General features: G+C 47.1%; 3 protein-coding genes across 4 annotated transcripts in view; 2 read left to right on the top strand and 1 right to left on the bottom strand.

The window, feature by feature from the left end:
* Positions 1-30,308, top strand: part of ehbp1 (EH domain binding protein 1) — an 81,372-nt gene extending 51,064 nt beyond the window's left edge. The window contains exons 14-19 of the mRNA XM_047029374.1: positions 18-118; positions 2,731-2,854; positions 21,685-21,784; positions 22,868-22,941; positions 28,478-28,592; positions 29,123-30,308. Coding sequence (XP_046885330.1) covers positions 18-118; positions 2,731-2,854; positions 21,685-21,784; positions 22,868-22,941; positions 28,478-28,592; positions 29,123-29,213 — 605 coding nt within the window. The 3' untranslated portion in view covers positions 29,214-30,308. The remainder of the gene's footprint in view (positions 1-17; positions 119-2,730; positions 2,855-21,684; positions 21,785-22,867; positions 22,942-28,477; positions 28,593-29,122) is intronic.
* Positions 30,309-36,224: 5,916 nt separating this feature from the next.
* On the bottom strand, positions 36,225-66,213 carry LOC124474215 (WD repeat containing planar cell polarity effector). The gene is made up of 13 exons (XM_047030171.1): positions 65,953-66,213; positions 64,669-64,875; positions 60,173-60,788; positions 56,633-56,821; positions 56,210-56,333; positions 55,133-55,196; positions 50,755-50,854; positions 47,898-48,012; positions 45,953-46,050; positions 45,244-45,272; positions 44,939-44,968; positions 42,593-42,686; positions 36,225-36,378 (listed from the first exon to the last, which is right to left on the bottom strand). The coding sequence occupies exons 1-13, from the start codon at positions 66,100-66,102 to the stop codon at positions 36,308-36,310; spliced, it is 1,887 nt and encodes a 628-aa protein (XP_046886127.1). The 5' UTR covers positions 66,103-66,213; the 3' UTR covers positions 36,225-36,307.
* On the top strand, positions 36,227-39,400 carry otx1 (orthodenticle homeobox 1). Of its 2 annotated transcripts, none has more exons than XM_047030172.1 (3): positions 36,227-36,323; positions 36,735-36,886; positions 37,695-39,400. In XM_047030172.1, exons 1-3 carry the CDS (start codon positions 36,227-36,229, stop codon positions 38,433-38,435), a joined length of 990 nt encoding a protein of 329 aa, XP_046886128.1. In that variant the 3' UTR covers positions 38,436-39,400. The 2 variants fall into 2 exon arrangements, with proteins under 2 accessions (XP_046886128.1, XP_046886129.1); XM_047030173.1 differs by having other exon boundaries at positions 36,227-36,353.
* Positions 66,214-67,787: the final 1,574 nt, after the last annotated feature.

The following is a 67,787-nucleotide window of genomic DNA, read 5'->3' as shown; positions in this document are numbered from 1 at the left end:
CACCTCCTGTCTTCCAGAGGTGAAGAGGCAGAGGTCGGTGCCCGAGGATCTGAGGAGAGCAGCAGAGGACAGGGGCGTGCTGATGGACGTGGACGTGCGCCGCCCAACGGAAGATGAAGTACTCTCATGCATTCTTAATGGGACTCGACTTCTGTCCCTCCCTCCGTCCCTCCCTCCCCTTAGATATGTCTATCAGGGACCACTTCCTCCTTCCCCTCCACAAAGAGATTTCCTGTATTGATCTAACAGGGGGGGGGGGGGGGGCATGAGGCTGTGAGATGTTAATTATTACACTAGCAGATAATGGCAGGCCCCTCGCTTTTGAAGAGCGTGTGCGTAGATGTGTTTTAAAAGTCAGTTTGTTTGAAATGGAGTGTGTAGAGTCAGCGTGCCGGCACGCGCATGTGTGTGTGTCACGGGAGAGTATGAGCAAATCTCTTTCTGCCCCCCCCACCTTCACCCACCCCCCAGTGCCTGGGCCCCAGGGTTAATGGGTGTTGAACCTTTCCATTATCCCGATCAGCCAAGAATTACCTGCTGAATGATGTTTGCATTAATATAATATATATGGTAATTTCCCAGCTCTTAATTACGGCCGGGCCGAGCGCAGCAAGAGGAGTGGGCTGATCATGTGTAAAATTGATTTGCCAGGGAAAAAAATATGGTGATAGAGGCGCGGGCGCACAAGAAGGGGTTAGTGTGTGTGTGTGTGTTGGGGGGGAGGGGGGGGGGGTTCTGGGAATCAGCCCCCTGACAGATACACACACACACACTCATTTGAAGAGAGTGCAGGAGGGAAAAGTGCTGTCCTGTGTGGATTCGCAAAAATGTAAAGTTTCTCTCTTTCCGCTCGCTAGTTTCATTCCTATTAAGAAAATCGAGTGCATCAGCAGGAAAAACAACATTTACAGTAGATATTTCCTGGGCATCCTTTAGTGGCACATATGAATAAACATCCACCCCCTACACACACCCTTTTGGAGGAGGCGTCCCCTTCAGGAGTATATACCAAACAGGACGAGAGGGGTGAAGAGGAGGTCAAACAGGGTCTGAACCCATCAACGTGTGTGTGTACGGCCCAACGAGTGTGTTTCAACGTCCCAGTGGGTGGAACTTAACGTCCCAGTGGGTGGAGCTTAAGGCCTGCCTGTGGTAAGAGGGGGGGAGTGGGGATGATGAGACGGAGAGACTTGGCGCTGATGGGAAGGTTGTGGTTTTCCTAGAGAGAGGAGGGTTGAGACGAGGTCGAGGACACTCGGCCCTAATTGGGCGGGGCAGGATGGGAATAGTGACCCCATACGCCTGAGGAACGCTCCGAGCGGTCCATCTTTTGCACGCACACACACACACACACAGTATAACCTCTCATCATCCAATTAGGTTTGTGTGCGTGACATAAAGAATGTTGGAAGAGAGAGAGAACAGAATGCAGTAGGACTACCTCCCTTTACAGTCCCTGTGTTTACATATCATGACCTAGGCTATGGCAGCCCAAACCTCGTCGACTTGGTTGTGCCATAGTTTCATGAGGAAGCCAAAACATGTTGCACTTCTCAGAACAACATCAAAGATGTTATTGTAAAGAAAGGTATTCAGTTTTGAGCGCATGTTACTACGCATGTAACATTGCAAGCAGCCAGCTAACGTTGGCTAGTTAGCTAACAGCATTGCCAGCGGCTCTGACAACACAGCCGTGTTCATCACGTTGGCTCATGATGGAACATGTTTGTCTTCCTGAGACGTCAAGTTCCACACAGGGAACGGATTTTAGCTTCATTTCTTTGATGGATCTCCTCAACATCGAGTCGATTTAGCTTCATGATCATTATGAACTGCGTTCAACTCTATGGCGCTATGCTTTGTGGGTGTTACCTTTTGTTATATATGCTTATCTATATAGCCAATGTGTTTGATTCCATTGTTTACTAAAGCACAACATTGCCTGCAAGAGCACTAAGTTCTCCATAGATCGAGCCTCTTAAGTTAGCTCTCAGAGTGCGCCACATCGATGCATTGGAGCATCACAATGTCAAAGGTTGTCTTCCGAGGGGGCCATGCCCCCAGACCTTCCTTCAGGGTCCAAGGTTCACCCAGCACATACTCAGACCAGCACCCCAATCAGAGACGCAGGTCACATGGTTTGGGCCAAGACGGCTTGGCCTCGACGACAACTTCCATCCAAGTTTTTGCTACCACTAACCGGTGTTGTTTGTAGGCCTTTGTACAATGATTCTAGACAAAGCTGAATCATCTAGACAGCAGCAACATCAAGGGCTGCTATCAGGCCAGGTTTACGTGTCACCTCCCTCTATAAACAGCGCTTTGTTCCCTCTGTAGCTGTTGGGAGAAGAAACACATTTTCTGTAACACCAACCCACCAATGAATTCTCACCATCTCATCCTCCTTCCTTCCCTTCTCTCTCCTACTTCCTTTCCGTCCCTCCATTCTCACCCTCAACCCGTCCCGCCCCCTCTTGTCTCCTTTCCTTTATTCTTGTCTTTCTCACTGCTCTCCCTCACCCTCTCTTTTCTGCTGTTTCCTTCTCATCTCTTTTCCTCCCTCCCTTCCTTTTACCCTGTCTCCTTTCCTTTATTCTTGCCTTTCTCACTGCTCTCTCCCACCCTCTCTCTTTTCTGCTGTTCCCTCTCTCCCTCTCTTCCCTCCCTCTCTTCCCTCCCTCTCTCCCTCTCTTCCCTCCCTCTCTTCCCTCTCCTCCCTTGCTCTCACAGAAGGCGTTCAAAGACACCAGTCAGTATGTGGTCGGGGAGCTGGCCGCGCTGGAGAGCGAGCAGAGGCACATAGACGCGCGTGCGGCTCGCGTGGAGAAGAGGCTGCGCTATCTCATGGACACAGGTACCCAAGCCCAATTACACTGGAAAACTGTTTTGGCAAATTGAGCGTTCATACACGCGCACACACACACACACCGTGCTCAAACTCTTCTGGAGTTTTTTGGTGGCGGGATGTGTGTGAGCATCTTTGAAGCTCCCCCCCCTCCCCCCTTCAAGCACGCACACACACACACGCACACACACACACTCAGTTGAGTTTTGCCGCATGGTGGATATGAAAAGAGGGGGTGGCGGAGGGGTGTGTGTGTGTGATGGAGGGATGAGGGAGAAGGGGGGGGGGGGGGGCGGGGGGGGGGTGGAGTCTGGGATGGAAGAAGAAGAAGGGAGACCTCTCTGGGCCCGGGTGATAAGGGAGCCTTCATGGGGAAACGATAACCGGGTCTGATAGCAGGGGCCCACAGCCTCAGCCATGCCAGCCTCCACACTATTGAACAGTGCGCTCAACCATGCAAGGATACACCCCCTTCCTCCCCCCCAGCCCTTCGCCCTCCCCTAGTACATATCTGGCCTTCATTGATACGCTGCATAAGAGAGGGGGGGGGGGGAGTGGGGGGTTGTATTGAGTTATGGGGGTGAGCATGGAGGGGGGGGGGGGGAGGGTACAGAATTGTAAAATAACGTGAATGGCTACGTGACACAGCTTATGGTCTACAACACGCTCGCGCACACAACACAAACAAATGTATATTTTGGCAGTGTACGGCACAAGATTGTGTGGTTTCGCTAGATTTGGTGGGTGGGGGTAAGCAAAGCTTTGTACAAAAACATGACGGTGTGCACAGCCAACAGGGGGGGGTGGGGGGTGGGGACGACACTATTGAGTCTGTAACTGAAATTTGAGAGACGCATCTCGTCAATGATACTAAACAATAATTCCCCCCCCATACAAGAGTCCGTTTCTCAAATGGGGAGGGAGAGGTGGGGGAGAGATGGCGAGATGGGAGGGAGGGCGGGAGAGAGAGGGAAACTGGGACGGTGGGATTTACTCGCCTCCTCCCCCCCATCCCATTTGGGCCGATATCAAGACTATCTCTCCATTTGTTGTGTTTGCTTTCCTCCTTTCGCCTCCTTCCCTCCATGCCCTCTACCCCTGTTGAAGCCCATGCCATTGTGTCAATCTGAAGGGCTTTTTTCCACTGATAAAGCCCGCTCTACCCAGCAAGGAGCCAGGTTATTTACTTCCAAACACCTTCAGCCAAAAGAGATATATATATATATATATCTACACACACAAACACCCCCGTCCCCCCCCCGAAAAATGAGATTCTGTAGAAAGAAGAGGCAACAGACAAGCGAGGACAGAATAGCAATGGTGTATCAGGGACAGACATTCCCCCGGACACATCCAAACCACCTTGTACAATCAGTCACAAATGAAATGGTGGAAATGCGGCACGGGAGTGAACACTGCTGCTGCTTTTATGCCGCGCTTCCCCTCCCCTGCTCCCTCTCTCCCCCAAACTCCTCGGCTTACGAGGGACTTCATGTTCCTTCTCCACGCTCTTGACTCCGCGTGATACGGGTCGGTCTGGGTTGCAGGAACCCTTCCGAGTCCCTGCTTTACCTGCTCCGATCCCGGTCCGAAAGGATGCTAACGGCTGCTGAGGCTACTAAAAGCCTTAGAATTGCTAACTGCCAACAGTGCAACCTGTCCGTTCCCCCACTGGGATTGTCAGCTCAGCCCTGCCTCTCAGATGGCATGCTACCATCCAATTAGGATTCACTCTGTCTTCAATACTTAGTGTACATGTTGGGGGTATGCTCTAATACTGCATCTGGTGGCATTTCGCAATATGCAACCAGCACTGCTCTGACCACCTTATTTCATTCAGACTGTCTGCAACAAGTATGCACTAGGTAAGCACAGATGTAGTACTTTGAGTAAAGTAGAAGGAATGCAATTTATGATGTGCCCAAGGGCTTCATTTGGAATGAGGTAACTGCTACATGAAAGCTTTTGTGAAATACAACCAGTCAAACCTGTACTTATGCTACAATTATGTTTAGTGCCAATTGGGTTATCGGAACCTTTAATATTTTCTGCATTCCTGTTTTATTGCAATAGTGACAGGGTAAAGGGACAGGCGATGTAGAAAGAGAGTGGGGGAGGACATGCAGGAGAAGGCCCAATGTGGGGGCTCCTGCTGTAAGGCCTCGGCCTAGGTGCTACGCGCTCTAGCAGGCGCTCTACCCATTGAGTCTCCAGGCGCTCTACCCTGTGAGCCACCAGGCGCTCTACCCTGTGAGTCTCCAGGCGCTCTACCCTGTGAGCCACCAGGCGCTCTACCCTGTGAGTCTCCAGGCGCTCTACCCTGTGAGCCACCAGGCGCTCTACCCTGTGAGTCTCCAGGCGCTCTACCCTGTGAGTCTCCAGGCGCTCTACCCTGTGAGTCACCAGGCGCTCTACCCTGTGAGCCACCAGGCGCTCTACCCTGTGAGCCACCAGGCGCTCTACCCTGTGAGCCACCAGGCGCTCTACCCTGTGAGTCTCCAGGCGCTCTACCCTGTGAGTCTCCAGGCGCTCTACCCTGTGAGCCACCAGGCGCTCTACCCTGTGAGCCACCAGGCGCTCTACCCTGTGAGTCTCCAGGCGCTCTACCCTGTGAGTCTCCAGGCGCTCTACCCTGTGAGTCTCCAGGCGCTCTACCCTGTGAGTCTCCAGGCGCTCTACCCTGTGAGTCACCAGGCGCTCTACCCTGTGAGCCACCAGGCGCTCTACCCTGTGAGCCACCAGGCGCTCTACCCTGTGAGTCTCCAGGCGCTCTACCCTGTGAGTCTCCAGGCGCTCTACCCTGTGAGCCACCAGGCGCTCTACCCTGTGAGCCACCAGGCGCTCTACCCTGTGAGTCTCCAGGCGCTCTACCCTGTGAGTCTCCAGGCGCTCTACCCTGTGAGTCTCCAGGCGCTCTACCCTGTGAGCCACCAGGCGCTCTACCCTGTGAGTCTCCAGGCGCTCTACCCTGTGAGTCTCCAGGCGCTCTACCCTGTGAGTCTCCAGGCGCTCTACCCTGTGAGTCACCAGGCGCTCTACCCTGTGAGTCACCAGGCTGCGCCTTGATTGAAAATAATACGGGCAGCCTGCAGTAGCCGTCTCCCAAAGTCAGTCAGCGCTCCGCAAGACGTGCAGCTTGCAGGCTGCGGTCTGTTCCCCCAGCAGCCGAGTGCACGAGTCTCGGCCCACTGGGAAACAGGACTAGCCTGTCGTTCAGGAACACCAGCTACTCCACTGCTAGTGGCTGAGGAGCAACATGGAGGGCATGGTCTGTGTTTACTGACTGAGGCTAGGATCTAGAAAGAATGGGGTTTCTAGAAGGACATCACTGCCATTGATTAAAGGGACTTTAGAAGATGATTCATTTGTTATTCATGTTAAACATTGATGGTGGCCAAACATAAATACAGTACAGACATGCAGTATATATGTACAAACATGCAATGTAGTGATCACATCCAGGTTAAAGAAATAATACTTGTAATATAAAAGTAATCACAAGATGGGTAAGTTGTGTTTTTCTGATCTTTTTGTTTGTTTTGTTTTTTACTGTATTCCCTTTCACTGAAGTATAGGTGGAAACATTGCCCTGGTGCAAACTAGCAGTACGTCCGGGTCTTGCCATGGTAAAGTTCAGATGTGTGACTCTGCCTGGTGTGGTGTGTTGTGCGTCTCTGCTGTGCATGGCCCGGACAGCTGTTAGGTCTGATGAGGATGTCTGAGGAGACATGACACTGACCCGTGACTGATTTCTGCTCTCTGCTTCAGCAGAATTCTGGTTCAGGTTTGCTGTGCCCCCACCCCCCCTCTCTTCCTCTTCTCTCGTTCCCTCTCTCTTTTTTTCTATCCCTCCCATCGCTCTGTCTTATCATTTCCCTCCCTCTCTTTCTCCCTGCCATGCCATTTCAGTCTTTCATTTCGGTATCTCTCTCTTTCTCCCCTTCCTCTCTCTCCTTCCTTCCCCCCCCCGTTCCCCCCCGTTCCCCAGTTAAGGCACAATGCAGAATTTCTGCAGCGTTTTCTATTACGTCGGGGGCTCCCCAGATGAATTCAAAGTAATTGGGGTGGTTAATTTATTTACTCAGAGGCAGTTCACAGCACGTTAAATAATAGAGATAATTGAACAAGAATTGTCAAGTGTCTTCTGATATCAGACACATTACAGGAGGGAGTGTGCATAAAACTCCATTTCTATGCCCCCATTGTTTATGGTAATTAAGTACACAGATTTATTCCTTGGTTGCCTTCCAAGCTTATGGCAAGCGCCATTGTTGTCTTCTATTAATATGTAATCAGTAAATAGTTTAATTTTCTAATCTGCGGTTGGAGAATTCACTTTCTAACAACTCTTAATTACTGCTGGGCTCTAATGAGGCCCGCAGTGCCGCCCCGGCCAGCCAATCAGCAGCCAGCTGGGGTCGGGGGGGGAATTTGAATTCCTGGGGGCGGCCCTTTGCCTAATGAACTTGTTATTTCTGCGCCGGGGGAAGCAGTGTCCTTCACAGCTGCAACGCCGGGACAGCGTTCACCTAACCTTATGACGGTAACATAGGAAGGAGAGGAAGGGGTGCTGTTAATGGATGTTGACATTAAGTATTTATATGGGTTTTATTGAAATTATATAATTGTTTTGGTTTATATTAGTTATTCTAATTATACCACTTTAATTCATTTATCTTAAATAGGATTGCTGCCACTTACCATGCATTTGTGTGTTTTACATGGTGTTTGCATAGCAGGTCATGTTAGCTCAACAAGGTTCTGTCACTTAATGTCTTTATTAGTTACAGTACCACTAAATAGAACCACTAATATACTTTTGACTGTGTATGTGTCATGTCTTGAATGGCTATTGTGCAGAAAGAAAGCCCTGTAAATATCTGACTCTTTTATTGAAATTCAAGCCTCAGATACTGGAAAGCATTCAAATGTATTCTTTGCCTGTCGGAATCCTCTGGCCCCTTTTTGAATACACCCTGCAACCCCCTACCTGGCCCCAGCGCCTATTTACACACACATACAATTTCGAAATGAATATATAACCCGTAACAATGGACGCAATTATCCAAATAATGGCATTTAGCCGTGCCGGCGAGCCAGCCCCTCACCTACTGAGCATGTGATAAGAGATAAACAACACAGGGAGAAGAGAGAAGAATGAGTTTTAGACCCCGAGATTAACATACGTTTAAAAATTGCTCTTGAGGCCGATAAGATTGACACAGGGTTTTATTGCAACCAGCCCCTAATCCCTTTTTGTGTCTGGGCGTCGGGGAGCGGGAGAATCTTTCCAGAAGGATCCAGCGAGGGCTTAATGCAAGTTTACAGCCAGCCAGCCCCTAGATCCTCTCCTCCAGTCCTGTATGCCAGGAGAGGGGCGCACATGCCTTCACATCTGAATGCTGCCGTTTGAGTGGGCCCTCCCAGCTGCTCCTGTGTTCTGGGTGCTGTGTCGACACCTCGTCCACCTGTCGCCCTGGAGCCGTGCCGGATGGGGGCGCATCTTTCGACTGTACAGTAGCTGTGAAAAAGAGAGGTGTCTTTAGACACAGCGTGTATGGTCGGTTATGTAAATATGGTGCTGTTGTAGGTGTCAATATTCCGGGGTTTGATATTAGGCCGTATCTTTCTCCGGCTCTCGTGGTGACGTTTGTTGTGTGTGTGTGTGCGCAAGTTCATATTTCTTCAGCTTTAAAGAAGAAGTGTGTACCTCTCCTGTGCTCGCGCGCCCGTCGGTATAAGCCAGTGTTGTGGTGGCGTCAGCCACTAGTTTGACTAAAGATTTAAGCTCAGCGACGTGAGTGGCATGGGGGGGATGCATTTCTCTTCTCACGCGCCACACACACACACTTCCCGCCTCGTTGTGGCAACACAAACAGCCGGCACAGCTTTAAGTATATTATCAGGACCCGTTCTTTCAGAGACGTATTGCTAAAGAAGCTTAACATTAATTATTGTAACTTTGGGCCGATTACATCCGCGCCTGCCTTGTAAGCACGGGCAGCCTCGTGTTGACCTCCTGTGTGAGAGCTTAAAGACACAAGAATGGCATTTTACCAACTTTAATGGGATAACCAGTATAATCTTTCAGCACTAAGAGGAGAAAAAGTGATGGGACCATAATACCCTCCCCAGTTCTGAGAGGAGAAAGAGAGGCCTCTGGTGTCGCCGGAAATTAGCGCTCTCACTTCATTATTTGTCGTAGTGTTGTCGCCAGTTCCTTTTTCTCCAATAGTCTCTCTCAAATTGTGTTTACACGGAATGTCTGTTTCCTCTTGTGTTTTGCTCTGGTGAAAGGAAGAAAAAGCAACTTCCTCAACAGTTTGCCTTTAGTGCGTGACGCAGGATTGAAAAGGATTCCCGAGTTGATATCGTCTGCAACCTGCTTACATTTCCTCGTTAAGAGGACAGGCTAATAGACCCCTTAATAGGTAATACTAACGTTGCAGTTTTCTCCACAACAAAACAATTTTAAATAAAAGCTGTGTGTGCCGTTAGCAATGTGAACACATTTCCATTTTTCCTCTTGTTTTTAAGTGGTTCAAACAATGGTTGTTTTGGCTTGTTTTCTGTGTGTGCCAGTGGCCGCCGGGTTTCATTGAGTTAGAACCCAGATTAGACCCGCCCTCCCTCACTTAATCTTCTCGGCCATTTGAATGTTTGAGCAGCAAAACTATTTAATTAGTTAACTTGCAAGGGGACTCTTCTTCACAAACACCCCCCCCCCCCACCCCCCTCCAGTCCACTCCGACTCTTTCACTTTAACCCCCTACCTCCCCATCCTTCCATTCCCAGATGTGCATTTTTTTTCTTTCACATTTTTTTTTCCCCTCTTCTTCCCAGCTCGGTGTCAACTCTTTCAAACATTCTTTAACAGTCAGGATGAAAGGGGGATTTTTAGGAAGATTAGGGAGCGGGGATCCTCTAGGCATTGTCTGAGAATCCTCAGATAAAACGAGCTGGGGTGGATGAAGTCGACGGGAGGGAGGTAGGGGTGGAGAGGAGGGGAAGGCAGCGCTGGGGTTGAGGGGGGGGGGGGGGGGGCGGGGACAGTAACTAACTGCCCACTGCCATCCTAAGACTTGTTATTTAGATTTTGATCATTAAAACCTGCATAAGAAATAATTGGCGTCCAGCCTCCCCTCCTTCCCTCCCTCCTTCCCTCCCTCCTTCCCTTCCTCCTCTTTCCTTTCTCTTTTCCTCTGTATCCTATATCCCCCCTTCGTGTCCTTCTTGTTTGCGGTTTGGCTGCTTTGGGTCTTCGAATCATTTTTGGTGCGAGCTAAAGTTGCTGGGTGTGATGGGGGGCTGCCTCTCGGGCCGCCAGTGATAGGGCCGATTAACATTTGGGGGGGGGGGGGGGGGGGTGGGGGGGGGGGGGGGGGTGCTTATGATAATCTCCTCTTTATTGCACCGTCCCGCCATTGCTTTTATCAGCCGCCACTCCAACTGCGACCCCAGCAGAAGTCCCTCCCCCTCCAAAAAAAAGAGCTGCCAAGCAAATCCACACAAACACACACACACACTCACTCACACACACACACACACAGTGCAAGAGTACATCCATTCACACAGCCCCAAAAACCTTATGGCACAGGGACAGAGAGTGGCTTTTTAGTTTTTGTTTCTAGTTTTTTTTTTTTGTGTTGGAGCTTAGTCCTGTTTATTTTCCAATGCAAAATATTTCCTTTGATTTGAAATTATCTCTGCGTTTTGGTTTTGAATTTAAGCTCTGAGACATTTTAATCCGTTTTTATGTATGCTTCGTGTTTGTGTTCTAATGTAAACTTTATTTTGTTTGCGTATTTAGGGAAATTAATTTGAATTTTTGGGTGGATGCTACTATAGGCCTGTGGTTTATGGTGGAGTGGGGGTGCAGTCTTTTGCATAATTGATCATTATTTGGTTAACAAATTGCTGCCCAATGACATAATTGAATTTCAGCTATGCCAGTCAATTAATAGAGCCTTTCTCATGGTAACTGACGCAGAAGCACTCGACAATGCAGGTTAATGACCGGGGCTGGGTCGGTAATGACACCATTCAGTTGCTAACACGCCTGCCCACTATGCCACTCTTGTCATTCCCCCCTTCCATTCCATTTCCCATTGTAATGACCACTCCGGGCTACAGATTCCAACAGCTGTCTTTCCCAATACATTCCCATTTGAATAGCAGTTTAGGGGGGACAGTTAACATGTGTATATTGACTCTCCATGCCTGAGTATGTGGGGGGAGGGGGGGGGACGGTGCTTAGCGTTTGTGCTGCCCTGTTAGTGCCAGGTTTTAGGGATAATACGCTATTTCTTGAGCGATACAGTAGTATTTAGTATTGAGGCTGATTATAACAAAGGGAGGATATTTTTGGCTGTCCTTAAGCAAACCTTGAATAGAGGAGAGGGGGGGAGGGAGGGAGGGAGTGGAAGGAAACCCCAGAATCCACAATCAAGCTGTAAGGGAGGATGACTAATGGTGTTAGCACACGCACAGCCATTACTTGAGTCGCCGATTAATTCATTAAGCAAATTCAACATTAACCGCTCCGGCCTCCTGCGGAAAGGCGTGCAATATGACACCTCTCAAATTTGTTCTAACATCCCCATGTCCCCGGGGGGGGGGGGGGGGGGGGGGGGGGGGGGGTGAGCATGCCTCCCCTTCGCTAATGGAGGGGGCGGGCCCAATTATGCAAAGCAGGCCCGGGCTGTCTGTCAGCAGACCAGGGGGCAGCTCCTCTGGGGGTTATCACGCTTGTCTGTTTCTCTCTCTCTCTGTCTCTCTCTCTCTCTCTCTCTCTCTCTCTCACTCTTTCTCTATAAGGGTGTATTTCTATAAGCTCCCTCTCCTCCCCTCACCCTTTGTTGTTGTTGTATCATCTCTTAGCGGGCCTGTCTCTCGCCTTGTATGTTCCTTCACCCAAATGCTAGTTCCCGACAGATCACTTGAGCGCTGACACAACTGTTGAGGGGCCAGATGTTGTATGCAAGCTGTCTGGTGAGGTGCTCTCTGCAGGGAGCCTGGCTTTGTCTTTCTGCTCACAATCAAAAGTCACTCCACCCCTCCACCCCTCCCTCCACTCCTCCTCAAGAACCCGGATGTTTAACAACTCTGTGTGTGTGTGTGAACATACACTCAGGGAGAAACCTCCTACCTGGCTTTACTCACCAAAACCACCCCCTCTCTCTCTCACACACACAGACACATTTTTCTGTCCTCTGGAGCTTGTGTTTGAGCACCACATCCCTTAAGGCTGGTGCTCGCCAGACCCCAGCTAGATGGCATTGTAGCCCCCCTCTATACAAATCTATTTACATTGGAATAGGAGCCCAGCGAGGGGCCTAGGTGGGCTCCTGTGACTCAGGCAAACGAAGTAGCAGTGAAGAACCAACTAACCCAAGGCCCTAACAAATACATGAAGGCTTGGCTAAATCCCAGAGATAATGGCTGCTGTGTTAAAGACTAAAGCATGGCGAGAGAAAGGGGGAGGGCGGGGGGGGATGAGTGAGGGAGAGAGAGAGATTGAGAGAGAGAGAGGGGGGAGAGAGGGGATTACTCTGGCGTTTTGCATCAGTTGCTTTCTGCTGGGTGGCCCTCCTTGTCAAAGAGAAGAAGGGAGAGAGGGGCAACTGCAGGAGAGGGAGGAAAAAGAGAGTAGGGGGGAGAGGGGGAGAAAGAGAGGGAGAGGGAGGAGAGTGTTGAACGCCACAGCCGTTCACATGGCACATTGAGAAAAGGAGTGCTCTTAATTCCATCAAAGCAGGGCTAAGAATTGGCCATTCATTTATTCCAACCTCCCCACCCCCCACCCGACGATCACCACACCCCCATCCATTGTTCCTTCAATTGTTGATCGTTTCTGTAACATCTGGTCCGTATCACACAGCCATAACCGACAGTCAACCAGTGCGTGTGAGAGCGTGCATTCGTACGTCGGTGAGCACAATAGGATGGACCGCATTTACATTTTTCAGTATTCAATCGTTGGTTAAAGAAAAGAGGCCTTGCCGCAATTTAGTGGTTGATAAAGGTCTTCCTTTGAAGGTTGATAACCTACAAACCAGGGTCACCAAAATGACTTGAGTAGAATGATAGACGGGAGATGGATGGAGAGGAAGGGGAGGGTTGTATCAGAAGAATGAATTCATTGTGCTGTTAAATGTTCATCACATCTTTAAAGCAGGAAATAAGCAGGCAGCAGGCAGGCTTGTACGCGAGCCATATCGGGGCCCGTGGAACACGACTGACAGTGTGTGTGTGTGCAATCCCAGCCCTGATTGGAGGGTGTCGCGAGGGCCAGCAGATTATAACTGGCCATAGTCGCTCCCTCCAGCTCCAGGGATGAGCTGAGCTGTTGACATTCTGCGGGGTCATCATCCCCAGATAGCAGGGGCCAATCGCCCGGATCACACTGATAAACCCCTCCACACACACACTAACTCACACACACACACACACACACATACACACCACTAGACCTTTACCCACCTCTCCACAGCCTATTTTGCTTCCAGCTTGGGAGAAGGGGGAATTCAATGGAGAAAGAGAGAGAGAGGTGGGGAGAGGATGAGGCTAAAACATAGAGAGGGAGTGAAAGTGACACCATGGGCTAGGCCCAGGTCCTCAAGGTATGTATTTAGTGTAGCATATTCAACAGGAGATCATTGACTACGTTGAGATGATCATAGAGATGAGCATGTCTTGTATTTTACGTTGGCGCGATACTTCGCGACGTCACTCCTCTGCACTGCAGGGTTTTTTTGTCCCACAAGTGAAACCTGAGGCTCATAGAGTAGGAGCCATAGGGGCTTCTATGCTGCCTGTCTCTGTCTGTCTGTGTCTGTCTCTCGTCTGTCTCTGTCTGTCTCTCTTTCTGTCCTGTGTCTCCTCCCTTCTCCCGCTATCTCTTTCTCTCTTCTGTTTCTCTCTTTCTAATTGTCTCTCTCTCTCCTTGATGCATGTGCTTGGTACATGTGCATGATGCTGACACCTCTTATATAACGGCCCCCTCTTCTGTACACACTTAACACACACCGACACTTAACACACTCGCTCCCTGTAAAGGTCCCTCAAGCAACAAGGGGGTCTCGTTCTACAGAGAAAGACCCCCGAATGAAAGGGAGCGGTATGCAGCCTGCACTTAGCATGTGGTCCCTATCTATCTATCTCACTCTGTCTCCTTCTCTTTCTCTCCGTCCTGCCCCTGGACCCTCCACACCCCCCCCCCCCCCCCCCTCCATAATTGCACCCACTCTTCCCTGCTAATAATCAAAAAAGCCCCCCTGTGGCAGAAGTACCTCGCATTAGGGAGTGTGGAGATCACTCCTCCGTTAATAGGATGATGTCTTTTGGCTTTTGTCATGAGATTATTAGGCCCCAGATAGCTTCCTCTCTTCCTCTCAGCTCTTACACACAGTGCCTTGGAGAGTCCCAGTCGAGTGGAGGTAGAGGAATACCAGGCGAGGGCATTGTTCAGGAGGTTGTATAGTCAAAAGAGGGCTTAATGATGTACCTTATAGGGGGGTAACACCAGGTGAGCTACTGTCAGCTACTCAATTGCTACTGGCACACACACACACACACTGTCTCCCCCTATCCCCCCATCTGCCCCTTCTTGCTATATTAATTACCTGAAGTGTTATGGTCTTGTCGAAATGCTCTTGATTCAGACACGCCACGTACAACACAGCCCGAGCTAGCCTAAAGTGCCGGAGAAAAAAGTAAAGCAATAAGAAAGGTTTATTTTCTACCTCCAATAGATAATTTGAGTATTTTTTTGGATATTTTTGTTAGAAATGGTTTCCAGGTTTCTCAGACACTTAAATTAGTGTACTGTATATAAAAATTGTTATGGTTGTAGATTTAGAATGTCGCTGGATTTTGTTCAACTTTATGATGATTACTTGGGAGTAGAAATAAACGTTCAGTACTGCTTTGTTCATCTTTCATATTGTGGTTAGGTTTATACAGATACTGCGCTATGATGTGCGTTCATATATGTGTGTGTGTGCGCATACGGCCCAATGGTGCCGTGGTATCAATGTGTCCCTGTCTATCTGGTTAATTTCTCTATCTGTTTCTAAGTGTGTGCTAGCGAGGCAAGCTTATGTCGCTAACGCGTGTTTGTGTGCGTGTGCGCGTGTGTCTGTGCGCGCGTCTTCTGTACAGCCGTCTGGCCTTCTAACCCGGGCTGAGATGGACAGGACAGTGGGAACCTGAAGAGAGAGAGGAGAGACAGGACAGTGGGAACCTGAAGAGAGAGAGGAGAGACAGGACAGTGGGAACCTGAAGAGAGAGAGGAGAGACAGGACAGTGGGAACCTGAAGAGAGAGAGGAGAGATAGGACAGTGGGAACCTGGAGAGAGAGAGGAGAGACAGGACAGTGGGAACCTGGAGAGAGAGAGGAGAGACAGGACAGTGGGAACCTGGAGAGAGAGAGGAGAGACAGGACAGTGGGAACCTGAAGAGACAGACAGAGGGACTGCTGCCACCAGCCCATAGTCTGCCACTGTCTGATAATGTTTATTGATTGGGAGGAAAAACACAATTTGATGGAGTGGGGGAGCGAGGGAGAGAGGAAGGGGAGTGGAGGAGTGTATTTGTGTGATTGTCACGGCTCGTCTGATGCTGCAAGACAAAATGAATTTACTGGCGGTATGACTTCTGGTGTCGTCTGACCCACTTTTTCTACATGCGAATGGTTTTTCCGAAATAAACCCTATGGAAATGTGGAAAAACAAAAGGAGGGGAGTAGCTGGATTAGAGGCTCTGATGAGAGTCTCTGTTCAGCAAGGTGAACTACCGAAATACACATTTCAGCTTAAGAGGAAATCTATTACTGAGGGTTGTTTGCACAAGACTCTCCCAACCTTACTCCTTACACACACACACACACACACACAGACACAGAACTTTGCGGTGAAGTGAGAGGTGTTTGGAGGTTGTCAGGCTGCTAGCTTCTGGGTTGGCAGTGTTTGTCCAGGGGGGTGTGTACCGAGAGGGAGAAGTGATGGAGAGCGAGGGAGATGAGGGGAAGAAATATTTGGGGGGGCAAACCCATCATCTGTGTCGAGCGTTCTCACTGACACACACACACACACAGGGAACACACATTCAGACAATGACATGAAAGGCGCTGGGGGTGATAACGGTGTATGTACAGACTCAAAGTACCCATCTCATTAAAAGCGACTTTGCCGACCCCTCTCCTCGCCCTCCGAGTTTGTCTCCCTGCCGTTTAACACCACTTATGATTATGAATTCCCTCCCTCCGCCTCCTCTCTCCATCTCCCACCCCCACCCCCCCTCCCCTCTGCTGTCATTGTAAGCCGTAAAGCAAGCATTCGTTGACAATTGACACCAGTGGAAAAGGCGGCCATTGAAACCTGTACGAGGGGAGGCTTATTTTCCGTCTCTCCCTCCCCCCCCCCCCCCCCACAATTTTCTTCTCTTCCTTTACCGAGGGAGGCAAGAATGAATTGGTTAATGTGTTCCATTCACAGACATTATATCCAGGTTCAATAAAGCAGGAATTTGCTCCATTCGCCAGACCATTGTAGCATTGAAGAAAGAGAAAAGGCCTTCCACCCTCCCTAAAACCCTCCACGCTGCTCCGGGAGAGATGTGGAGAGGAGGGGCGGGGGGGGTGGAAAATGGAGATGGAAAGTGTGTGACTGGGATATGAGTTGCAATAGCCTATTGGTGATTTTTGGTTTACATTGTAATTGTCATTTCAATAATTTGATCGAGATTGGAGGGCTTGGTTAATTTGGGTAACTGTGTAGCTGTCCTTTAAAGCCAGCCCTTGGGAATATAAAAGAGAGTGCCCGAAGAGAGGCTGAAATTGAGTTAGCATTTAACCAGTTTGGCTTGAACAAGAGAGAATGTGTTTGACCTGTTATGCCACCAGTGACAGTCCTCTTCTCTGGTACAAAGGCCTGCTTTGCCTTATCCAGAAGATTAGCGCTAGAAGGCTAGACCAAAGCTAAACTAGCTAGCCTGCTAGTGGGTTCTTTCTCTCTTTCTCACACACACAAACACACACACTCTTGCTCCCTCACACACACTCTCTAATTCTCTCACACACACACACACACACACACACACACACTCTCTGTTGTCCGCTAACAAGGCACTAGCTCCTTTAGCTTGGTCGGCCACTCACAGTAATTAAATCAAGCCTTTAGTAGGCTACTTACTTACCCACAATCCCCGCACCCCCTCCGGTCACCACCACTGCAAACCCATCAGATTACTTCAGCCCCAACCCCCACCCCCTTCATGCATATTCAGATCGCCACGGCGACGGCTTCTTAATGAGCTCTTACTTAATCACGGGAAACAATGTTCATCTTGTGCTCCCCCCCCCCCCCCCCCATTCTTCATTGCCTTTGTGTTTGTCTCCGTCCTCGTGGTCCCCGCTGGACACCCACAGCAGCAGCAGAAGGGAGAGCGGAGAGCAGACCACGAGGCTCGTTACACAATCAAACACTGTGGAGCGTTCAGGACTCAGCCCAAGAGCAGAAGTTGCTGTGTGCTGCACCCCCCTCCCCACCCCTCCATGCCCACACACACACACACACACACACACACACACACACACACACACACCGTTCCCTTTTAAAAAGTCTGATTGACAAATTGGATTATTTTTCATTGGATTAAACAGAAAAATGGACGGATAAGAAATGAGAAGAGCGTGCTGTGATCACAGGCTATATGATATTTATTTTCTCTCTTGTTCTCTTTTATTCCCCTTCACTTCCCTTTGTCCAGTGTTCCTTTATTGACAGAAACAATGGTTTTTGCCTGACCCGTCAAGCCAATTATTACTGGTGAGGTTGGATCAAATCATAACATGCAGCCATTTGATTGAAAACAGAGGAACTAAGTTTGGCTTCCAACGATGTAAACCGTTCACTTAACAATTCACTGATTTACAAAAGTGTCTGCACCAGTCCCAAAATATTTTTTTAATTTGCATGGTTCAAGTCAGTGTGTGTGTGTGTGTGTGTGTGTGTGTGTGTGTGTGTCACTGGGTGTAGCTGTCAGGTGATAATCAGTGTGGGCCACCAGGACAAGCTGCAGGTTTAGCACCACAGGGGGTTTTCATTATTCCTATCTGGTCTGAATGGAACACGGGCCAAGATGGCTATCTTAATCTTATTTGGCTATAGAAGCTAGCTTGCTCACCCACACAGACGTTCTCTACTTGGCCATGAGCCTCGTGATGCACCGTGTTCTTTGTTGTGTGTGTGTGAGGACAAACGGAAATCTGATCAAGTGCTAGGATCTATCGCGAGTATCTTGTTTGTTTCTGTGTGAGCGTGTGTCCGGCCTTTGATTGTATCTCGACGTATGTGTGCTTGACCATTTTGGTACGGGAAGCTAGTGGGGTTTCATAAAGCCTTTTCATCCCTTAGACAGTGTAAGAAAAAACCCCGGTCTGGAGGTATAAGAGAGGGGGGTGAGCCTTTAACACATCGTGTCACACACGGTGTATTATGTGGAGGACCGTCCCAATGTGCTTACAGAACAACTAGACAACTCAGGATGTTTTAAGGGACACCTTTGTTTGTGTCGTGTATGTGTGTGTGCGTGGCTGGTAGAGAACAAAGCAGACACCTGAGGTGTCTTGAGGTCAGAGTTGAGCTTGACAAAGAGGTAAACAAGCAGCTGTTCTCTGCCCTAACCCCCCTCCCTCCATTCACCTTCCTCTGCCCCTCTAGACCATTCCAGCTCCTTCCACTTGCTCCTCCCTATCTTACTCCGCACCTGCCTTTCTCCCCTTCACTATGTTCCCCATCCCAAATCACTCCTTTTTTCTCACCCAAACTTCTCTCTCCCAACGGTTTAATCATTTATTTTTCTATCCTCCATTCCACCTCTCCCTCCTCCATCTCCTTCTCTTCCCACATCCCCTCTCACCCGGAGCCCCCCCCCCAGCCCCCCCCCTCCCCTCCATTCAAGGATGAGGGCGGCTGGCGGCGGGGGGATAGCTTCCCTAATCCCCCCCTCGTCTTCCTCCCGCCTCGCCACAATGTCACAGGAGCTTAATATCGGCCATTATTATTTGCTTGTTTTATATGACAGTGTGGCGGTACAATGACCTGTCAGAGTGGGGGTTTATCCCCCCCACCCAAATGTCGTCCATTTCAAAGTTGACTACAGTAATCCAGGTCCCGGCGATTCTATAAATCCTGACATCCCTTTTGACTCGCACACACACACACACACACTCCTAAATGAAATTACATACATCTGGTATAGCTCAGAGCATCCGAAATGTTCGTACAGCAGCCTATTGTCATCCTCGGTGCAGAACAATCCCTCTTTTCCGGCTTGAGTGACACTGCGGTGGGTGTGAGAAAGACACACAGACACACACACACACTGCCCAGATGACTCTCTCGTCTCTCTTCTCGTCTGAGGAACTGAAACGGATAGTCCTACACCAAACTTTGTGATCACAGCATTACTCGTATAAAAATGGGCGCCCCTTTCTTAATCTCTTCCCTAGTCTCTCTTTCTCTCCCTCTGCCTACCCAATTACAAATATGAGTGTTGTGTCCTCATGCAAATTCTATTGTCTAGGCTTGTCAGATCATGTCAGCTATGAGGGAACCTGCTGAGTTGGTAGAGAGACAGAGAGCGTGAAAGACTGCGAGAGGTGAAAACATAAGCCCTAAAGAGATCTCTCATCTCTCCCCTCCTTCCCCTTCAGAAGACATAATGAGTGTCAGTGTAATGCTGCTAATACCCGACACTGAGTACATCCGTACATCTCGACACACACTTCACTGACTCAAACCACAAACACACACACACAGATCTGACAGGGACTTGAGAGTTGTTTTCCCTTTGGCTCAACATACCTTTCAAACATACCATGATATTGCATTCAGAACACATTAACAAGCCAAGAGGCTTATTACCGAGCCTCAACATAAAGCACGATTCAGCCGTGTGAACCAAAGGTTTGACCTCAGGCTTGAGACTGACATTTACAATAGGCGCTCGCTAGCGCGGGCAAACCTCAAAGTTGTGTATAGAGCGTGTTAGCCGGTCGAGGTATCACGTTAGTATGCAGAGGTGCCATGTTAGCAGGTCGAGGTGCTACTTCAGTATGTCGAGGCACTGTGTGTTTGCCGGCCCGCTGAGTGATGAGAGGGATATGCACTGCCTACAGCGCAGGGCTCCAGTCTATAAAAGAGCTTGACTGGTAATCGCAGAGTTAATCCCGCCACCGGTTGAAGTCATATTGACGTTGTGAAGGCATAGGGCGACGCAAGCGTTTACCCAGTTAAGACGCGTGCGTGTACACACACACATCCACACACACACACAGCCAGCCAGCCTGGAGTAATGGCACAAATAGCATCTCCCTGAGTGTTATGTTTATTTACGTTAGTCAATGTGTTTGTGGTGCTCAATATGGGATACCTGAGGGATGTTTGTGATGGTTTTCATTGTCGTTTTCAGATTTGTATTTAAACATTATTTCCAGCTTGGTGGTGGTGAGTGTGTGTGAACCAGCAGTTACAGGGCTGTGTGTGTGTGTGTGAACCAGCAGTTACAGGGCTGTGTGTGTGTGTGTGAACCAGCAGTTACAGGGCTGTGTGTGTGTGTGTGAACCAGCAGTTACAGGGCTGTGTGTGTGTGTGTGAACCAGCAGTTACAGGGCTGTGTGTGTGTGTGTGAACCAGCAGTTACAGGGCTGTGTGTGTGTGTGTGAACCAGCAGTTACAGGGCTGTGTGTGTGTGTGTGAACCAGCAGTTACAGGGCTGTGTGTGTGTGTGTGAACCAGCAGTTACAGGGCTGTGTGTGTGTGTGTGAACCAGCAGTTACAGGGCTGTGTGTGTGTGTGTGAACCAGCAGTTACAGGGCTGTGTGTGTGTGTGTGAACCAGCAGTTACAGGGCTGTGTGTGTGTGTGTGAACCAGCAGTTACAGGGCTGTGTGTGTGTGTGTGAACCAGCAGTTACAGGGCTGTGTGTGTGTGTGTGAACCAGCAGTTACAGGGCTGTGTGTGTGTGTGTGAACCAGCAGTTACAGGGCTGTGTGTGTGTGTGTGAACCAGCAGTTACAGGGCTGTGTGTGTGTGTGTGAACCAGCAGTTACAGGGCTGTGTGTGTGTGTGTGAACCAGCAGTTACAGGGCTGTGTGTGTGTGTGTGAACCAGCAGTTACAGGGCTGTGTGTGTGTGTGTGAACCAGCAGTTACAGGGCTGTGTGTGTGTGTGTGAACCAGCAGTTACAGGGCTGTGTGTGTGTGTGTGAACCAGCAGTTACAGGGCTGTGTGTGTGTGTGTGTGAACCAGCAGTTACAGGGCTGTGTGTGTGTGTGTGAACCAGCAGTTACAGGGCTGTGTGTGTGTGTGTGAACCAGCAGTTACAGGGCTGTGTGTGTGTGTGTGAACCAGCAGTTACAGGGCTGTGTGTGTGTGTGTGAACCAGCAGTTACAGGGCTGTGTGTGTGTGTGTGTGAACCAGCAGTTACAGGGCTGTGTGTGTGTGTGTGAACCAGCAGTTACAGGGCTGTGTGTGTGTGTGTGAACCAGCAGTTACAGGGCTGTGTGTGTGTGTGTGAACCAGCAGTTACAGGGCTGTGTGTGTGTGTGTGTGTGAACCAGCAGTTACAGGGCTGTGTGTGTGTGTGTGTGTGAACCAGCAGTTACAGGGCTGTGTGTGTGTGTGTGAACCAGCAGTTACAGGGCTGTGTGTGTGTGTGTGAACCAGCAGTTACAGGGCTGTGTGTGTGTGTGTGTGAACCAGCAGTTACAGGGCTGTGTGTGTGTGTGTGAACCAGCAGTTACAGGGCTGTGTGTGTGTGTGTGCTCGTTCCAGGGAACAACAAGGAGGAGGAGGAGGCCACGATGCAGGAGTGGTTCATGCTGGTCAACAAGAAGAATGCTCTCATCAGACGACAGAACCAACTGTCTCTGCTGTAAGTCTGCCTGTCTGTCTGCTTGTCTTGCAGTCTGCCTGTCTGTCGGTCTGCCTGCCTTGTCTTGCAGTCTGCCTGTCTGTCGGTCTGCCTGCCTTGTCTTGCAGTCTGCCTGTCTGTCTGCCTGCCTTGTCTTGCAGTCTGCCTGTCTGTCCATCTTGCTGTGCATATGTGTGCCTGCGTACGGTCATTTCTGCTCTTTATTGATGTGCTAGCCTAGCTTGTCTTAATTGTGCTCAGTTGTCCTGATGTTTAAAATGTCTCAGTTCCAACCGCCCAATACACATACAGCGTTTCCCATTCAAACCCACGTGTTCTGACACCCTGACATCACACAGCAGCTTCAACCTTTGATCCTGTTAGACCATCCGCCTCTCCGCGTCCTGTTTATCCATACATCGATGTCCATGTTGACTCTATAAGGAATCAATGAGACCCCGGCAGATCACAATTCCCCCTCGCTCTCGGCCCTTTGTGTGGTCAGTTATGACAGGCGGTGAGACACGCATACCTTTAAAAAAAAAACTGGTTTTAAAACCAGCCGGGCAAATGAGAGATTGAAGTATTCATAATCACATTATATCGTGGGAAAAAGGATGGGGGGGCGGGGGATTTTAAAGTGGCCAATTGACAGAGGGTCTGATTATTAGCTCCTTTCATTCCTCTCTTTGTGGCAGGGAGAGAAAGGCGCCTCTGAAGGACAAATTCTATTACGCAGAGAATTAGCTCGTTTTCTAATATGCCTGAAAGATGTAGGGAATTGAATTTGTGTGCCAACGCCTCTCCCAACACACACACACACACACACTTCCCCTTATTACCTGCCCTATTCTACCACTCCATCTCCATCCGTCTCAGTCCTCCTCTCTAGGTACCTTTTAACCTAAACACCCACACGCTCGCTCGCGGCTTCGCCCAGACGGGGTAGATGTTTTCTGTATCAGTTATTTGCAGTAGATTAATGTGGCGCGGGAGCAGGTTCCGGCGACTGGCGTGATCAATGTTTATTACAGGTTTCTTTAAGTGTTTAATGATTTACTCATTAACATATTGATGAACTTTGTTTTCCCCAACTTGCCACAGGGAGAAAGAGCACGATCTGGAGAGGCGCTTTGAGCTGCTGAACCGCGAGCTGCGGGCCATGCTGGCCATAGAGGGTAAGAGGGGCGGGGGGGGGGGGAGGGGAGGGAGGGAGGGGGGGGCGAGGGGGAGAGACAGGCTGCAGGTGGTTGGATAAGCGAAGAATATCTACATCATTCATAAAACTGAATAAGCACTTATCACCCGTAGTGATCAGTTTCATTGTAATGGAAATATTTATCCGTCTTACCTGTCCTGAAAACAGGACAGCGTGTTAATACTAGACTGGTGTGTTCGTGCACGCGTGTGTGTGTGTTGTGTGCCCCCTGTGCGGATTACGACCACCAATCTCGGGTCGGTGCCACTTGATCAATGCTATCTGTCTCCGTACGCCATGCCTGAATAGCAGATGCCTGATTTGAAATCTAACCACACAGACATGCAGGTAAACTGCAGGTACATATTACTAAGAAAGCTTGTTATTTATACCAGGGCTTCGGAGAGCATCCATTGTGTCATATCAAAGTTGCCGGGGCCCCGAGAAGTTAAATCCTTTCCACTGTGTCCTCTTTGGCAAAATGAACCTTGCGCAATCAATGCAAATTGATTTTGCCATTCGATGTTGACCCCCCCCTTACCCTCTCACGCCGCCATGGTAATTTCTTATAGCAACTGATAAGCTCCCTGATCCATAATAAATCAATTGTAATTAGCTGGGAGGTAGGCTGTGGAAGAGACAGACATGCATAGCCGAACTGGAGCTGTGGAGCGGGAAGCCACACATGCCGATCCTGCTTTCTCAGCTTGATTGCTCTGGTCTGCCTCCACAGTTGCCTTGGCCAGGTTGTTAGTTTATTGAAGACCTTGAGTGGGATATGAAATATGACTGTGTATTCAACTATGCCCAATCACTTCAGTAAATAATTGTATTTCTTTACATCAGTTTTGGGACAGTGTGTGTGTGCATGCCTGTGTCCATGCACAGGTAAATGAATGTGACTGGTTCCGTGTGTGTGTGTCTCAGTCGTAGAGAGAAAGAGATAGTAGAGAAGATGAGGACACACAGCTGTGGTCTTCGCTGGATTCATGTGGACTTGTTGAATTTCCCAGTGACTAACTTATCAGTTGGCCCTATTTTCCCCCCTTAAGGGAAGCACTTAACATTCACATGCTCAACCTTTCTGTGGCGAGGCTGAGATAGTTCTGAGCGGCTGGTGAGGCAAGCGGTGTGTGTGTGTGTAAGTGTGTGTGTGTAAACAACCTGCAAGGAAAACGATTGGTTGCGTGTCAGGAGTGAGGAAATCTGTGTGTGTGTGCGCCTCGTGCACGCGCGTGTGTGTATCCCTCTACTGCTCTTATTTGGTGCTTGGGCAGGTCCATTGAGCGATGACCGGGCGTGCAGGTAATTGCTGATTTGGTTGGCCAGTCGATGACAGAGAGAGAGCAGCACTGGAGGAGGCAGAGCAGTGAGAGACACAGATATACACACACCACTGAGATATACACACCTGGCAGAGATATACACACGCTAACCCTTCTCCAGTACACTCGCCATCTTTTCCATCCACTCTCTGTCTCTCTCCATCACCCTCTCTCCCTCTCTTGCTCTCTCTCGCTCTCTCTCGCTCCATAACCCTCTCACCCTCTCCTAAACCCTAACGCCAATTTTAAGAATCTGAATCCAGCAGTAGTTACAGGTGTTTTCTAAGGATGGGGACATCTTGGTTGTCACATGGACATTTTACCTGCATCATTGTATTAAGACAGGAATAGTACTGTCCAAACTGCTTTGAGAGACTTTGCCCATTTCCAGCATGCAAATGTCTTCCCAGGCCACGCCCTCACTCCAGGGACCCATTGAGTCCATAGGCTGCATGTCCTGTCCTCCATTGATAGCCCTGCTTGTCAGGACATGGCGAGGCAGAGACAGTGAAGGAAAAGAGGAGAGTGAAGGGTGAGGGATAGCAAAAACAGGACAGCATGGGATGGGGCGGGGAAAGAGGTAGAGAGTAGAAACAGAGTTAGAAAAGTACTGTATCTCTCCCACAGGGGTGAGGATAGAGGACATGGGGGGGGGGGAGGAGGGAGGAGAAGACGGGACACACCTAATGTTGTTTATAGGCATGTCCAGCGATTACACCTCCTTGTATCTCCTTGGTCTGATGCCAGGCCCAAAAATGCCATCTGTATGCCACGCTCTCATCTCCCCGCAACCAAATTGATCCACTATGCCCCCTTTATCTGCTTAACCATTCACACACAAACACACCCACACACTTGCACCTGGACGCTCTCTCGCCACCTAAAAGGGATTTATGCAGAGCCAGGTCCCCGAGCTTTCCTTGTTACGGTCTGATATGATAAGGTTTTTTATATGTTCCAAATCAATATGTAATCCTATGCAGGAGCTTACCCACCCCACTTCTCCTCACACAGCGCCCCCCCCCCCCCCCCCCCCCCTCTGCTTTGTTACACGAGGGGGCCGTGCGCTGTAGACCCGGATTGATTAGGTGCAGTGTGGAATACGATCACATGGGGCCCCCTTTGATGACGAGGCAGCCTCTTTCAGGGTTGCTAGTTGACTGGAACTGGAGATAAGGGACCCAGGTTTTTTAATTCCCGTCATCGAGGGTGCGTCCTCCCAAACAAGAAAACAAAGTGTGCACCACCTTTTCGAAAAATACTTTTGTGGACCACTTTTCCTTCTTTTTGTGGGGTGACTTAACCGCTTTCGATTGGCCTCTCAGGGTTCCCGTCACATCCTTCCCTGCTGTAGTGAAGCCCGTTCTGTTAGTCCTCAACAGCACTAACAAAAGTTTTTTGTTGAATTAGCAGCATTCTGACGGAGTAAGATCCCCCCCCCCCCTCCAAACCGCAGACTTGTCTTGTTGCCTCTGCTAGCTGTCTCTTTGTGTCTCCCCATAGTCCACAGTGTGAGTGTCACCTAGCTTCAGGCCGCAGTCACCCACTAGTCCGCCATATTTGTTCTGAAAGAGGTGAACTGAACAGGACGCTGCCAGCACCTCGCCATCATTGTCCTCCTCCTCTTTTAGCCTAGTCTTTGTCTCTTGACTCTGTTTGGCCCTAATCCAAAGCAGTCTTTTGGGGACATTCCAAATGAACGAGAGCGACAGAACAAGGGGAGGGGGGGAGGGAGGGAGGGAAGGAGGGAATCTTGGGCAAATAAAAATCTCTGATTCACTCGGGTACCCCTGCTTACGTCACTCTCGCGACTCCCTCAAAACGTCTTGTGTGTACGCCATGTACAAAGTTGTGAGTCTGAATGTGTTTATAGGCGGCAATAGTGTGCAGAAGTCCCCCCTCCCTCTCAGAATAAATCTAACATCGGAGGGACTAGTGGGTGGAGTGTGAAGGGGGTTCACAGGGATTTGAACCAGCGCATTCTTGTGTGCCTTGTGCAGACTCACATGGTTACCATTGGTGTGCACTGGTAGGGTTATCTGAATACGCACGTGATGTCCCAGGGCCCAGAGAGAGAGAGAGAAAGGGAGGGAGAGGAGGTAATCCAAAAAGGATTGCACACAGTCATAGCACCGGGTCCTCTTTCTCTACTCTATCAGGGCTACAGAGAGGGCTGCAGTGTTTTTTTTCCCTCCTGGAGGTGTCTGGTTACCCAGCCTCCCCTGCTCTCGTTTGCTCGGCCATGTCTCTCATCGGCCTTCTTTATTGTTTACCTTCCAAATGAGGGGGGCGGGACCGCAGGAGATGTGATTGACAGCTGCATGCCCCCTCCCTCCCTCCCTCACACACACAAACACACAACCTCCCCCTGGTCGACTAGAACTTTAGCTTTTTGGCTTGAAAGTGCATGGAGGAAGGGGAGGATTATTCGGGACTTGTTAAAAGTGGGTGGTACCCTCAGCTTCTAGGCAGGCCTTTTTGGTAAGGACATTGTGGGATACCGTATGACAGTAAAGGGGAGAACAGGGATTGTAAACTTTTAATTTCAGTAGTTTGGTTGTTAATTTTTCGCAATTGCATTGGATAGTCTCTCCTTTTGTTCTTACATTTCAAAAGTATTTCTCTGGTTTCACACAGCACACACCCCCCCCTCTCCTTTCCCCCTCATCAAAAAACATCAAATACAGGATCTGACATTTTTGGCATATTTTAGGTATTAGTCCCTACAAAGACTAATGACACGACTGTCGGAAGAGGAGAGTAATTTGGTTCCCTGAGAGAGAAAAGGAGAGAGCAAAGGGAGAGAGAGAAAGGGAGGAAAGGGCCAAATATTGGGACTGTGTTCATTTCGCTCTGTGGTCGACTTCAAAGGGCCGTCCAGGCCCAATGAAGAGAGAGCAGACCTTTCAGGACAAACACACAGCGCCCAGCGTGACACACACACACACACCCCGACCAGCACAATTTGACCAAACGAGAGGGGAAATATTTATTTTTAATAAAGCGCACTTATTTTAGGACTGACATTTTACAACATTCCTTTTCTTCTCTAATCAATAGGAGGTTAAATATTGATAGAGGGTTGAAGTTAACCTCTGCGTTTGAGTAATGGGGCCGGGGGGATAAGAGACTGGGACGTTGCTAGGCTAGGGGGGGACACTTTCCTTCCCAGTTAGCTGGAGCGTAGCTGTGCTAGCTTTGTGCCTCTGTTGTGCTGCTGCAGGCTAATCTACGCTGCTAATGTACATGGGGAGTGTGTGGTGGTGTTGGGTGTATCTGGGGGCAGGGGGTGTCGGGCGGATATTTGAGCCCCAGGGAGAGTGCTCTCCTGCGGGGGCAGCCTTCCCCCTGGGGTACGGGGAGAGAGGATTTGGACTAGGGTCCCATCTGGGCCCTGTGGGACCTCCTCCTGGTTAGGGCGGGAGAACTGGGGGATTGCAGCGTGTTTATTTACTTAATTGTTGTTTTTGTTGAACTGGAAAGATAAAGAAAATGTAGTCAATGTCTGCATCAACAGTATAGCCTAAACGTTCAATTGATGTAAGTGTCTTGACAGTGATGGCATATAAGCATTGAGGTCATGCACTCATTTTGTACTGTCTAATCCTAGTATTCAATAGCAGCCTGTTTAATACTGATGCACAAACAAGACCAGTCTTGTTGTTTGTGGCAATTGGTGTTCATGCAAGTAACTATCCATTTCAACTTTTAAGTTTATATACAGAATTAAATCAACATTCATTTCATCATGCGTTATCAGATTAAGCCTCGTTTTGGTCCCAGCAGGTTGCATAACAGTCCCTCGTGACGACTGAGGTGTCAAATGAAAGCTCTGTTTATCCACGATAGCACATCTCTGTGAATTAATTAGAACCCGATGTCCTTATGATTACCTTTGCAAGAAGGCCAAACTGTCCATCCTTGCGGAGATGCCGTAGTCTGTGGACTCTATATATAGTCATGGGGATTAGTCTCTGCAGTTAGGACATCCTGGTGAAGAGTAGTCCAACCTTCTGAAGGATGTTTGTAGAGCTGCTGGGACCTGTGGTCCTTTTGAACACCGTTACTGGTCGTCATTAACAAGTGAACATGTGGGGACCTTGACCCAGCCCGTAGTCCCCCCCATCAGAGCAGGTGGAGGACATCAGTCCCTGGTCTTAACTGGACGTGGTGCTTCTCTCTCTTCTCCAGACTGGCAGAAGACGGAGGCCCAGAAGCGTCGGGAGCAGCTGCTGCTGGATGAGCTGGTCATACTGGTGAACAAACGAGACGCTCTGGTCAGAGACCTGGACGCCCAGGAGAAACAGTAAGTGACCTGCTCTGGACTCGTATACATATATATGAGTATATATATATATATATATATATATATATATATATATATATATATATATATATATATATATATATATATATATATATATATATATATATATATATATATATATATATATATACACACACTGTACAAAGAAGGGTGTAAAGGAGGAATTGAGTGGTCCAATTCCTTGCATCAACCAACTGCTGTACCACAGTGTCCACTAGCTGAAGGTGACCAGTAGTTGGCCATCGTCATGACAGGAATGTTGGTGAGGGGGTGTAGCCATACACCTGTCTGTGGCGGTTGGAGAGGTTGACGCCCAGAGGGACGCCCAGTCGTCCTCCAATGGGAGTGGGCTGGTGAAGGGTTCGGTTGGAGCCAGTTCAGTTTGGTTGGAGCCAGTTCAGGATGACGTCTCAGCAGCTCCTCTTAGTCAGCCGTGTCTACCTGTAGGCCTCCCGCTCCACCGCCTGACCTGATGACCTCTGACCCCTGACCCTTTCCTGTGTCCCCAGGGCAGAGGAGGAGGACGAACACCTGGAGAGGACTCTGGAGCAGAACAAGGGCAAGATGGCCAAGAAAGAGGAGAAGTGTGTCCTGCAATGATTGGCATTTCAACAAACAATGTGGTTGATATTAGAATTGTATTATTATTTTCATAATTATAGTTATGATTAACATTATTGTGATTATTACCACAGTAACTATTTCAGAAACTTTATTTTGAACCCTGAAAATCCAGATGTTATTTTTGGTTTAGGGGTGTGAGATTTACTGCTAAATGTGGGCCTTGCACCAACATTATACTGACCTGAAAATGTGCTCCACTTGCAGCATATGTTCTGTTTAAGTTGTTTTGTTTTGCAAGCAAGGTACTTCTATGTAATATAAATAATGTGATATACAGCGTAGTGCAAACCGCAGATTCCAGTAACTATGTTCTGATTCTGGCAACAACTAAAAAAAGACAATTATGTTGCATAATTTTAACCAGAGATGTTTATAACAGAAACAGAGTGTTTCAATGTTAAGGAAAGATTTGTTTGAAATGGTTTGAGGTACAGCACAAGTTGTTTTATCTGGGATTGTTTTTTTTTTTATGTTGAAGAGGATATTGAGTGACATTTCAACCCAACTACAAAAAGAGGAAAAACAGTTATCAAGATGTTATCAGTCTTTTCAAGCTATGTTCATTACTTGACTATGTATCTTTTAATTACTTCACGCAAATGTTTTATGCAACTTGTAAAAAAATCTTAAGAGGGGAACATAGAGCCATTCAAAAATCTTAACTTTGTTTTACTTATTATTTGTTGCGTGAATGCGGTTTACCAAACATTTCAGAGCTGGCTCAGCAAATAGGGGGCGGGAGTAATAAGGACGGGAGGCGGGGTTGTGTATATTTTCATCACTGCTCTGAGGAATAGCTTACAATCCCTCTTTTCCGGGATCCATGCAGTTGAAAACAAATATTATTTATTACCGTTTGTCAGTACTTTAGTGAATACCATCAGATTCATGTGCAGTCATTCAAGGACTTTGTTAATATTTATTGTATTCTAAAGAAGTAAAATATGCTTCATGTCCACAGCTGTTCCACATTCAGTGCAAATGTCTTTACCTGTGAACATTTATCTGTTTATTTATTCCACTATCATAACACAAGTCTTCAATAAAGTCCTTTTGTGCTTTCATACTCCAGACATGTGTTTGCATTTGTTTTCTTGGTTGCATTTGATGCACTTAATTAGTCAAGACTACATTTTTAAATGCATTTGTTTGCTGAAACTATTTGCTGCTCTTCCCTAACATTTCATTGTTACAAAAAAAAGACAGTATGTATGTTTGTCCACTCTTGTTTTACACAAACAAGAATGTACAGCGGCCGTTTCACAAGCCTATTAATCGCCATCATTTAGGCCCTACCTAAATTGTTTAGTTTTTTTAGGGGGGGGGGGGGGGGTTCTTGCGACCGATTAGAAGTTTATTTGTAACTTTTTATTCCAGTCTGTTGTTCGTCTGAATTTAAGTATGTTGCTGTATCAATGTATTCACACTCTTTTGCTATGCTTATTAAACGCTGCTCTGTGGAATTCCCATGCGCTTTATGCATGTTTATAAAATAGTATTTGCGTTTGGTTTTCTTTGAGGTCTGTGCCGAGTGCGGTTCCTCTGAGGAAGATTAGACGAAATCACTTTGTACGTAGCAGATGTTTTCCCTCGACCAGTTTGACGCAGAGGAGAGGGTCTGAATTGGGGAGGCGCGGCGACCGTCCAGTGTAGCCACGGTCACAGCCTTGCATCCGCGATTGAATAAGGAAAATGGGTTTTGACAGCCGACGTCCTCCCTGGCCTTTCTAATACTTTCAAATTAATTTGTTGATCGGTTCTCTGCTTGGGACCGACTGTACATCCATATTATGTCCCCTAAGGCGCTTTGTTTTAGTTTGTATTATGCTACAGTTATCATGGGTGGTTGTAATCTGCTGAAAAAAGCAAGCGTTCACAAACGATTACACTCCGGTGAAGGGCATTTGTTTGCTGCCTTAACAAATCGTTAGGATTTACTCATTTGAAGTGGGCTATGATAGTAATAATTATAATAGCATTCGCGTTTGGGCTACAGAATAGGAGGATATGCTACGTTACTGACATTACAAAAATATCCACAAACAGGATACGGTCTCATTTTGTTATGCAGAATGAATTTGCAGACACATGCCTTAGCCCAATTTTTTTTTATCACATCTAGGCTGTTTTCTTGACAGACTTGGGGTGATACATTTGAACTTACTATTTATTAATATAGCCAAGGCCTACTATTAGGCTACAAAAGAAAATATTTTTACAGATATGGGACCATTACAACTTTTTTTCATGGGCCCTTTTTTATCTAAAGTTTATATTTAATAAACTAGTTAAATATAGTTTGCCCTATTTTCTAAATGTATCGAATTTAACACTGCTACATTTAAAATATGTTGTTATCAGAGGATCCTTGTATGAACATAATGGCTTCACCCATGTTATTTGAATGCATATGCCTATATTATGAGTAGATTCGATGTTAATTTTCAAATAGTAGAAAATGAATACTTGCTTACCTGTCTTAAGAGTACCATGTTCGCGTTTTGGTCCTTAACCAATCACAAAAGAATGAATTTAAAAGATGTGAACATTTATTGTAGACTGCATAAAAACGACAGTCTCAAAACGCGCGTCGTAAAAGTGGGTTTTGGTGCTCTCTAGCATAGTGAAGCTGGGAATCCTTGAGAGCGAAATGGATTATCTCCTGAGCATTGTGGCTGGAGAGACTTTGATGTCTCATGGCCTCACCTCGCAGGTGTCGACCGCTGAATATCCTACCCTGCTTCGAAAAATGTACCAAGGGAGAACCTTACCGTTCCCTCTTGCTCTGAGTTCTTACAATATTGTATTTTATGCATCATCGTTTTAATAAGCACCGACAACATCCGCGAGCTTCTCTCCAATCCTGCCGGCTAAAGGGACAAAACTTTTCCCCCTCCTCTCCTCGCTGCCTAATCCTAGGCTTTACGAGCTCAGCATTAAGAAAATTCGACTGCAATTTGGGATTAGACAAAATACTCTATTACAAAAGGTTGCTGCAACTTGATAACTTGATACTTGTTCAAGGGTTTATCTCAGTCTTAACTAGCCTAAATCAGGTGAAAAAACAAGAAGTCTGTGGATTTTGAGAACCATATTTTTAAAAGGGCCCTTTTTGCATAAATTAGGGATATATAGTCTATAGAGGGTGATGGAATATGACCTGAACTGGGCCTTCTCAGCCTCTTTGGAGTTGCATGCAACATAATTTAACCCAATAAACCAGGACTTAACATCACTAGGTTCGTGTAGAACAGACCTACAACTCCAAAATAACTTTGTTCTTCGTTCCCAGCTATTGAAGGTTTTAGTGGCATCAGCTCCTTCCAAAAGTGCTCTTGTCGATGACTTTATACATCTATAGAGGCCACGTAAATCCTTGCCTTTGATTGGTTAGCCCACATAGGCCTAAGTAAAAATGTAATTTCGTTCCAACCGCGGTCACTTGCTTTGAACATTAGCTCGCTTTCAGCCCAGGCCTCAATTAGAATGAGTTGATTTTGTGAGATCAACAAAAGAGTCGAGCAAGGCCTTATTAACGTCCTGTGAGCATCTCCACGACCCTTTGAGGAACGGTTAGGCGAGTGGGCCCTCTATGATATTCTGTTACTGTTTTTGTTGGCATGTCTGGAAAAAGTGAGATTTTCAAAGTGTTTTATTCCGTGTCTCTTTTTGATCGGCAGACGTTTTTCTTGGATTATTTTCAAATTTCGTCCCTGTGAGTTTGGAGGTCTTCCCTATTAAACTTTACGGAGTGCATTCTGAAATGTAAATGGGGATTAGCCCTCATTAATATTCATGAGGTGGGGGTCACAATAAAAATGAAAATGGTTAAATTTAACTTTTTTGATTTTTATTTATGCAACATTCCCCGAAGACCTCAAATGTATTGAATGGCAGATATTTTTTTGAATAAGAAAACGCATGAACACACTCATGTGCTACCACTCTTTCAGTAGCCTATACCCGTCCTATGTATGCTGTCGGTAAGGTAAACTATAACAACGGCATTTGAAGTCTTTGTTCTTTTTAAACACTCTAAACATAAATATATTAATGCCGATATCGTATTTGACATTCTGGAATGAATAGGCCTTTGGTTAAAAAAGGATAATAGTACAGACATTGCTACAAGATAAACTGGATATTTTTGTAGTATTATTTTTATATATGAAATAGAATGTATCCCTATCCATAATTGTGTATAAATCCACAGGCCTATATATAGCTTTAAACATTAAGACAATTGGTCTTAAGTGTTATTCTTGTTTTGAATTCTCAACTCCCTTCTTGCAGTGTTGCCTATATGCAACAACTTTAAAATGCTGACATTCCAGGATGGAATAGCAACATTCTGATTTAGATGTTGATCCCAAAGTGAGAAGAAACGTTAGCCTATATTTCCACTTGTTTATTCAGACTGAAAGTATGGCCCACTCTCGTGACCTGTTCCATTTAAAACATTCTCAAAAAGTAACAATTTTTAACTAAAATATATTTTGATCGTGCCTAATTTAGCCCAGCCTGTAACGCAGAAAAATCTAATACATTCTCAGTATCCTACAGACTATGCAAGATATTTTTGTTTTAAGCCCTGACCCAATGTAGGTTTTCGTTGTCCTCAACCAACAGGGGAGGGGATTGATTGTCGCTCTAAGCGAAGAATGGCTGCCCCAACAGTCTATCAAAGACAAGACGCGCACCGATTGGGTGCAGTGGGCGGATCTGGGCAGGTGTCCTACACTCATAGAGGGGCAGTGTAGAGAGAAGGTGATCAATCTCCATCCGTCTAGCAATCACCTTAACACAGTGATCGACACAACGACAAGCTAAGTAATTTAGTTTAATTTATTTGGTTGTAAAACCACGGACACCTCCAGAAACCACAACACTGAAACAGCGTCTGTGCACGTGGTGCAGTGAGAACTTCGACGCTTATTTCGGTAATGCGTTGTCTCCGTATTTGTTTTTGAGAGTCGGCTGCTTGAGTTCTCCTGTCGGGTTGCACTCCAAACCTCATCTATTGGTGGATAATTTTACGGCTACTCGCTTAGAACAAGGCTCATTTCCTAGGAGTAAATCCGGGGCAAAGGAAGGAGAGAAAAGGTAAGACTTTTGTTTAACTCGTTTTTAGTTTGATGTTGATAGGCTAATATTAAAATGATTTGTATTGCTTTTAGCCAACTTTGACCCGGGTTTGGGAAACGGGACCTTTTAGTCAGTTGAAAGGCGTTCGGGGAAGAGGGTTTCAGAGGCGAGGCTAACTTCTCAAAGTAGGCTAGGTTTCACGTTGTAGTTCAATAAGCCATTGCAATTATGAAGAGGAACGAAGACTACTTATTATTTAATGTCTTGGTAAATCCTTGACAAGTGGGCGAGGAATGCGACAGGGCCTGTGCTAAACGCAGTCCACTTCTAGGTTAGATCATTTTTTTTAAATTATAACTCGAGTAAGCGATTTGAGACGTCTGTCATCTCAACAATTTAGATGATAATTGGGAAGTTGTTTTGTTTTTTGTTAATTTATTTTGCAGATAAGGATCCTTCTGAAATGTTTTCCCCGGAGGTATAATCTAAATTCTAATTGGGATCATTTGCACTAAGTTTTTGCCTTTTCAAATAAGCCTTGAAGGGCTGAAAATGTAGTTAAAGAAACTCGGATACACAGAAAAACTTGCACGGGACTAGATATGCATCTCAAACTAAATAATTTCCTCTCCTTGACACTATAGGCTATAATTAATTAACATCTTTAAACTGTCCTTAATGTTAATCTAACACACAATGAAACGTGACCATGCTACCACTTCTACTTTTAGGATCTAAGGTAATACAAGGATTAGGCTACACTTTGTCCTTACCATAACTTGTTACAAACACGGTGATCCCTTGGGATTACAATAGACAAGTATGTGATATAGGTAAATGCCAAGGCGAGACTATACTTAACTGTGCATTATATTATGCTTGTGAGACACCGACATTTGATGAATAGGGAACATAGCCGGTCTTGAATCAGGCCTATATCGGTCTTGCGCATAAAAAGCCTTGTTTGATGCACTTAGAATTTCATAAAGACTAACATTTAACGTAGCCTAGTTTTATCAATCTCATATGCCATTAATAGCCTATAGCATAGCCTGCAATGTTGCAAGAAAAAAACGAAAATACCACGGAATGATTTCACAATGTTATAAAACCCTTGTCTCATCTGAACTGCACTTTAAAGTATTTGAATCGTTCACAAAAATGTGTTGGTTCGCAGTACGGCCCATGGATTTGTGAAAATGTTTTATAGGCTAGAGCTAATTAAGATATGTCAATGGAGACAAAAGGCATGTACAATAACTTGTAAATTAAGTGACCTATTTATCAAATGGGGTATGATAAAGAGAACAGTTTAATATACCATTTTTATACCGTCTCCCTTTAACTTCTCTCACTTCTGCGTCGTCCATTGAAGGTTATTTTTGGCCTTTGTTTGACTTTTTAGTAGATCGACGCACTCAAAATATATAGGCTAAAATAAATAAAAACACCACGATAAGGATATTAAGATAGCCTATACCAGCCTCTAAACATTTTTGTTGTGTATGCCAAAGGAAAAATATGGCCTATTTGGAGGTAGGCTTAAAGGGAAAATGAACTGTATTTATTATTTTATTTTATAAAAACAATTAGTTGAACATTAGTCTGTACATAACCTAAAAACGAGGATATTTAATAAAATTGTTTTGTTCTCTATACTAGTCGGTCATATTCAGTTCGACACAGTCAGCCTATAGGCTATATTTCATTTCACAATTAAACCGAAATTATTAAACTCATAACTTGGCCTACATAATTTTCTTCACATGTGCTTGAAAAACGAATTAATTCAGTATTTCTTGTATTCGCAGTAACTTACATTGGGCACGTCTCCCGTCAAGCTGCAACATCGGGGGAAATCGAACTATTGGCAAGATCTGGGGGGACCCGTGACTGCCTCTAGCATGATGTCATACCTCAAACAGCCCCCCTACGGCATGAACGGCCTGGGGCTCAGCGGCGCTGCCATGGACCTGCTGCATCCGTCAGTGGGTTATCCAGGTAGGCTGCAACTCCGATCCACGGATCTGGGCAATTCGCACCTCTTCAAATGTAGCTACCAAAAAAAAGACCTATTACAAACAATCGTGTTACATCGTTCCGTCTGTCTGAAATACAGCTTGTTTGAGTTCATTAATGTTGTTTCTCGATGGACATTTTGAATTTCAAACGGACATTGTGCGATTGAAGTACAGGCAAAAAACGATTTTTCGAACAATTTACTTGATCCAATGATCCACTATCTGTGCATTCAGTTCCCAGAAGCGAAGTCTCTAGTGGTAGTAAGAATTTAGGCAAGGCTATGCATAAAAGTTATGCCCACAAAATGCTTGAAAGTATAAACGATGCAATGTATAGGCTTATGCATTTTTCTGTAGTTTTGTCGATAATGTCATATGTTTTCCTTTATAGCGACGCCAAGAAAACAACGTCGAGAGCGGACTACGTTCACACGGTCCCAGTTGGACATCTTGGAGGCGCTCTTTGCTAAAACGCGGTACCCGGATATCTTCATGCGTGAGGAAGTAGCATTGAAAATCAATCTCCCTGAATCAAGGGTCCAGGTAAAACTTTGCATTGTACTTGATACCATACATATTTTCTGGGGACTTGTATTGCTCAATTTAGGCTACTTGTTAGGGTGAGTGGCGTTTGTGTGTTTGACACAACGTTTGCCTCATCTTGAAGTCTTGACTATTCCAGTCAATTGTACCATGACTGGAATACTCTCACTCAAAAAAGTATTAATTATTGTTCCTTAAATTGACTAGTGATTGCTATTGACCCCTTGACCTGTCTCCATTTATGATGTAATATTTACATGAACTTACAGAAAGTTATTTTTCATTTTAATACTTTCTACAATCACAACTACAGTATAGTCAATAGATGCTAAGATGCTGTGCATCATGCACAGATTACATTTTGATATGGGGGACATTTTAAAGTTCACTCAAGACCGAGGCACAAGTTTACTGTCCATACAACTCTCTCACTCTCTTTTCTCTCTTACAAAAAATTCATGATAGAAGAGTGAAAAATTAACTAAAGATCTTAAAAGTATTTTAGTGATTCTCAAAATGCATGTGAAACAAAATGCTTTACATGAGCTGTCGTGCTTGGTGTTATTGAATTACCCTACTGTGAAGAGAAACACAATAGCCTGTTATCTCAGTGGCGTATACAAGGTAAGAAATTGGAGCCATGCAGGTAGACTCAAAGGGGCCAAGGTGGAAATTAACATTGATGGCTAATAACCCCAATTTGACCAAATAATGCTCTTCAACATGCCTTCAATGTTCCTTGTACAGAAGTTTGAAAGCGACCTTTATATTGTGGTCGCTAACTGCTGGACTACTTTTTTGCTTCTAGGTGTGGTTCAAGAACCGACGAGCAAAGTGTCGCCAGCAGCAGCAGAGTGGCAGCAGTGCCAAGGCACGCCCGGCCAAGAAGAAGTCGTCCCCAGCCAGGGAAAGCACGGGCTCAGAGAGTAGCGGCCAGTTCACTCCGCCTGCCGTCTCCAGCACTGGCTCTTCCTCTTCCTCCTCCTCCACCAATCATGCGGCCGCCCTCAGCAGCACCTCTACCTCCATCAGCACTGTGTCATCTATCTGGAGCCCCGCCATCTCCCCTGGCAACGCCCCCGCCCCCGCCGTGGCTCCCCTCCCCGAGCCAGGACCCCCATCCAACGCCTCGTGCATGCAGCGTTCCGTGTCCGGTTCTGCCGCCGCCGCCGCCGCTTCTTACCCCATGTCTTACAACCAGACAGCCGGCTACGGCCAGGGATACCCAGCCCCCTCCAGCTCCTACTTCAGTGGGGTGGACTGTGGCTCCTATCTGACTCCCATGCACTCTCACCACCACCCCCACCAGCTTAGTCCCATGACAGCCTCCTCCATGTCTGGCCACCCGCACCACCACATCAGCCAGTCCTCAGGCCACCACCATCACCACCATCACCAGGCCTATGGGGGCTCCGGCCTGGCCTTCAACTCCTCTGACTGCCTGGATTACAAAGAGCAGACAGCAGCCTCCTCGTGGAAGCTCAACTTCAATGCCACAGACTGCTTGGACTACAAAGACCAGGCCTCCTGGAGGTTCCAAGTCTTGTAATTCAACATTTTTTTTTCTTGCTCCTTTTGGTTTCTTGCGTGTTGATTTCTGAAGAAAAAATTAGAAGTATATGGACTTTTAAAAAATAACTTAATATTTGGAAGATGATCAACGATCTTTTTTTGTATCTAAAACCCTGGCCGTCCCTTCCAAAAGAAATTAAATTAAACTGAATTTTTGCTTTTGCCTATGAAGAATTGTTTTAAGATGACGATGGAAGATCTTTATATACTAAACTGTTTTAAAAACAAAATGTTTCAACCAAACTCCTGTGAGTCTGACCACCAGCGTCTTCGCTCACGCTGTGCTCCTGTCTAATGACAAGGATTAACCGTCCGCACGCGTAATGGAACTGACCGCACTGTACGCTGCTTACCTCCATCCCAATAAAATCGTGTATAGTTTTTATTTCTGAAATTTGTTATTTTTAGGATGAAAAATATTTTAGTCAGCTACGTAAAGGAGCTGAAATATGTAAATATGTATTTGGGTCAGTTCCATTGACCACCTTTAGTTGGTGTTTCTGAATTTTAAATTGTTTATTAAGACTTTGAAACGACTGTATGTAAATCTTTCCAAATATTCCAAAGAGAACAAATTGGCCATATAAAGTGAAGTTTATATACATTGTTTTCCGTATAAAAAAAAAAGTTACAATGGCAATGTAATGGAGAAATGAAAGCAAAAACATTGATGCAAAAAAAAAGATTGGGTCCTGGTTGCAATTCTATTTGAAAAAACTCTCAAACAGGCCTCTTAATTTGGGCATGTTTGTCGTGACAACTTTTTACAGCAGCACTTGATTTGATGTTGGAGTCAAATCATTAGCCTGAGAATGTTAACCGTTCCAAATGCCGTTGAAATGTTGAATGTATTTTAAGGCGACAACCCTTACATACATGTCCATCCAATAAAGTTCAGTTAACTCATTTTTTTCATAGTGGATTTTGTTTCCTCCCCTAACTTGAATTTGGCCAGGCTTATGTAGTCTAAGACAGTTTCCTATGGTCTAGACTCTAAATTACCCTACTCCGACGAATTCTGTAGTAGGCTAGTTAGGCTATACTTTGGTTTAAAATGAATCAGATGGACAATATGCAACTTTGTTGGAAATGCATAGGCCTAGGCCCATGTGTGGTGCTTATTTTTATTCTCTGCTTAATTTTTTTTCTGTCCCCAAACCTTAAACATTAGGCTACGTGATGCACATATTTCGCGGCCTAATTGAAAACGCCAACTTAATAACGTGATAATTACCACAGCGCGGCATTTCCGCGCAGCGCCGAGTGTGTTTATCCAAAATAACCTGAAGGAATTTCACCGCCTCTAATGCGGTAATTACGTAGGAGGGGCCAGGTTATCGGGTCAAAATGTGAAGATGGAGTGTGTGAGAGGTTACTCGTAGGCATACACCCATTCAATAAATAGAGGGAAATCGGCAGTGCTTTGGGATGTTTAGACTTACATGTTTTAACATTGAAGGACACATGGAGAATAGCCTTGCAACAGAGTCGGCGTGGGGCCTTGCAACAGAGGAGACCTAGAGAGATGCTGCGAGAATTGCATCCGTACTTTTTTCAATTGCGTTTGTCCTTGCGTAAATTGTTAGGCCTATAGCCTAACAATTTATTCACATAAAAGGCAGGGTGGATTGCGGCCTACAAGATGCAGCAACGGAACACGCTTATCGATGAACAATGTCCCCAAAATGTATTTAATGAATGAAGACATGAACTTTCACCCTTTTTCAATAAACTTAAGTCGTTAAAAGCACTGAGTGGCTTTTTGAAAAATGCTAAATTGATTGATCTCCATAGACAAGTCTATTTTTATTTCATTTTGAAATTATTCATAAAACGATAAACAGCTTTGCTTTCTTTAATCATCGCCGATGCGTGTTCTGTATGTAAATTATGAATAGGCTATGTAGCAGCTGAATAAATACCTTGCCAACGAGAACGTTAAACATGTTTGCTCGGCTATGCGTGAGCTAAGATTTGCGGAGCACCGCGACTGTACACAAACACGAGCGGATTTGTCAAATTTGCATCAAACAAACAGCAACCAATTTTGGGAATAGGTTAAAAAAATCCTGTAGCCCCATGCTCTTACGTGGAGCACCTGCCCATTCTTGAACATAAATCAGAATATGGTAGCTCTTGGTACCTAGAACTGTAAATTCAGGCATGCACCCAGAACGTGGATTATTATCAATACTTTGAGACCTACAGTCAAGTTTAATTTTACGTCGGTTTGTTATTAACATTTCAAAGTTATTAATTAATAGGCATAATGAAAATGTCCGTCTCCACAGATTCAATTCAAATCTATTTAAAGTGAAATTATAGAGCTCTAATTATTTCGTTGTGATACTGTGTGAAAGGTTACTAATCACTCAATGTAAACAAAAGACTAGATCTTACCAAAATCTGGGTTCAATTGGCATGTAAATCTTTGAAGATCAATTATGCTGAATTGCTCCTCTATATTTAGTAATTTCCTTATCAGTAGTTCACCAACATCATAAATACAAGCTTTACTAACACAATGTCTGATTAGCTAATCATTTCAAGATATAAACAATAGACACAGGGTCAACTGCCATGTGGCTTTGAAGACATGACTCCACACAGACAGTTTTTGCAAGTTGTTACACTTAATTCAGGTTTCATTTATCAAATGTTTTACTGAACAATATCCCCCAATTAGATTTGCCTTTTTCTTTTAGATGAGACTTACTGATGCAAGTCAGACAGTTACTCATACATTATCATGTATTATTAGCTTTTGCACTGAATGGTAAGCAAATGTCAACAAAGATACTGAGATGAAAAGGCCACCCAACATTGAGCAAAGGAGAAAGATTAGTCACATTGTTGTTAATAAAATAATCATATGACTCCATTGATTGGTAGTAGGGAGTAATGATGTGTGTGTGTTGCATTTCCCAGTTTTTACACTTCCTCCTGAGCCCTTTTTGATGGTCTCCCCGATAGGGCCATCGATTGCACCATACCTCCCCACGTGAACAATTGACCCAATGGCCTCCCTTCAACTCAAGTGGACGTGTGTGTCTGTATGTGGGCCGACTACTCCCCTTGGTTAGCTTCAAATACCTGTTGACATTTTGCAGACTCACTTTACCCGGACACAAACTGGAATAGCTGTGAACCTTACTGCATGTGTAGATATGATCTATATCGCTGTGTGTGTGTGTGTGCATCTAGGATCTGATGGGCTCCTTCATGTGTGGGTTATACATGTGTGAAACGAAATGGACTTAGTTGTGTGTGTGTGTGTGTGTGTGTGTGCAATGAGTGCATGAATGTATATACTGTTTTGAACAGATACCACACAGTATGAGATTGATAGATCAGATAGGAGCCTGTGAGCGAGGGGAGTTTTCTTGTCTAGTATTTGAAGGCAAAAACTTAAATGTTTAACTAGTATTCATAAGCTGTTAGTTGTCCCCAGACCTTTGCATCCTTAACTGTTGATAGGACGGTCTGAGGAGTGAGAGGGAGGGGCCTCGGAAGAGATTTACCGAGAGTTTAAGCGCGGGTCAACTGTACTGACATGGGTATGGTGGGGGCAAAATCTCTGGTTTCTATGCTTTTGTCAGACAAGGCCTGAAGGCTTTTGTGAAAGAGATGAGGTATTTGGTATTGTTTTATTTGTCAATGAACAATAGGTTCATGAGGGAATGGAAACAATAATCGTGGTTGGTGTTAAAAGTACAAGGGCACCTATAGGTTATTTTGTGGGTGCGGGGGAGGTGGGGACATTTCAACCAGTCATTCAGACACTTTCTTCAAGATACTATTCTTTGTGGGAAGGAAGGTGTGACATTTGAATACATCCAACATTTCTACTTGAAGGGCTGATTGTTTTGGATCTGACGTTTTTTCTCACAAAAATGGAGTAAAAGTTTGAGAATAATTTCCCACAGGATAGCATTGCAGTCAACAACAAACAATCATGGTGAAACAACTCTGTAACCCCTTTCATTCATGACATTTCGGAAAACAAGTACAAGTTTGATCCAGTCCAGGTTTCAATTCAACACTCTGACCGACTGATTGAATGTAATTTAAAAGCTATTGCTTACAGTATGTTACAATCAATGTATATGTTACAATCATGTTTAAAATACTTACAAATCTTCCATAATCGTCCACTAACATCCATGGTTACGTCGAGGAAGAGGAGTGTGGTTGAGAGGTACTGGAGGGAAACAGCCCCGAACCACTTCTGTAGAGGAAGTAAATGACCCTTGTCAATGCTTACAGGAAATGGCATTGTGGGAGAGAGCATATAGGTGGCCACTTAGAACACATCCCTTCACAACACACCAAACCTGCCTGATTCATCAGTCTTCGCCCAAAGTATGGGCAGTGACAAATTGGGTTTTTCAAAGTCTGGTTCAGTTTTTGTGGATACATTTATCATGTCTATATAGAATACTGGAAAACAATAATACACATTTCATAAGTTTTTAAAGCTTTTATTGGCAAAAACATTCAATATATGCAAATAGTACCCTATTTTACAGCAATCAATCTGCTCTTAAAATCCAATCAGAATGAGAGTGATTTCACCTGACTATAACTTGTTCACACTTTCCCACATGCTGATGATATGACTTACAGAAATGATGTTATCAGTCAAAAACAGTGAAATATGGGTTATTGTGATACATTTCATTGGGGGGGGGGGGGGCGCAATTAAGCTTTTATTTAAAATCCGCCTGATCACTCTGCACAATACTTGCACAATACTTTGGGCTACGACTAGGTTGAATACATCACACATCAATAATATATTGGACCTAACCCGTCTATAGAAAGTTCCCATTTTACTGAGGGACTGCTCAATCACGTAAGACCAGGAACCAAACTCCCATCACACACAGAGAAAAACAACACAACTCTACAGAGAGGAACTGGATCTAGTCCCATCATTAAATCTGATCATGTGTTACTGTATCTCCCCAGACAGCTAGGGGCCATACACAAATGGAACAGCTGCAGCACGGAGGGAAAGACAACCTGGATAATAAGGAGTGCTGGAGGCCTGATTCATTTATACATGTTAACAAGGTCACTGGGCTAATACTACTACGAAGCCTACACTACTTAACTGTATCACTAAAATCACTTCCCAATCAAGGGGGTCTCGGACCATTTCAGTGTCAGGTTTATAAAACTATTGAACTTTAAACATTAGTCATACTCAATTTAAAACAATACCATTTGAACATTAAAACAAGTGTGAGCTATATAGCCATACTAAGCAAATGTTCATAAGCAGTTTAATACAGTTGTTCTTTCTAGCTAGCCCAATAAAATAGTCAACAGCAGCCTAAACGTGTCATCCAAGGACACACATTCGTCTTTGAAAGATTTTTTTCGGTGTCGTTGTTTAGAAGTTTTCATGCTTTTTATGCTAGAATGCCATAATAAACCATCAGCTTGATGTGTGTTACTTGACTGTTAAGCAATTTTGAAGGTCCATTTGAGCTGTCAAGTCATTCAGTTCTGTGATAATATGCCAGTGGATGGTGAATTAAAAAGGTGTCAGGAGATCCACTAAAGGCAATGACAGATGACACTTATCTGTAACAACTGCCACCAGAGTGTATTACTGAAAGGAATGTAACATGTTATGTTTACAACAGAGAAGTAATAGTATCAGTTGCAAATGTAATACCTTTCAGCTGTCCCTCTTGCAAAGGGATTGACTCCCAAAACATACAAAGATTTTTTGGAAAAGTCAACAAAACAAAAAGCACACAGAAAAGCATCCTCACTGATCTCCTGTCCATTTCCAGCATTGGTTCTTGTATATGTATTGGTGGAAATCCTCTTAGAATGCAAAGTAAATAGATTACGATACAGGGAGGGATTAGGGCTCGCTCGGTGCTGTCAGATTAGCCGGCGAGCGCAGCGCGTCGACAGCTCTGACACGGCTATGGCTGCTGTTCAGGAAAGGGGCTCGGCGCCATGCTTTAAAGTCGCTTGTTGGCTCCTTTTCATGAATAAAACTGCGGCCCGTAATCTCAACCAACACACACAAGCAGTTGCTCACCCTCACACAGATTCACATACACGTACCCACACATGCAATATCACGAGAGATAGGAGAGAAAACCATGGTCGCTTCTTCAGTATGCTTAGTAATAGTAAGACATGTTGTGCATCATTGTGTTCCGGAGAATTGAAACTGAATTATGTTTGTACTAATAGATTCAAAGGTAGATGAGAATCACAAATCTTATTTCTACATTCAATGTATGTGAATGGTTTGATTTCACAACTATTCTTTATTCAGTACCAGTAGTTGATTGCTCACCATTAAGTTATGTAAAAAAATACATTGGTTCCTTTTCTTGCCATCAGATATAATTTACAAAAGATATCAAATGTGTACCAAATCCCTGACACCATTCAAAGACAGTTACCGTCAGTTCATGTCAAAAAAGGTCAAACGAGACCAAAATGTACCACTTTGAGTGTCCCTGTCTCTTCTTTCTCCTGGAAAGAAGGTAAGGAGAAATATAGGTTAAAGTTTTTTCCAAAACAGACCCCCTCCATTTCAATATTTACATAAATTATGGTGACCCACTTCAAGCTGTTAACCTTCATTGATCTGGAATATTCTCCATTACTCTCTGTTTAATACTAGGCCTGTCTATATTTGAGCTACAAGTATGTATTTATTTATATAAGCATCATAATGGCTGAAGTAGTATTTTTTTTTTTATCAGAGAAAACACTGTATGTGTATGAAGATGCCAAAATCAACTTACATCATCATCTTGATTGACAAGGCTGTTTTCTGCATTAAAAACACAAACATTTAACAAACATGAGCAGGGCACCTTGGGCCAGGCATACACTACATGCATAGGGCCAGGAGTACATACACCCAACACACAATCAATACAAGTTCAATCTAAATGTTTTAGACATTTCCTTCACACGATCTGAATATGTAGAATTTGTCGCTCAAGGCCACCACTCCAGGGTTGAGCCATGCGTTAATACAGCTATGATTGACATTAAAACCCTGCCGTTATGCAGATATTTTAAAAAGGCGATGCAAATTCCCTCCAGTAGCCTACAGTCTGGATTACCAAATCACAGAGCGATTCGGTGGCGAGACAATTGCTAATCGCTAGAATGGAATTATTACGAAGAAGAGAGGGAGAGGAGGCAGAAAGACGAGTAATGTTTTACTAATGTCTATTTTCCCTAAATGGCCAGTTAGTCATCTTGGATATCTGAAATCTGGGGAAATGAGCTCTCAGGCTACATTTAGAGACTAAAACACACCCCACGACGCCAGAGAATTTATGCGGGGCTAATATGTGGCCCTGGAAAACAAATAACGAAATCTTCCAGGAGCTACCTTACAATGATAGGCGTGCTTTACTCCAGTTAAAAGAATACTCGAAGGACAGAGACCAAAAGATGGAGAGATCGAGTGGGAAAGAGAGAGGGAAAAACCCCACACACCTGTATATGTCCACGGCCAGGTGGGAGCAGCTCTGATGGTCACAGGTGCGCTGGTCTCAGGTGTGCTTGCAACTGGCTGCCGTCTCCTCGGCTCCTCACTGACAATCACATGACCAACATGAGAAGCCTGCAGACACTCTCCAGATCAAGCAAGGAGACTTACGTCTTGAATGCAAATGATCAAATAACATAAGGACGTTGGTCACAGCCTCTTAATTTCAAACACATATGAGAGAGGACTCTGTCTCCCAGATGGTACTGGATCCTACACGAGCGAAGTGATACTTAATTGGGTCAAATTGTAAAAATGTGCGTGAGGTTTATGGATCTCAAACCAAACAAATTCAACCTGTGCAAAGTGACTTTTCCCTACTGGCACAAGCAGGATTTAACCACAGGCCCAGAGTCAGATCAGGTTCTGTCAGGCCTCTCAACCAGCAGGCTGTGAACAAGGCCAGACACAGCAGTGTGCCCACTATCAGAGTGTGTAAGTGTTACACGTGTTTGTATTATCGTGTGTGTGTTTTTGAGAGCAGACACTGTTTGTATTGTAGTGTTTTGAGGGACAATCTCCATCTGCTCCAAACTGGTTTTGGATACGTTGCTGGACTGACTAGCTTTCCACTAAATAAAAACATCAACCACTTTCTGTACTAGCAGAGCAGCAAGAGAGGGAGAGAGAGGGGTAGGGAGGGAGAGAGAGAGAGAGATAGAGAGAGACAGAGAAAGAGGGAGAGAGGGGCAGAGCACTTTCTTTCTCACGTCAGTCAAAATAACATTGGGATGGTTCCCAGACACCCCCACCCCCCTGTTTTGGACAGCGTCAGATCAGGGGATCGCTGCTCGGCAGAGGCAAACCCCCATGCTCATCTCCTTCTCTTGTCTCTTCTTTAGCTATGCGAGCCAAACGTGGAAATCCCGCACCATAATACCACCACTCCCCCAACAAACATACACAGACACACACACACACAATCCATGTCGCTAAGCTCTCATTGGCTTCACATGAGAAAAGGCAAAACTTCATTGGAGACCAGATTATGACAGGGTTTTAATATAAGAAAATGTCCAAAAAGGAAGACAAACAAACACAAAGCAAGAACAAAAAAAGCAGGCTCTTTCTGTGCGTGACTTATCTTTGGGGAGGTAAAGTGATCGGCTGCCTTAGCCGCCCTCCACTGTACAGGGAAAGACCCGGTGTGGTTGAACTGGGCCTTTGGCTGCCAAATCGCCCTAACCCTCTTTACTGCTTTTTTTTTTTTTTACACAACTGCCTTAAAAAAAAAAGAGCTTAAGTCCATCTATCCCCCCCCCCCCCCACCTCTCTCTTTCTCTCTCTCACCCTCTCTCTCTCTGGGCCTTGCCTGTTTAAATTGGCAGATACGGGGGGGATTTGGGATAGATGGAGGGGGCTTAAACGAAGGAGTGCAGTGTATGTGTGTGTGTGAGTGTTTGGGGGGGGGGGGGGGTGGTGTTGGGACAGAGTCGTCAGTGTTGAAGTCAAACAGCCATGAAAAGCCTATAAGGATAAAAAGAACAAGAGCCCTTTATCTAATAAACCCAAATCCTACATAAATACTCAATATGTTACTTGGTGTACAACTGTAAACTGCCCCCCCCCTTCATATCCATGTCCTCTTTCCCTCCCTCCTTCTTTCTCCCTCTCTCTTTTAACCCAGCCATGGCTTGCCCTATCTGGCGGCTGTTTGTGTACAGTGTACGTTTCCAGTCACACTCTGTCTGCATGGTATTTTATGGTCAACAACAAGTGTTTCTTCTACAACAGTCATTGATGGGTCTACATGGGGGAAACAGGGATTAGGCAAACTGGCCCTTGACGATTCAATTCATCAAACAATCTTTGAACATGTTGGATGAGTAGGTTAAGCAGTCACTGGTACACACATGTGGCCTGCACACTCGGGGCCCCCCACACGCCACTGACCAGAGGTTATGTTGAGCAGGTGGTCCCGTTGCATCCGAGTTCCTGTCTGTCTGCAGGGCGGTAGTTCCGGATTGACACAATCCATTCCTCCCCCTCAGATTGGCTGGGGATTCTTCTACAGTAGAAACACACACACACACACACACAAGGTCAAGGGGGGGTCGGCAAATCTGTGTCACATTAAGAAGACCCTACATTTCCTGTTCACCTGAGAACCCCCCCCCCCCCCCCCCCCCCCCCCCTTTCAACGATAGAAAGCCGCCGGCTCGAGCCAGGCAGTGCTGGGGACGCGCGGCACACTCCTTCACCGACACACTGGAGTTAACAGGCTACCCCCCCCCCCCCCCCCCCCCGCTCAAGACCACGAGAAAAGAGAGAGGGAGGAGGAGGAGGATCTTGGATAGAGAGGAGAGATGAAGCTTCCCTCCTCTTCCATTGAAAGCCCCTGGAGCCATATCAGGCACTGTGAGGGGGAAACGGGCGAGGAGAAGGCGGGAAAGCTGCCGTCTCCTCCTGGCTAAACGCTGCTGAAAGAGAAGAGGCAGAGCAGGAGAGCCTTTCCCTCGCACTCGCTCGCTGGTACCCAGCTCACAATGGAGTATCTAACCAAATCAGCACACTTGTCAGCCAGGCGGTTCAACGCGATTTAACGCACCGCCACAAAGGGGCTGTTGGGAATCGTGGCGAGTGTATGTGTGTGTGTGTGTGTAAAGGGCCATTAGACAGGCTTTGCTAAATATTTCAAGGCTCACAGTGCCCTTCTCTCTCACGCACACATCTGTACACACACACATACATCTGTATAAACATTCTGTAGGTGTCATATCGATGCCACTGCAATGGTAGGGACGTTTTTACCCCTTTTCTTGAGCGTTTGGTTCTTTTCGCAGCCGCCACCCTACCTGCATCGAAGAACGATCTTTAACTTGAGGGAAATGAGTGAATCCCAGATTGTTTGTACTCGGTGTGTGTGTGTGATGACTCACAGGGAAGTCTGCTCACATGTTAATGGAATGTGTATTCAACCACATCATCATTTTGCTGTTGTAAATGTTCAGTTCAGTTCGACATGCATTTGCATCTATATAAACACATGCCCAAACATCCATACGTTGTAACACACACACACACACACATATATGTTAGCCAGCAAGTCACGGGTGTGTGAGTCCATGTCAGTTGCCACGTGCGTGCGTGCGAGCGGGTGTGTGTGCGTGTCCTTGGTAGTCTGAGCTGAAGTCTGACGGAGCGAGACGTCTGGGCCGGGGGCTGTGCCGGCGTGTGTAAAGCGAGACACCTGTTCACTCGAGCCCAGCGCCAAACGCTAGCCGCTCATTGTCTATTTATGACCTGGCCTCTTTGCTCCGTTAATATGCTCCGTTCTGAATGCGTGTCATCTCCAGCAGCCCCGAGACGGGCGCGGACACGCACACACTATCGATTTGGCAATTGAGGCGCTTTGCCGCGTTAGTGTGCTCTGTCCAAGTGCCTTCCAAGACAACACACCACACTCCATCAATCTAGCCACTGACGTTGTACTGTATGCCTTGCTCACGTGCATGCACACACACACACACACACACAGAGACAGACACACCACTCATCGATCTAGCCACAGAGGCGTTGAGGTGAGGAAGACAAGCTGGAGTGGAAGGGCAGTGGGCCCCGGCAGAGGACATGAGAATCCACAATCAAATCTACAGTAATTGGTACATTTGAACAATAAACATCTGCAAAGTGCTTCGGTGCAGACCTTCACTCATTTCCCCCTCTGCCAGCTAGCCCTCTCTTCCTCCCTCCCTCCCTCCCCCACCCCTCCCCCACCCCTCCATCCATCCACCCATGCTTTCCTCCATCTCTCAAGCGCTTCTGTCCAAGGATAGGACGTGCTCCAGGCGAAAGAGGGAAATCATCGAGGACATAATTAAGAGGCTTAGGAGAGTGCGTGTGCACGCTGTGTCCTAAGTGTGTGTGTGTGTGTGCGCACAACAGCACTTTCTCACACAGGCACGTGTGTGAAAAGACCGGCGATCTAAACATATACAGTCGTACACACAGCCTCCAGGGTTTGACCTTATTGCGAGGAGTTAAATACCTCGCTGGCCTCATTTGCCTGTCTGAGAGTTCAGGCAGCCTTGCGGTGTTCTCTAAGCATCTGTGAAGGACTCATCAAACTTGCTCATCTGGCTTCCTTGGAAATGGCTATGGGTCCACACGGCCATCAGCACTGGAGATGTCTGTGCCGAGTCTGTGTGTGTAGTTTGTGTCTAGTTTGTGCGTGCATGTGTGTGCAAGTGAGACGTGTGTAAGAAGTGGGCGAGAGAGTTTGTGTGTGTATGTGTTTGTGAGAGAGAGAGAAAGAGAGTATATGCATGTGTATGTGTGTGTGTGAGTGAGTGAGAAAGAGACAGAGTGTGGGTGTGCGAGAGAGAGAAACAGTGTATTTTCATGTGTATGTGTGCGTGTGTGTGTGTGTATGTGTTTAAGAAGTGTAATCAGGAACCCAGCCTGATCCCCTCTGGTATGTGCTCTCAGGAGTGTGTGTCAAAGGGCAGCCTGGAGCTGAGCAACAACAAAAACCGGGCCTTCGACATGTCCCGATTCCCCACCACTGGTGAGCCGACGGACGCGTTTCAATGTCTTCTCATCAAATCATCACCATTTGGCCAATATCATCTTTGGTAATAGATATAGCACCTCAGGTATTACGGTGGTGTTAAAACAAAGTTTGATGTAAAAACACCAGAAAGCCGAGCCACGACAACGTTGGTTAAAGCCCCATCCCAAACATTTACACTATCGTATCCGTCCACTCACATCCCTTCCATTGTTGCACGCCTGATTGAGATTTTCCTACCTGCACCAGGCATAACGGAGACGGCGATTTCATTAGCCTTCCTCTTCGCCACCGCAGCCAGCACCACCTCGCCGTTATCAGACGCCACATAATGGAGATCCTTTGAAGGTAAAGTCACACACACACAGAGCGTTAATCTAAAATGAATCTAAAATGAATGTAGGCTCCAGTGACAATAGTTTTTTCTGTGTTTTTTTCGGGGGGTTGTAAGGAGCCCCAAAAGGGAGAAACAGATGAAATGACTTGTTTGAAGCTGCACATCTGACGAGGATGAAATGCCGCTTCCCTTTCGAAACTTTGAAATTGGCCGTTTCGCCCTCGCCGGGTTGGAACTGACAGATATTTATCTGCCTCCCCCCTCCAACCCCCCCCCCCCCCCTCCAAGTCCCCCCCCCCCCCCCCCCACCCCCCCCCCCCCCAAAAAAAAAGTCGGAGACGCACAGACTCGAGGGAAGGTTTCACCTTTCGCGGAGTGTAGTGTTCTCTCTTTAGGGGAGATATTACGCCCAGCAGAGCTCGCCGCTGTATCGCACTCAGACAGTATTGCGGCCCAGTGTGTGTCCTCTTTATCTCTCTGTCTCAGTCTCGTCTCACCCGTAGAGGACAAGACTACGACTCAAATGTTGTCTGAAAGGGTTGTCGAGTTGAAGCTGAAGACATCAAACGCACAATGTAATGGTCAGTCGCGGCCGGTTAGTGGACAGGATCCGTGTTTCTTTTATAGGGGGGTGGGGAGGTAAAAGAAGAGACTAACTTACAAGGATGTTCCCCTCCTCTCTTTACAACATGGTTTGACTAGTCCTTTCAGATTGGAGTTGAATACAGGGCAGAATACAACTGGTTGTATTCAACATGCTGAGCGAGACGGCATGTTTCAGCAGAGAAGTACATCACAGTATACTTGTGGTGTATTTAATGTTTACACTATGTTACCCGTTGACTTCTGAACGAATATACATCATTGTGAGAATTTGCCAGGGACATGTCTTGAGTAAGTAGCAACTACTACCAGTTTTTTTTGTATTTCTCTGGTAAGCGTTAATATCCTCCATTGAGCCCCCCCCCTTCTTTGGTATTATTAAAACAGCAGACCCTGCCAGTCTGCCACAGGGTTTCCCAGAGATGGGTGCAGGGCCCTCTGGGCCCATCAAAGGGGCACGTTAAGGAGACTCTTCCGCCCCAGCAACATCACACGGCCCTAGCGCCCCCACCCATCTCAGACCTGGTCTGGCCCAGGCTAACCCCCAGCTGGCTAATGCTAGCCCCCAGCCGGGCCTGCACCCGGCCCTAATACCCACATTGTAGACCTCCTTTTGTACCCTGAGAGAAAGAGAGGGGGATGATCAGAGGGTTCCAGGAAAGGAGGGGGGAGACAGAGAGAGAGACAGAGCGAGAAAGAAAGAGATTTGGGAAGAGAGACAGAGAGAGGTTCTCAACTGGGAGACTTGAATGAATGAGAGCAGATTGGATAATTATTGTTTGGCTCCTAGTCTCCGTGGTTCCGGGTTAGAGACGAATTAGAAAATGGCCGACAAAATGGTCTTGAAGGAGTCTAAATGAGCTCTCGGGAGCAGGAGTCGGTCTAATTCCACAGCCATCAATGAGGAATAGGCCCTCAATTAGATACATGAGAGACGTAGTAATTGATTACAAACAGAGTAGAGGGAGAGAGAGGCAGAGGACGACAATGTGATAGAGAGAGAGGGAAAGTGTGAGAGCTTTCTGGGAGAGGAAAAAACGAAATACATAGCCTGTGTGTGTATAGGGCTGTATGTATGCATGTATAGAGGTGTAAAGGGGCTTACAATGTGACGCTGGAATGGTTTATTCCAGTTTAGCTGCTCATAATACTGTCTGAATTGCGTGAAAGAGAAAGAGAGAAAGAAAGAGAGAAAAATAGGGGAGAGAGACCAGGAGAGGGGGAGAGAGACCAGGAGAGAGGGAGAGACAAGGAGAGAGGGAGAGAGAGGAGAGGGGGAGAGCGTATCAGACGACTAAGAGGGGATAACAATAATACACCGCATAAAACCATCAGATATTACACCTCTTATTCCCCGACGCTCAAACGCGACACAGGATCGGCACTAATCTTATTTATATAAGAGCTTTAGGGGCTAAAACGCGGCGGCTAACCACACTGATAAAGTGGGGTATTTCAGTTCGGTTTTTTGAGGGGATATAGAGCAGGGAGCGTTTAGAGCGCGGTTATGATATTGACTGATATTTGGGTTTTACCTCCAAATGAGAAAAGGATAACAATAACTGGCACAAGGGGACTATTAATACATGCGAGCTTACAGGCATGTCAACGAGATGACATGTATAATGCGCTGTTGTCATCTGATATGTGGGTTGAGGCTAACTGAACTGATATAACATGGGGGGGGAACAATATGCAGACATGGGTGCTTCTACACACAGGCAAATGGGGCACACACACACACACACACACATGTAGGACAAATATACTACCACTTACAAATGCATAAACACACTTCAGGAGAACAGAAATTTAAAGGCTGTGTGCATACTCACCGAGACATTCTTGAAGAAAAGCTGTTATATGTGAATACAGTATTTACATCTCACCATCTTAAACCCTAACACAGTGACATAGTCTCACTCATCACACCTGTACTCCGGCTAGGCCTGTTCGAACTGTGTGTCGTACCCTCAGATATGCGTTGAATACATTTTGTATAACTTAATAAGCCATTGGAGCAACGACAATGATCTGTATGCTTGGGAAAGTGTGACTCTGCCCTGAGTCTGAGCCGTGTCAGATAGGAACCCACGCATGTTGCCTTAATGTAAGAGTATCTGACGCAACATGACAAAGCCCATTAAGGAACAAAGACCTTGCATCTGATTCAGCCATCACACTTTTTTGATTTAATTAAGCATTACATCAAGAGAAGGGAAACGAGTGAGTGTGTGTGTGTGTGGTGTGTATGTGTGTGTGTGTGTATGTGGGTGGGGGTGGGGGGGGGTGGGTAAAAACACGGCAGGGTTTGCTGACGAATGACCTAATTGGCTGCATTATCGACTCCTTATCAAAGGGTAATTAGGGAAGCTGTATATAACACGTCCCATTATGCTAAGTAGCCCGGGCGCAACACGAACACCTCCGAACCCCCTCAGCCCCCCCCCACCACCCACCGTCACTACACATCCCCCTTTCCGCTCTCGCCCGCCCCTTCAATTTTGCCTCACACCAAAGTGTTTTGTTTAAACAAAAGCCCCCCCCCCCCCTTTTTGGGGGGGGGAAGACTCCTATTGTTTGTTAGGAAACAATGGGTGGTGTGTCCTGCTGCTCTGTGTGTCATGCTGAGGGTCGGGAGGGGAGACGGCCTCTGTGTGAATATGTGAGTGTGTCACTTTGGTTTTGTGCGTCCGAACAGTGTGACACGGGAGGGGGAGGGGGGGTTGATGGACTATAAGGGGGAGTTGTGCCCTCATTACCTCCAGCCAATGAGTGAACAGGCAGGTTAAGTTAACATCAGCCACTAATTAGAAGGGATGCCAGACTATGAGGTGAAACGTCAATGCCCTATGCTTCCTCTCTCTCTCCTTCATTTTCTTTCTTCTCCTGCTGCTCTAACTCTCTCTCCTTTTCTCCCTCTCATTGCTCTCTTTGTTATTTTGGAGAGAGAGAGAGGAAAAAAAGTAGCTTTGGTTGGGAGCGTTCATACGATGTCACTTTCCTCTTTTCTTTCCCCCTCCTTGCTCTCCCTCCCTCTCAGGGCTCCAAAGCGACCGAGCAGGCCTCCTTTCTTACTTGTTCTCTTTCTTTCCTTTCTCCACCTTTTCTCTCAGTTTCTCTCATGCACAGCTACTAAATGACGGAGCCATCCTTTTTCTCCACCTCCTCCCACTTTTCTCTCGCTCTCTCCATTTCTCCCTTTGCTCTTTCAAGGTCCATGGCCTCGACTCCACCTTTTCAATTCGGCTTCTCAGCAGCTCTGCTTAGTGGGGAGTGAATTGGAACCATGGCTATCGGTGTGATTGAGGAAGTGTGTGTGTGTGTGAGTGAGAGAGAGTGTGTGTCGAGAGACAGGACAGAAGGGTGGCGTGAGGGGGCAGGGAGGAGAAAGAAGGCGGGACCATTAATCGTGAGGGTGTTGGTGAGCAAAATGGGGCCTCCCAAAAAATGGGGTGGAGAGAGAAAGCGTGAGAGAGAGAGAACTGGCGGAGGAGAAGAAGAGAGGAATAAAAGAAAGAGCCCAGACCAGGAGGACCGTGAGAAGTAGCCCCTCCCCCCCCTCCCCCTCTTCCCCCTCCCCCCCCTTCCCCCTCCCCCCACCACCCACCTGTCATAAAGACACACACAATCTCATAAATAGCACTTCAACCTAGCCCAGTAAGTGAAGTCCCTCACCATGAACAGGTCTCTGGCTCCAATGTCCACAGCCAACAGAAAGGCCTTCTCAAACCGCTGGTGCCTGCAAAGAGACTTCATGATTACTTTCGCAAACAAGTATTTCCTCCAACGTGGGCACGCTACACATCCCACCACCCCTCCATCCGCCACACGCAGATAATTGAAAGGGAGCCCCAAACCCTTCCTTACTACGCAGATTAGAGCCGGGAGACCGGGTATCTCCTCCACACAATTCACCTCAACTTCCCCGAACGCCGGAGCCGACATGACGCAAACAAACGCGGGGAAGGGAGAGGCCCATTTTCATTTGATGTCAATGGAGGGAAGAATGCAGGTGGGCGATAAGAGAGAGTGAGGTGGGGGACGACAAAAAAGGAGGGATGCCAAAGAATGTTCCGTTGTGCCATGGAGAGAGAGAGAAAGAGGACGGAAGGTGGAGCGGAATGAGGCCAGAACAGTTGGCTACGTCGACGGTGTGTGATGATACCCGTGTGTGAGGGGTTGGGGCTGCCTGTTGAGGTTACAGCTCTCGGCACGCATGCAGTGCGTGATCCTACCGACGGCGGTTCTTGTGCTCATCCAGGCAACCTTTCTGTTGTCCTCTCTCCTCTACAGCTCATACCCACTAGGTCTACCTACTAGGTCTCCCACTAGGTTTCCTACCTACTAGATATCCTACTAGTAAGTCTACCTACTAGGTCTCCTACCTACCAGGTCTTCTACCTACTAGGTCTCCTACCTACCAGGTCTCCTACCCACCAGGTCTCCTACCTACTAGGTCTCCTACCCACTAGGTCTCCTACCCACTAGGTCTCCTACCCACTAGGTCTCCTACCCACTAGGTCTCCTACCCACTAGGTCTCCTACCCACTAGGTCTCCTACCCACTAGGTCTCCTACCCACTAGGTCTCCTACCCACTAGGTCTCCTACCCACTCTGTACAAGACAAATAAAAAACCTCCAAGGTCTGGAGACACCAAAGTGAGACGCCGAAGGGCTATTTACCTAAACACATCACCCGGTTAGATCAAGGCTTAGAGGGCAAGGGCTATGGGCAGCGGTGGGATGGGTTACCTGAGCAGGTGGTGGAAGAAGCGCCGGGCGTACTTGCTGATTGGATCCCTGTACTCCAACACTACGGTGTCAGAGAGAGGGCGGGGTGGAGCGTAGAAGACTCCCAGAGCTGCTTCTAGTTGGGCTAGGGGGGGGGTCGAGAACGTAAACAACAAACACACAATAAACACACAAACAGAAAAGTGAAATAGATAAGCAGAACTGAACTTTAGACTGACGGAAGCGTACTGAGCTTAATACTACTTTGAGTGGGAGTATCTACAAAAAGGATATTGATTCACTCTTAGAATAATACCACATAAAAATGATGTTTTCCTCTATTATAACCGATAAAACATCCTAACCTATGAATAACCTCGAGTAAAACAGCCAGAAACACCTGCGGTCAGGTGAGGTGTTTGGTGTTGGGAGAGCCAGCCTCACCTTCTCTCTCTGCGTCCAGCTCCAGCCGGAGCAGGTGCTCCGTCACCGAGCTCAGGCCCTGGTAGCACTCGCTACCCATGAGGCTCCACTCCATGGCTCCCAGAATGCCGAGCGCCTGGTCCACCTGACCGCAGCGCAGCCTCTGCTGGAGCAGCTCGCAGGAGCCCAACTGACCCCCCGTCAGAGCGCCTGGAGGACGGGGGGTGGGTGGGGGAGGGAGGGAGGGAGGGAGGGAAGGGGGGGGGGGGGGGGGGGAGGGAGACGGCAGGACACATCAGCTAAGATGCGTTAACGAAGGCGAAGTATTTCACAACACTCTTATCTCTAGGACCCTCTCTACTGTCCCAGTGTATTGGGAAGGAGGGTTGTAAAAATACTGGAAAGAAAAACAACTTATGACAGTATGTACAGGCTCTTAAAGAACCGGCACACAGGTGCGCTGTGGAGACTAAAAAGCCACTGTAGGAAGAGGCTGGTATTATAGCAGCTCCTGATAAGGCCAGGTGTAATGGTCTTGGCATACTACTGTGGTTAAGCACTATGAATACCCCTCGGGCACTTGCTTAAGCTAAGTAAGTGGCAGGGGATCTGGTTCAACTCTGAAGCAGGGGGCTGGAGATTGGCATTGACTTGTCAATCAATTAGCTGCAGAGCCTCTTTTAATCTCTGGTCTGGTCTGTAGAGTGTGCGTGTGTGTGTGTGTGTGTGAGTGAGTGAGAGCATCAGAGACAAAATATTGTTATAGTATTGGAAATGTGTTCCATTACTTACTGAGAGAACTCCTATATTAAGCATTGGTGTGTTGCGTGTGTGTGTGTGTGTGTGTGTGTACAAAGTGTTGGTGGTGGCTATCGTGGTGACACTGACAGGTCACACTGACGTCAGTCACATTAGATCACAATGGGCTATATTCAAACAGACAGTGTCACTTTCCGGTCACACTGAAAAATGGAAAACACTGTACACAAACAAAAGAAAACACCATCACTGCCCAGAAACACTCACACACACATACACACCTGTACTGCCCGGATGAGCACAAAACCTTCTGCTTTTATTATTAATGAGTCGGCTAATCCGCTCCCATCCAATCTCTCAGTGAAGGAAGGCATAATCAATCTCCTCTGGTCAAAAGGCACAATCAATCGCATCGGTCCTCTCCGCCTCGCTCACCAGCACAGACCAAAAACACAACAAATGAGAGCTATTGACCCAGAATGAAAATCGCCCTCGCGCGCACACCCACACGCAAACGTGGATGCATGTTCGAACGCTGCTGAACAGGTAGGCACCCTGACCACAGGTGAGGGGTGTGCGTGCCCCGTCAGGTGACCAGGTGACCAGGTGGCCAGGTGGCACAGGGCCGGAGCGGAGGGCCAAGGAGACGGCCACCTTCCGGAGGGAGGAGGGGTGTCATTCAAATCCCAAGCAGGCAATTAGCGAGCCCCTGCATCCCCTGAAGAGATGACTAATGCGCCTAATGCATCAGGGTGTGTGTGTGTGTGACAAGCTTACAGAAGTTGGTTGTACTAATAACAATAACATCATTTCAATAGACCAACATGACCCCACCCTTCCACACTAATCATTTCTCCAAAAAGAACCGACAATACATGTAATACAAATGGAACAAAGTGACCTCATTTATACACAGATGTGCACGTTCTTCTGGGCTTCCAGGAGTCTGGTTGGTTAAGAGTTGTGTTTGCCAGGGTTTAAGATAAGAAAAAAAAAAAGGAGGGAAAAATGCTATTAGCCTATCAGGCTGCATTACCATAGTTGCTCTCAACTCAGTATAAATGCACCATTCAGGTCTCCACAGCGGCTCACATTCACCACGGCCTTCTACCTGAGTGATACTCAGGGGCTCCAGGAACCACAGGCAAATCCACTCATTCACTAGAAGTCACAGCCATAGCAACTAACTCAGTCATCTCATATGAGGGACTACAGAGACAAAATGAGAAAGAGTTGCTATCCCTGTCTGAATACGGCGAAACGAATGAATAGTTACCCTTGAGGTTACACATGCCCGAAAATCTGCATTTATACGTAACGGGTGGACACTTACGGATGTATAACAGTGCAACCAGCCTCAACTATGACAAAGTAACAAAACAAAACAGACCAACCAAACGACAAGGTAACATGGGCAAGGCCCATCAAAGCCAACTACAACCGTCTCCTTGACAACAGGCGTCTTCAGGTGTCGCCGGCAAGAGCGAGCCATTTGTCTTTCCTCCGTGCAATTGGTCCGCCCCCCAAAAAAAGGAGTCGCTTTCAGAGGCGCGCGGCGGTGCACGCAAGCTAGCGCCCTCCCCCCCCCCCCCCCCCCCCGCCTCTCGCGGTTGCGGCCCCAGCCGCGTGCGAACGTGTGCCCGGATGAGATAACTCGGTGCAGGCAGGGGAGGGCGCGAGGGAGGGCTACCTCCTATGGAAGAGGAGGAAGAAAAGAGGAAAAGCTGGAGCCCCGCCAACGCTTTCTTCCTCGCCGCGTCGGCCTCACTCCGCCGCTCTCTCTCTGTCATGTAGCGGGGCCTAATGAAATGAGTCAATAAAGAACAGGGAGCACGGCACTAAACGAGCAAACAGACAGCGAACACAGTGAATGTGTGCACACCCCGTGCGCGCGCGCGCACACACACACACGTTCCGATAGAAACGCAAACACACACACACACGGTCGTGTGGGAGAATTATCACGCCAAAAAAGACACACGGTGACTTTCTTCATCAAAACCTTGGCAGATGATCAGAGGAAAGTAGGGTATTGTTGGAATATACTCCTCTATGCAAACACACACGCACAAGCACACGAACGCTCGCAAAGAAAAACAACGTTTGATTTGCACACATGCATTTCCACACTACCCCCCCCCCCCCCCCCCCCACACACACACACACACACACACACACACGCTCAAATCCTTCCTCACGAAATAAAATCATCCACGGCTTCCCCCACTACCAGCTCGTCAAACTTTGTGGAGAGTCGTGTTTGTCACATCTTCCTCCAAAGTCACAATTAAAGACGGGGAAGGTGGGGAGGCACTTGGGCTTTTCTGATTGGGCAAACTTTATCTGGGGCCCCCAAGGGACACGCAGGCACTGTAAACGATTTATCGGAAAAATGCATCCCCAGAATGCACCTGGTGGGCAGGGGCCCCGAGGCGATTATTGAATGACCTCTGAGCGTGACTCCTTCTAACCTCTCGACCAACAAATTAACTTCCCTCAAACAGTGAGGGATGAGCGAGGGCAACCCCGGCAGCACACTGTGTTTGGGAAGCCATGTTGAAGTCTAGGTTAATGGGAGTAGATATCAGAATGTAAACACGTTTGGTGTTTCCAGTTGCGTACTGGATAACTTGAGATGAAGATAACTCGGCTATGACAGAATGCCAAACAGGTTATTCTGGTCACTGGTGCATGCCAATGGGAAAAGACCAAAAACGGTCAAAATGTTCGCATTATTATGATTGTGCATGTTTGTCTGTGCCCGTGCGTTACATTAACATGGGATCGTGTTAAGTTACCCACCTAGCCTGAATCTCAGCGCTGCCAGGGGTCCACTGTGGAAAGCAATCATCAGCAGGTCCGTCCCGTCCGCTCCTCCCTCCACGCTGCCCCCCCAGTACAGCCCCTCCAGCCCCCCCGGACAGCGCAGGTGCTGGGCTAGTCTGAGCGTCGCCGCGGGGGCCGCCTCCTCCGCCAGTAACGCCACATCCAGCGGCGCCAAGCCCACGTCGAAGAACATCAGCTCCCCTTGGCCGCCCCCCGCCACCGCCACGGCCCCGGCCGGGTGCCAGGCCAAGAGGGAGGGCGGGACGGGGCAGGGCGCGAGGAGAGGCACGCCCCTCTGCTCGTCGTACAGCACCAGGGAGGAGTCGGCGAGGCCCAGGAGCAGGCTGCTCTCGGAGGGGTGCCGGGCGCAGGACACGGGCCGGGAGGCGAGGGGGATGCGGGCCACGGACAGGCGCTGGAGGCGACCGCGGGCGCACTCGTACGCGCAGGCGTCCGCCGAGGACGCCCCCTGGGGCCCCTGGGATTCGGGGAGGGGTCCTTCGGGCACTTCAACGGACAGCAGCTGGTAGGGTTGGAGGAGGCTGAAGTGACAGTCAAGAGGGTCTCCTTCAGTACGTATGGAACTGAGCACCTGTGTGTGGGGGATGGGGTGGGAGGGTTGGAGAAAGAGAGAGAATTTGTGAAAGGGGTAGACAGTTGTGCACACAGTCATATTTGTTCCTTTTCTTGGGATATGGGAATTGTTAGGAGGTGAACAATACAGTAGGTTAGTGAATGAGATGCTTTGCATGTGGTCCAGAGGTAGTGACAAATGATACTATGCTCTCACCACAGTTCTATTCTATCGTTCTCTATGTCAGGGATTCTTACTGAAGCTATGAAGAGATTGACAAGGTCCTGAAAGAGATGGTGTGACAGAGGACCAGAGGAGACCAGAGGAGGACAGAGGAGTCATTTATTCAACACCACACCTTCCCCACTTTAAACAATTGTCTCACCAACACTCCACCTGTCAATCAGGCCAGCTGATAACATACCATTGTTTTCTTACACCACTTTCCGTACACCACTGTGTACTTGGTGTAAGGATTGAATAGCCTGACGTTGTCATACTCATAATTCTAGTCAGAATATGAGTCTGATAACTTTCCGTTGGGCTGTGAGTATGGGGCGTGTTTCAACCGAACTCGTAAAAAAAATGCCTCTTCGCTCAATTGGCTAGACCTACAACCAGAACAACGCAATATGTTGTTTGTTGAAAACAAATTCAACCCAAGCGCTCTTCGGGGACATGGTTGATTACGTTACTGTTGATCATCTGTCCGTCATCGTATAGAGCCCGCCCTGACAATTTGATCCTGTTCGGACATACTTTTTCCCCAAAACTGCAGACTCCAGACCCAACTTTCCGACCCAATTTTTTTGTGGGCGGGGCTAAGTTGGGCTGGCAGCCAGGCTAAGGATTGAAGGCAACATTCAACTATGCAGGTACAGTATAAGAGCTTTGAGATCCCCAAAACAATACTTTAGGGGTCACCAAGACATCCTCTACACTACAGGACATGCGTGTCTCAGGTTGGACTTAGTCAACCTCAGGAAAGTACCAATCAAAACAGGACATTCAGTGTGGCTGGTTTATAGGAGCTCATATGGTTTTGCGGTGTAGGCAGAACAGGGATCGTACCCCCGTCTAAAAGCAGGGAGGTTTTCTTATTTATTTATGGCGGGGGGGGGGGAGGGGTTGCAGTTACCAAAAGGAGACTTAGGTTTGCCTGGCCGTGGTCTACAGAAGGGAGGAACAGATGACAGTTTTTTTCTTTTCTTCCTCTGCTTATTTAATCCCCTAGAGACAGCTCCTGCTGCTCCCTGGGGGGTAGGTGGCATGTGTGTGTTTGTGTGTGTGTGTGTGTGTGTGTGTGTGTGTGTGTGTGTGCACCACTGTGTTTGTGAGTGGTGTGTGCTTGTGTGTTCAGAAGGAGTGTGTGTACTGTAAATGTCTGTGCTTGTCTTTGTTTCTGAAGGCATGTGTGGCTTGTGGAGGTTGTTAGGGCTGGTTGGTAAGTGCTGTGTACTGAACTTTATTGTGACATCTCAGCTAAAAGGTGGTGTGTATGCTCCTTGAGAGAGAGAGAGAGAGAGAGAGAGAGAGAGAGAGAGAGAGAGAGAGAGAGAGAGAGAGAGAGAGAGAGAGAGAGAGAAAGCGAGAGCGAGACAGAGAGAGAGGCAGAGAGAGAGAAAGAGAGAGAGAGAGAGACAGAGAGACAGAGATAGAGAGAGGAGACTGAGACCAGCACAGAGAGAAGATGGGACAGGGAACTCATCCAAGTAGCTTTCTCCTAGTTATTGGTTTCAGTGACTGGTCAAAAATATTCTTCTCCACCCACCCACCCCCACTCCACCCATCTCTTCACCAGAGCCTTTTTTCTCTGTGGCGTGGAAGATAAAGCAGGTCGGTCCAACCGAGTGGCTGGCCCTTGTTCACAGCAGTGGCCTTTTGGAGCCAATTTTCCAGCTCACGGGGCAGAGAAAGACAGGGAATACAGGAAGGAGAATGGAAGAGGGAAGAGGACAGAGAGAGAGAAGTAGAGAAGTGTAAAACAGGGGGGTAGGGTACAGTAAGGTTCTGTTTAGTTGACCCTTGCCGTAAAAGGACACAGACGTCAAACCAAAAAAACGATTCATGCCTCAGACAAAAGGTTGAAATCTGAGGTCTGGGCTTCTATGCATATGACATATTCAATGTTGTTGGCAGTCAAAAATATTCAAATACTGTTTGTCCTTCTTGGATGTTTTTGATTCACACCATTTTTTTTATAAAGATTAATTTGTGGTTTATATGAGCTTGCAAGAGACAAATACCATGTTATTATCTCCATGTTAATAGCAATTCTGACTTGGTTTAATCATACAAATTTAGATCAAACAAATGACGAAAAACTGTTTTGAGGCAGATAACAAAAAATGTAAACACGTGCGCACATACACACACACCAACGACAAAAAAACAAGCACATTTTAAATGCACATCTGTTGCCGTCTTTTTCCACAATGATTATTAAATTACAGGAATGGAAGGGGGGGGGGGGGGGTCATTAAAAATGTTAACTCCTCGCATAAATAAGCATGTACCGCACGTTCTTCCTCCATCCTTCCTTGGGTTTCGCTTATCAGTGAGGGGGTAAGAAGTAAGACCACATAGGGAAACCAAATCAGACTTTCAAATGCCTAGAGACCGGGGTAGAAAATTGGCTTAGCGTCTCAGATAGCAAACGTAACAAAAGGAACATATATATGAGCTTGAAGCGATTGAAGTCGCTGGCGTCTCCTGATGAGCTCCGGCGTTTGATTCGCTCCACGGCTCTTACGTAAACTGCTCGCTTAATTTCACACCAACGCGTCGGGAAAAAAATGACAACAAATGCTTTTCATTAGAGCGCCGACACAGCCGAGAGAGGGACTTTAATGTTCTTTAAGTGTGGAGGAAGGAAGGGAGGGAAGGGGGGAGAGGAAGAAAGAAAAAAAAAAAAAGGAGAAGGAGTAAGGAGTGTGATACACATGAAAAAGTCAAAACAAGAACACAAGAAGTACCGGCGCATGTGCTCGCGTGTTTTCAATATTCATGCTGTCGTGTTGCCTCTCCACTTTGCGCAATTTGCTTTCGGCAAACGCGTGATTGGCAACGTCGTTGTACCTTCCCCCTCCCCTACTTTCCGTTCCACTGTTTTGCACACCTGAACGCGATGCAATCGTGTCTTTTGGGTCATTTGAGCTTTTCTCGTCCGCTTCCCCTTCCCGCGTTGGGGCGCGAGGGCGGGGGGCAGGCGTGCGCACACGCGCACCACACAGACATGCCGAGTGACAGCTTAGTTCCCCTGCGATTTTGGAGGACGGTGGAAACGCGGAGGGTGCCACCCTTGAGGTGGCTAACGCACCGTCTCCAATCCCATCCCTGCCACGGCGGCTAGGAGGGGGAGCTCCACCGAGCAGCCAGCTGCCGTCTGGCCCCGGGTGTGTGGGCTTCTTTGCGTGTATCTGTGTGCTTTGGAGAAGGTGAACGCGGAGGCTACAGAAAGACAACAGGGGGGGGGGGGGGAGAAAGAAGGAAAGAAAGAGCGAGGAGAGGGTGCCTCTAGCTCAGATCATTGGAGCATCTCCATCATTAAGGGCCTCTCCATTATTGAAGAGGTTATGCCCCTAGTTATTAATTGACCTTCATGTTAACACGAATTGTCTCAGTTGATGCTCTTCCCTCTCCTGGTCCCCAGTGTGAGTGTCTGTGTGTGTGTGTGTCTGTGTGTGTGTGTGTGTGTGTGTGAGTGTCTGTGTGTGTGTGTCTGTGTGTGTGTGTGTGAGTGTCTGTGTGTGTGTGTCTGTGTGTGTGTGTGTGTGTGTGTGTGTGAGTGTCTGTGTGTGTGTGTGTGTCTGTGTGTGTGAGTGTCTGTGTGTGTGTGTGTGTCTGTGTGTGTGTGTGTGTGTGTGTGTGCGCGTGCGCGTGCGCGCGTTGGGATTACCTTGAGACCGTCCGTGGCAGAGCAGCTCAGCAGCAGCAGGTTGGCCCGCTCGGTGTGTGTGTGACTGCTGGGGGTCCAGGGCCACAACTCGGAGGAGAAGGAGGAAACCAGGGGCCACCAGCACACCGCTACGTCCTGAAGACAGTTCAGACCCACTCGTCTACCCAGCCTGCGAGGCGAACCGCCACGCAAGTCCGCACACACCACCTGGACACACACACATTCACTGTACACGATCCCACTAGTGACTGAAACCCTCACAGTACCCGGATTGGTGGAGGGTAGAGGAGAGGCAAAGAAAGAGATTATTGGGGTTGGCAGACATCTTTGACAGAAAAGGTGGTTGGGGAGGGTGAACTGTGCTGCTTTTGAGTGAGTGAACGGAGGAATACACGAATCAAAGAGTTACTGCGTGAATGCATGGACGAGCGAACAAACGATTGAGAGGATGAATAGGGTCAAGTGGGTGAATATGATAAATGACAACAAATATCAACCGAGAGGAAAGCAGAGCATCACCCTCCTCTCTCTCCCTTTACTTCTCCATCTCTCTCCCTCTCTTTCTCTTTCCTCCACCTACTCCTTTTTTTTTTTTTTTTCCTTGCTGGCGTTTGCTGGTCAGCAATAATCAAAAACCACTTTGTGAGGGTCGGATTAGTTTAGCCTATCCCCCCAACACACACACATACACGCGCACACACACACACACTCCCCCCCAGCTTAGCCCAGTGGACCAAGGCAGTGAAGGCCGGGGGTGGTGGTGGGGGGGACAAGCGTGTGTGTGTGTGTGTGTGTGTGTGTCTGCATCTTGGGTGCAAGACTATATTTTGGGGGGGTTTGGGGTGTCAGGGATAGGGAGGGGGTGCCCTTATCAGAGCCCTGCTTCTGGAGCCCAGCACACAGTAGAGGCGATTGCTTTCACACACACGCGCGTGCATGCTTGCGCGTGCACACACACACACACACACACACGCGCAAGGAAAGGGCCTGGCAGTAATGTGATAATGCCAGGGTTAGCACACGGCACAAGTGGCCAACTAAAGAAGACCCTATGCATTTCGGTTCTTGTGTGCTGAATGCTTTAAAAAGGTGGCGCTGTTCTCGAAGAGACTCATCCTGTTGGTGACCTTCGTTCTCGGGGGTTGGGGTGTGGATCAAATACTCCGGGATGTGTTTGACTCACTTGTGGGTTTAATTCGAGTGTGTGAGAGAGATTGTGTGTGTGTGTGAGAGGGAGACAGCGAGAGAGAGAGAGCGAGACAGAGTATGCGTGTGTTCCTGTACCTTCAGGTCAGAGGAGGAGAGTTTTTCCACTCGTCTGCCTGTCTCAGGGGACCCGTGGCTCTTCTTGTTGAGGAACACTGCACACACCTGGCTCTTCTCCAGGAAGGACAGCAGCAGCAGCCTATCCGTGATCACCGCTGGAAATGACATCACAAGCCAGAAGTCCGGTTAAAGGAGGTCGTCATTTCCTTCGGAAGTGTGGACCTCTCGACTCCCTCCCTTCACCTCCTTTTCTCATACCATTTCCTCCTGCCTGCTTCCTTTCCTTATCCTCCCCTCTCACCTCTCTGGACTTCCTCCCCCCTATATCGTCCTTCTCTCCTCCTCTTTCTTATCCTCTCCCTCCCCCCTTTTTTCCTCCCCTTCCTGCTCCTCCTCTCCTCTCCCCACAGTGAGTTCAACAGTCAGTACATACTGGAGGCCCTACACCACAGCTCAACTCTTCACAAGCCCCCCCAGAAAAAAAACTTAACTGACTGATTAGCAATTAAGCCCCTGTCTTGTTCAAATTAATCTGTTTCTGAAACCAATTAAAAGGAAAAAGGGGGGGAAACGCACGTGCCAGGCAGATACCTCTCCTTGAGTTGGGCGAGAAGTCTGCACCCCTAGATTTAGTAATCCACCATCCAGCAATTAGCAATGGCATGTGTGTATTTATACATGAGTGTGTGGGCATAATTATGCAAGTTGCGTGAAAACATGGAATTAAATATGCTAATATCGAAAAGGAGTAATCAAATATCACATGAAACTGAATAAGGTCAGATGAAATTCCATCGGCTTGTTTTGAGGCAGATTTAGAAATATTCAAATGAAATAAAACTGCCATTTGCTACGCATGGGCTTTTCAGTACAAAACAAATATGTTGTAAGCCTCTTTGTCGTACAGTGAGTAGATTATTAATAAATAAGGACAAATGCCCAGTTTTGTCATGATCTCTGTAGTGTCTCAGAAGAAGATTATATTTAATCTGATTCAAAATCCCAAATTGAGGATTTTGGATAAAACAGGCCCTTGGACCACTTGAGATCCAGGTGGTGGACACAGGATTAAAAGGGGTAGACCCCTATGAGTTACCCGTTATGTCTCTCTCACACACACACACACACACACACACACACACACACACACACACACACACACACACACACACACACACACACCCCCCAAAATCCATTTAATACCATCTCCTGAACAGCATGTTGACATAAGAGGCCAATGGGCTTACTTAAAGCACATTTAAAACATGAGCAAATAAAACAGGCTATAAGAAATCACTTAAGGATGGTTAATCGGGGAGCATATGTGGCGTTGAAGCATCTGTGTCCCGCCGTCTGCCAAACCAAGGAAGTAATACTCTGATGGTGTAAAACACATGTAATCTAACGCTAGGTGTGACGCAACTGCAGTTGGTAGTCAACATTTGGATGAAGAAAGCCAGGGTTTAAATAACAGCCTTTTTGCCAGGATGGTAAGCCTGGGTTGTTGTTACATCATCAAATGAGACGGTGGGTCTCGATGGCCAAAGGGGCCTAACAAGCACATGTATACTGTCAGCGTGGCCGTGGCAGTGCAAGTGCACTATTCCAGAGAGCTGGTCTGTCAGTCTAACGCAGGCTCACTGAAATGACAGATGTGAGAGACCCCTCCCAAGACACACACACACACCCCTCGCTCACCGGAACCCACCCCACTCCCAACAATTACTCTAGTAATTAGTGCCTCGGAGGTTTTCAATGGCGCACAGCGGGAGGTGCGTGTGCGTGTGTGTGTGGGAGCGAAGGTGTGTAAGTAGGGAAGGAGGGGGGAGTTTTATCAGGTGTCTGGAGACTGG

This window comes from Hypomesus transpacificus, chromosome 11 (genome assembly GCF_021917145.1).
Source record: "Hypomesus transpacificus isolate Combined female chromosome 11, fHypTra1, whole genome shotgun sequence".
Taxonomy (NCBI): Eukaryota; Metazoa; Chordata; class Actinopteri; order Osmeriformes; family Osmeridae; genus Hypomesus; species Hypomesus transpacificus.
The sequence above is the reverse complement of the archived record's forward strand: the minus strand, read 5'-3'. Positions and strand labels throughout refer to the sequence as shown.

Coding starts and splice junctions, on each gene's coding strand:
- otx1 (XM_047030173.1), top strand. CDS start 36,227: ATGATGTCATACCTCAAACAGCCCCCCTACGGCATGAACGGCCTGGGG. Junction 36,354..36,734: donor ACTCCGATCCACGGATCTGG/GCAATTCGCACC, acceptor TTTCCTTTATAG/CGACGCCAAGAAAACAACGT. Junction 36,887..37,694: donor TCCCTGAATCAAGGGTCCAG/GTAAAACTTTGC, acceptor TTTTGCTTCTAG/GTGTGGTTCAAGAACCGACG.
- LOC124474215 (XM_047030171.1), bottom strand. CDS start 66,102: ATGTCATTTCCAGCGGTGATCACGGATAGGCTGCTGCTGCTGTCCTTC. Junction 64,876..65,952: donor TCTCCTCCTCTGACCTGAAG/GTACAGGAACAC, acceptor GTGTGTGTCCAG/GTGGTGTGTGCGGACTTGCG. Junction 60,789..64,668: donor CTGCCACGGACGGTCTCAAG/GTAATCCCAACG, acceptor CCCCACACACAG/GTGCTCAGTTCCATACGTAC.